Source organism: Dryas octopetala, chromosome 2 (genome assembly GCF_963921425.1).
Source record: "Dryas octopetala chromosome 2, drDryOcto1.1, whole genome shotgun sequence".
Lineage (NCBI taxonomy): Eukaryota > Viridiplantae > Streptophyta > Magnoliopsida > Rosales > Rosaceae > Dryas > Dryas octopetala.
This window is the reverse complement of record NC_141367.1, coordinates 3623788-3693695: the sequence shown is the minus strand read 5'-3', so window position 1 is coordinate 3693695 and position 69908 is coordinate 3623788. Positions and strand designations below refer to the sequence as shown.

The 69908-nt window shown below is 34.9% G+C and overlaps 3 protein-coding genes and 1 pseudogene across 19 annotated transcripts; 3 read left to right on the top strand and 1 right to left on the bottom strand.

The window, feature by feature from the left end:
* Nucleotides 1-14526: 14526 nt before the first annotated feature.
* LOC147292557 (uncharacterized) lies at nt 14527-18109 on the bottom strand. Of its 15 annotated transcripts, XM_086232804.1 has the most exons (9): nt 18068-18109; nt 17946-17968; nt 17647-17736; nt 17437-17520; nt 16290-16317; nt 15805-15833; nt 15518-15618; nt 15086-15163; nt 14527-14926 (listed from the first exon to the last, which is right to left on the bottom strand). In XM_086232804.1, exons 4-9 carry the CDS (start codon nt 17493-17495, stop codon nt 14886-14888), a joined length of 336 nt encoding a protein of 111 aa, XP_086088930.1. In that variant the 5' UTR covers nt 17496-17520; nt 17647-17736; nt 17946-17968; nt 18068-18109; the 3' UTR covers nt 14527-14885. The 15 variants fall into 15 exon arrangements, 4 of the variants coding, with proteins under 4 accessions (XP_086088930.1, XP_086088931.1, XP_086088929.1 ...); XR_015120469.1 differs by lacking the exon at nt 18068-18109 and adding an exon at nt 16566-16715 and having other exon boundaries at nt 15086-15233; nt 17647-17997; XR_015120470.1 differs by lacking the exon at nt 18068-18109 and adding an exon at nt 16570-16715 and having other exon boundaries at nt 15086-15233; nt 17647-17997.
* An 8134-nt stretch (nt 18110-26243) lies between these two features.
* Nucleotides 26244-40584, top strand: LOC147292556 (putative acyl-activating enzyme 16, chloroplastic). 3 transcript variants are annotated; one of them, XM_086232118.1, is made up of 18 exons: nt 26244-26722; nt 27596-27787; nt 28645-28759; nt 29685-29772; nt 30313-30518; nt 32468-32586; nt 33788-33937; nt 34228-34295; nt 34740-34845; nt 36615-36773; nt 37087-37140; nt 37218-37298; nt 37636-37773; nt 38171-38330; nt 39403-39482; nt 39586-39731; nt 40175-40232; nt 40325-40584. In XM_086232118.1, exons 1-18 carry the CDS (start codon nt 26540-26542, stop codon nt 40415-40417), a joined length of 2196 nt encoding a protein of 731 aa, XP_086088244.1. In that variant the 5' UTR covers nt 26244-26539; the 3' UTR covers nt 40418-40584. The 3 variants fall into 3 exon arrangements, with proteins under 3 accessions (XP_086088244.1, XP_086088243.1, XP_086088245.1); XM_086232117.1 differs by having other exon boundaries at nt 28642-28759; XM_086232119.1 differs by having other exon boundaries at nt 26582-26722; nt 27538-27787; nt 28642-28759.
* Nucleotides 40585-57189: 16605 nt separating this feature from the next.
* LOC147292555 (selenium-binding protein 2-like) lies at nt 57190-61760 on the top strand. Its single transcript, XM_086232841.1, has 7 exons — nt 57190-57370; nt 57925-58120; nt 59002-59229; nt 59566-59797; nt 59898-60005; nt 60233-60505; nt 61229-61760. Exons 1-7 carry the CDS (start codon nt 57214-57216, stop codon nt 61508-61510), a joined length of 1476 nt encoding a protein of 491 aa, XP_086088967.1. The 5' UTR covers nt 57190-57213; the 3' UTR covers nt 61511-61760.
* Nucleotides 61761-62138: 378 nt separating this feature from the next.
* On the top strand, nt 62139-67340 carry LOC147292554 (disease resistance protein RGA2-like; annotated as a pseudogene).
* Nucleotides 67341-69908: the final 2568 nt, after the last annotated feature.

The window sequence follows — 69908 nt, the reverse complement described above, 5'->3', positions numbered from 1 at the left end:
TATTACACAAGGTACTAGGTAACATATATATTAACTAATATTATACATTGTCCTGGGTAACATATATATTATTAATATATATCATTATATTATTAACTAATATTACACCCTACTCGGTTTTCCACCGAATTGGAGAGAGTCAAGAAACAAATATTCAAACTGTTAATAATATAATATAATATTAAATTTAAAATATACGTTGGTCAAATTATAACAAACCTTGATAGGAGTTGTAAAAGGCAAAGAATAGGCTACAGTTCAATAAAACAATCTTCTTCTTTTTTTTTTATGGAAACAAAATTAATTAATAATTCAACCATTGTAAAATATAGGGGTGGGGATAAGACTGACCTCATCCTGTTCCCAATACCGGAATTTGTATTCGGGATGGGATGACCATGGTACCAATCAAAACCAAACAATGTGGTATGGGATGGGTTCGGGACGGGTTCAGAACCGTAGAAGGCCAGCGGTGGGGGAGTTTCTCCAAGCTGTTCTCGCAACTGTGAGGGGTTGTGGGAGGTCCTGCGCCGGTGAGGGAAGCTCGCCAGTGGTCTGGGTCGCCAGATTCAAGGCCGAGGGAAGCTTGCCGGACTCTGGTCGCGGCTATGACACACATGCAGATGGGTGGTTCAGTGGTTGGGTTCTGCGCAGCACTTGGGAAGAGAGAGGGAGAAGCACTAGGAGCCTAGGAGGGGAAGATAGTTGAGAGAAGAGAGAATTTGAGAGAATCTGGAATGGGGGAAGACAGAATAAAGAAGAAAAAAAAAAATGAAAGTGCACGGGGAGGGGGGGGAAGAAAGTTGAGAGAAGAAAGGGGAGGGGGAAGAAGATGACATAACAAAGAGAAAAAATAATAATAATTGAAAGTGGGCTTAGCCTGTCTGGTCTTATGGGGAAAAGAAGGGGAATGTATAAAATAAAATAAAAATAATAAAATTAATTATATATGGGATGGGATTGAAATGTTGGTACTATTCTCATCCCATTATATTCGGGATTGGTACGGGATCATCCCGAAAATTACGGGACCTAAACGGTATGAGACATAACCGAAATGGGACAAGATGAAATAGGTATGGGTTCGGTATCCCGATATTAATGCCCACCCCTAGTAAAATATATAAAGAATCAGTGGACAAGAAATCTACCATCACCCCGAGACAGGAAACCTTCCAGAAAAAGTTGAAAAACTATCCCTCAAACAAAACAAAACCAAACAAAGGCTACAGACAACTAGTATACCACTTTCCGATTAATCTCAACCAATATACCACAAAGTTCACAAACAAACACCAGTTACTACTTAGCGTCGGCGGTGCAGCGCAGGTCGATTGTTTGGAGTGGGTTTCTACACATCCGATTTGGGTGTCCAATTTGGGTGAAGTGGGTTTCTAACTTTCTGTTTTTGCGCATCCGATTTGGGTTTCCAATTTGTGTTTCTTAACTCTCTCCAATTTGGGTTTCCAGGATAAAGAACTAAAGAAGATGAAGTGGCACTGTGGCAGATAGGCAGAGTCGATCGATCGTTAAATGTATTCGATTCTTCGAATACCAGTGTTGCTGAACGTAAAGATCGTCATCCCCTAGGTGTGTTCCCAAACATTTTTGGAGAGATGTAGTTCTTTTAGCTACCTTTATTATAAACTGCAAGTCAAGTGTCCTTTAGTTTCAAACACCTCTAAGACCTTATCTCGGTATAACATTCTCATCTTCTCTTCTTAAAATGGTCCTCCTGTTCTATTTTCCTAGGAACTATGAGATTTAATCTTGATCCTTTTCAAGAACATAATGATGCTGACGTATGGGAAGCTTTAGAGATGGCACATTTGAAGGATGTCATCTGAACAAAATTATACTTTTCCAATGTGGGATAACACTTCATATTCTCACACGCCCCCGCACGTGTGGCATCACTTAAGCCAAACACGTGGAAAACTCATATTGGGTGATGTGGAACATATGTGGCCACTTGACCTAGCACACGTGGCGAACCTGCTCTGATACCATGAAGGAATCTAGGCATTCATCCCAAAATCAATTGACAATGAGAGGAGTAGCCCAACCCTTATTAGCCATTATGCAAGGTTATACTTTTTCAATGTGGGATAAAACTCCACATTCTCACACGCCCTCGCACGTGCAGCGTCACTTAAGCTAAACATGTGGACAACTCATATTGGGTGTCGTGGAACACGTGTGGCCACTCGGCTTAATACACGTGGGCGAACCTGCTCTAATACCATGAAGAAATCTAGGCATCCATCCTGAAACTAATTGGCAATGAGAGATGTAGCTCAAACCCTTATAAGTCACTATGCAAGGTTATACTTTTTCAATGTGGGATAACACTCCACATTCCCATAGTTTTGTTCATGTTTATCAACATCACTGAGGCAAGATGGATCCCTGAGCCTTGATATTCTGTGACATAAAAAAGGTACGCATAAAAAAGGTACAAGTGTTATCATCCTTCTACTGGGAATTTTTTTTTTTTTGTACAACTTCTACTGGAAATTTTTTGTTTAGATGAATGTCACCTTTTGTGAGAAGAATGCTTATTTTTCCAAGGGGCATTTGAAACCTCTCTCCGAGTTTATCTAGGATTACAATTACTTGTTGTATTAGTTTCCACATTATTAGCTTGCTTTCCTGATTGTATTTTATTGTATTCTTTTTCTTATTAGGATGTATCATTGTGTATACTCTATATGTACCCCATATTGGGAAGAATAAAATCATTATTATTTTTTAAAAACTTAGATTTTAACATGGTATCAAAGCTTTAAGTTTTCGTTCCTAATGCCATTATATGTAGGTTTTGGAGTACCCTATACTTTACCTACCTTAATTACCTTTGGTTTTGAAAAATTTTTCCAAAAAATTCTATACCTTGTTGATTGTGACGGTTCTTTTTTTTTTTTTTTTCTGCGCTATGGGAAGTCATTGTTTTCCTCCACCAAGCACTCGACCTTTTTCACCGATCGCTCGACATTCATCACCGAGCCATCGACAATTACACCGATTGCTCAGTGCTGCAACGTACCAATTTTCTGGTTTTTTTGTTCTCGGTTTTTTACTCATTTTTAATCCTACCATATGTGTGATTTATTTGCTTAACTGGCATGCTTAGATCTAGTTGAATTGTCGAACCACTTGACAAATTACAGATATGGTTTGTTTGTTGTCCACAATGTATGATTTCTTGAGTCGATTGCATGATATATATATATATATATACATATTCAATCAAGTTCGCACTAACTATTGTAAAATTTTAATTGATTATTTTTCTCGCAAGTATACGAGTCTTTATAATAAAGTTTGTATAGAAGCTGAGGTCGAACCCAAGGGAGTGTTGCAAAGAGATACACTAAATTTAAAACTAACCTAGCTTGGAAGAGTGTTGGTTTGTGAGGTAACTAAAACAAAATGCAACTAAAATATAAAACAATAAAGTGAATGAAAGGAAAATAAAGTAAATAAAGGGGTAAGAACTCAAATATTAAATCTAGAGTGAAAAATGACGACTTTTAGGTGTTGGAAAATTTAAACAATGGTATGAAAACTAAGGTTAGGGTTTCACACCACCATGTACAAACCTAGTAAATTTCTAGTAATTTCCCAAAGAGAGGAAGGCATTTAAGACTCAACTTGATGCCCTCACCAAAGATATTTACGTTTTAAGCACAAAATAAATGATTCTTTATGGTAGATTTTGTTCTTGCTTAAAGATACAACTTCTAAACATTCCAAGTGAAACTAAATTTTAGTAACAAGTAGAGATCAAAAGAAATTGCATTAAACTTTAATAATTAGCATAGATGTGGAAAAGAAGCTTATAACAACCCATGATACATGGCATCATAGGTAAAAATTTGCTCTTTTCACAATTTATGAACAAAATCTATCATATTTTAAAGCACTAAAACATGGGAAATTAGCTAAAACTTAACTAGAGAATGTAACATGACAATGCTTCCACCTTACCTTGGTAAGAGGGTTTAGTGCCTACCCATGAGATTGATACTAACAAAATAAAAATAAATAAAGAAAAAAACAAGCATGTAATTTAAAGAACAAAGAAACAAATAACACTAATAACCTAAAGTAAATGCCTATATAAAATAAAAAGCATAAAGTAAATAAAACACTAGGAGAAGAAAAAAGAGAGACATGAATTAAAATTTCATTTCATTAAATAAAAAGAGTAAATACATAGAGAACTTTCCTATTCTCTCATACAAAATAGCCAAACGGCCCGGAGAGAAATCCTAAGAGATACTAAAATAAGGCAAAAAATAAAATGCAGAAGAAAAGATATGTGTGAAGAAAGGGTTAGAGGCTCTCTTAAATAGGCAAAAACTAGGTCTTGTGATGAGGAAAAGATCAACACAAAAGCTGGTGAAAGGCTGGATGGGATCGCCACGTGTCGCATGTTGATTGGCTAGGAGAGGATATTTGTAGAGAAAATAGAGAGGCCGAAGGAAAAAGCTGGAGCTGCTTGTGCATAGATGCCCGCGCTACGTGTCAATCCATGAGAGACCGAAAGCAAGATTAATCAACAAACTAGCGCCTTGGCTTGAAGAAGTGGTTCACGTGGGTTTATGTTGACAACTGGAGGAAGCAAGAGAGGGCTGCAGCCTGCAGGGGACGCGTGGAAGAGAGAGGAGGTGGAAGGCTGGGTGTCGCGTATGGGAAAGAAAGAAAGGAAGCTTCCTCAGATGGGCCGGCCCATGTTTGTGGCTGGCTGGGACGCATGTCACACAGACCAGTGGAGAGAGAGATAGCTGGGAGGTGGGAGGAAGGAGAGGAGGAAGCTTCTTCCTCCAGTTGTGACCCTTCGCCTCCTACGAGCCTGGGCTGCTGCGAGTGGGCTTCTCCCTTTTCTTTAACTTAGCTTCATTTCTTTGGGCCAATTCTTTTATTCTCTTCTTTTGTTTTGTTTTGGGCCTTTGTTTTCATCAATCTACAAAATAAAACTAATTAATAAAACACATAAAATTTCTAATTTAAAATCTAGTCTAAATTAAATAAAGAGCAAATTATAATTTAATGTCTTAATTTTACATCTTATTTTAAGTTAGTACTTCAACTTTAAAAACTTGTAAAAAAGTTCATCAATTTTCATTTTATGTCAAAATAGTACCTTCGTTAGTTTTTTTGTTAATAAGAAAGTTATCTGCTGATATGACACTATTGTCGCTCATGTGGCGTTGATGTGTCGCCATGTCAGCCCTTACCTGCGACTATCTCTTGCCACGTCAAAAAATAAAAGAAAGATAATTAATTAAACAGACAAATCGCATGAATTTCTTCTTCCCCACCAAATCGCGTTGGACCTTCTTCTTCTTCCCCACCAAATCGCACTTGTACCTCCTTCTTCTTCCCCACCAAATCACGCCTGGACTTTCTTGTTCTTCCCCAAAACCTTGGGTATTCTCGTGTTGGGTTTTATGCATCTCATGTGCCTGGGTATTTTCTTGTTCGTTGTGTAATTTTTATTGTCAAATGCTTGGTTGTTAATTTGTTGTTGGATTAATAAACTGGTTGGTGGTCCTTTTTAATGTCAAAATTTTGACTTGTTTTTTGTGTTATCAAGGCTTGCCTAGGAAACCCATTTGAGACAAACGAAACTGAAAAAATAAAAACCAAAAAACCAAGTTCAGACAAGAAGAAAGAGAAAGCGGAAGCAAAAGAGAAAGAGGAAGAGGATGATTAATGGGTTAAATCTTCAAATCAACCACCATCACTTACCTAGATCTTGAATTTTCGGAGGGAGGAAATCCTAGATTTAGAATGGGCCTCTCTTGATTTGGGTCTTGCTCTTTTATTCAGTGCTTGGATTTCATGGGTCTTCACTCATTAACGGTGCATTCTTTCAAGGAATGCATAGAATCTGAGAGGGAAAGAAGAAAGAGCATACCTGCAACGACATGCTATTTTTCATCAGTTATTTTTTATTTTATTTTATTTTTTATTATGTTAATCTGACATGGCAAGAGATAGACCCAAGTAAGGGCTGACATGGCGACACGTCAACGTCACGCGTGGGCAACAATAGTGCCATGTCAGCAGATAACGTCTTTATTGACAGAAAAACTAACGTTTTTATTGACACAAAATGAAAGATGAGGTACTTTTTTACAAGTTTTCAAAGTTGGGGTATTAACTTGAAATAACATATAAAGTTGAGGTACTAAATTATAATTTGCTCTAAAATAAATGCACCATAATAAAATCTAAGAAATATGACAATAAACTAATAACCCACTAATTATCATAATAATAAAAATAAGAATTAAAACACTAAAAATGCTAAAACACAAGGGCAAAAGTGTGAGATTTTAAGGATAACTAAATGTTATAAAATAAGCTCAACACCAACGAACATGCACACTTGTCACCGAGCGCTCCTCAATGTTTTTTTAACACAGGCGAGTGTTGCAAACGGCAACAAACCAATTTTGCAGCTACCACCGAGCGCTCGGCGTTAGGTGCGAACCTGAATGGGCTTATATATATATATATATATTTTGTGTGTGTGTGTGTGTGTGTTATGATGGTGGCTTTCATTTTTAGTATCACTATCTATATGCAAATGAAATGAAATTCATTGTAATTCAATTTATGGTTCACGGAATTGATTTCTTAGGAAATCAATTCCTTTGCATTTTCTAGGGGGGAGGGAATGTAAAATTCCCTTTCTTTTGTTTGGTAATCCTGGGAAAGTAAATCATGAATTACTTTTTTATTTTCATTTCCATGCTTGGGTTGTGTAGGAATTGAAAATGAAAAATGTCAGTTTTCTAATTATACCCTCATTTATTATTTATTTGGGTTAAATACAAAAATAGTCTACAAACTTTACAGTGATCTCAATTTGATCCACAAATTTTTCAAATTGTATCAAAATAGTACAAATATGAACTTCCATCGAAAAATTTAACGAAAACTGGTCATGTGCACAACAAATGACCACATTTTTATAGACATTTTAGTTCGTTTATCACATTTTCATGTGACCAATTCCGTTAATTTTCAGATGGAAGTTAACGTTTGTACTGCTTTGAGACAACTGAAAAGTTTGTGAACCAAATTAATACTTTTTATAGTTAATGGACCAAATTGAGATTCACTGTAAAGTTGATGGACCATTTTTGTATTTAACCCTATTTATTTAAGGAATGAAGATATGTAAAATAATAGCAAATGTCATTTTGAAATAATAGTAGGGTTAGTTTTGTCCATAAAAGAAGCAATAAATGTTTTCTTAAAAGGAGAGAAAACAAAACCCAAGCTGGAGCAAGGGTTTCATTTTCCCCCCGATAAGAGCATCAGATTCCCTTGAGCCAAAATTGATTTCTTTCCCTGTATTTACCAAACGTGAGAATGAAATTGATTTTTCATTATCAAGCCTCCAAAACTTAAACCAAACAGGAGTTAAAGTCAATGTTGCCGCTCTCTCTCTTTCCCTCTCTTCAATGACATGTTTTAAATGGATTGTCCTACCATATCAGCATGTTGACGTGGTAAGACGATCCCATTAAGTGTTTCTCCTAATCAAGGCATAAGGACTTCGTACATTTTATGTTGTGCTGTAATCTATATTCATGGAGATGGAATAACCTAAAACATAACTGCACGGTAAAGAATAAGTTTCAAATACATAATAAAGCAATGCAAGTTATGCAAAATGCAACTAGCATCAAAGATTTCCAACAAAAGAGTCTCATAGGTCCTGTTATAGCTTTAGCATATAACCTTTCTCCCCATATAAAGTGAGAATGAAGGAAAAGGAAAACTTAGCACGGTATAAACAAAAGATAAGAAATCTTCTTCCCTCTTATTAACATAAGAAATAACACATAATCTAAGTTTGAATGCCAATGCTAACCACATATAAGGATTTCACACATTCTATGCTGAGCTACAATTTATATTCATAGAAATGCAATAACCAAAAAATAATTGCACAGAAAAGATCAATTTTCAAATTACAGAATAAAGCATTAGAAATGATCAGATATTTGCATCAACAAAGACACATAGGTCCTGCAATATATGGCATAAAGAATAACTGAAGTAAAAAGTAACTTTTGAAATTATTTTACAGCAAAATGCTAGGACACCATTCGGTGAACTTTGTAAACACATCCAAAATATCCATTGGCTTGGCCCTAGCCACCCTACACTGACGAGTTGACATGCCTCACAAAAATACTCAGTTTTTCATATATTTGAGTCATATAAAGCAACAGGAAAGCATATATATATGGATTCAAGTTGAATACTTAATATTTGATCGGATTATGATATAGGCCAGTTCAGTTATTGACTCTCCCCTTCTTAATCATCTTAACAGAAAATACATATTAACTTCAAAGATGCTTATACAATAGCAAGCAAAATACATAGTCGAAATAGCATAATTAATCCAAATAACATAATTGAAATGGCATAATTAATGCAGAAGAAAAAGAACAGAGAAAAGTACACACTTGAAAGCAATTGAGTGCTAGTTGAAATCCAATATAAATATCCAATCTCAAGGCAAAGCTATTGTTGGTTTTAGGTAGCTAGTACGAAATAGCATTGGGGTGGCCAAATAAGACAAGGCTGGCTCTCTACAAAAGAATCCATGAATTGGTAGTTGTAGTAGCCATGAATTTGGAAATGAGTGACTTGTTTGGTCTTAGGGTCCACCGATCGTCCAAAGTTACCACTAAGCACTAGTTCACCACTGTTTCTAAAACCAAGCCCCCTGGCCACACGTCCTTCGGTGTGTATGGTAAACAATTTAGTCCACGATTCCAGCACACTGTACTCTTTCATGACCCACATGTGAATTAAAGTCCAAAAGTGAACCTTACATTCAGGTTGAAAATCATTTGTCATCTGAAAAATGACAAGGAAGTCCACATATCTTGAAACTTCAGGTATCATTATCTTGCCAAACAATTCAGTAAACAGATCAAACGAGATGATGAAATACTCTGAAGTTCGTGGTGGCTAACGGAGTTGAATCCAGTGCAGAGAAGAAATGAGTAAAGCAGGTGGATCAAATGCAAAAATTTCAGGCAACAAGTCAGGGGGAATATTATTAAGAGTCCTCTAGGAGCAGCCTCCAGTGGCTAAGGACTAAATATCGACTTAGCATGAGGTCTAAATACAGAGACTTGTCAAAACCTTATAGTCTCCGGTGCGTGAATCATAACCAAAGGCATGTTTTGTAGAGCACGTACCAATGATTTTGATGACAACCAAAAGAATGACGACCATGGTCATGCAAATGACTAGGCCTTGGCAGAATCACAAACTTTCTAATACAAGGATTCCAAATTAATGTCATAAAGTCCTGCTCGGGATGAATCGGACGAGCAACAAGGCTTATGACACCGTTAATGGTTCCCACCACATCCACATGACCCACATTGCAATATTCAAATAGTTTGTTTTTGTAGTAATTATATCAATGCAATAGTTTACATTCCGTAATGTAACAGTTGACATCTCATATAGCAATTACTGAGCAATCGAATGTCAATTGGAAATCAAATGCCAATTGGAAATCAAACTCCAGTTCAGATTACTTACTGTGCGGAAGTGTCTTGAATTAGTGTAACCACCTCGATGTTATATACGGCCTCGACGTGCAGTAATCAACCCAGCTGCTGTGGAACGCAAATCACAACTTCTGTGCACGTTCTTGTGTCTCCAAGGTAAGGGATTTGCTATGAAAGTCAGATCCCAAGATTTCCACGATCCCAAAGCTCCCAGACTCTTTTGGTGAATTGTCTAAGGTTGAGTTACTGAAGAGTATATGCACGAGAGTTTATATATAAGTCTACCATCAGACTTTCTCTTTTTCTTGTGGTTTCCTAAAGAGAGTTATCAGAAGTGTGGTGAGATTGGGTCTCTGTTTGAATTCAAATTCAAAGACCACAATCCTCATCTACCATCCTTATCTCTTAACTGAGATATAGGTTTTATCCAATCAGCTGAGACAAGATAGTATCCACCCCAAGTGGGCGGATAATTATTGAAATTACATGACAATAATTTCAGATAATTGTAACAGTTTTGAATTTGTGGAAACTAATACTAGTCCTACTTTGAGCTTGGATTCATAATGGACTTACTAGCAGCTTGGAATACTCACCGAGTGCAGGGTCATCCCAAAGCAATGAGTAAAGGCTCCTTTTTCGGTCTTTCTGGTTGGAAAATTGTAGCAGAAGGAGGTGAGCGTTGTTTTGGTTGTTGAATTGGATTGTGCGGCTGAGGTAGGTGTCAATGAAGGTAGAGCTTTGGATCAGAGACCTCCATGACTTGCATAGTGCTCTGCATTTCACCAAACATTTTATGGGCAACCTTACCAGGACTTCTTCCTCTATCATTTCTTCAGGAAGCCACACCCCTGTATATGCTGCTTTCATCGATTTCCTCTTCCCCATACCAACCATACTAGTTACTCGTTTCTTTCTTTCTTTTTGAGTGTTGCTACTTGCACACTCTTGTTTATCTTTTTGCATACCTTCAAAAACTTAATTTGTGAAATGACAAAAAAAACACCCAAAACAAAATTACCCAAAACAGGATTGTTCGCCTGGTACCTTCCAAACGAAACAACCAGTTTCGGCACTGGTCCACCGAACTAGCTACAACTTTTTTTTTCAAGGTGGATGTTCGGAGGGGAGAAGGAAGGAGAGAGAGAGAGAGAGAGAGAGAGAGAGGGGGAAGGGGGGAGGGAAGTGGTCGGGTGAGGGAGGGGGAGGGGCTGGGCCTGTTTTTTTTTTTTTTTTTGTCTGAGTTGATAGGGTGTGTTGTGGTGATAAATTTTTTGAAATTGATAAAATAGGGATATTATGGTAATTGAGAGGAGTGTGTGTATGAGAAAATTCAATTATGAGAACAGTGTGAGGGTGTTAAGTGAGAAAAAGTAAGAAAATGGTGTGTAAAAAGGAAAAAAAAAGTGTGCAAATAGTAGCACTCTTCTTTTTTTTCCTATAAAACTTAGTGTTTCCTGATTTGGGGAGAAAATCTTATTTCTCCTTGGAAAAGTTAAAGTGTTGTAGTACAATAACAAGTCTAAATGGGATACAAGGCCAGCCCAAACACACACAAGCCCAAGCAAACTCAAAACAAACAAAAAAAGGGACAATTTTGGAAACACATCCCGAACTATTATTATCCAATTAAGTTCAAATATGTCTACTGTAACAACCCGAATTTTCAGCTTATGGTAATTTTGTTACTTAAGTTTTTTTTAATCTTGTTCTTAAGGTTTGTTTAAAGGAATTGAAGTTTTTCTTAACTTTGTTTTAACTAACTTAGACCTTTAGTTGTGATTCTAGAGTTTAGTTGACTGAAAGTGAATTTTGGAAAAGAAAATCTAAGAGTTTAGTGATTATTTTGTTCACTTTCATTGTTTGGAATTAAATTATGAAAAGGATTTTTCATAATTTTTCTGGAAGTGATTTAACTATTTTGAGGCTTTAGAAAATTATTACTCATCAAGACAAGGCCGTAGGATTTTTTAGGGAATTATTTGGAATCCCGAGCTATTTTTGGTAAATTTTCGAAGTTGAAGAAATTAGAAAAATAGGAAAAGAAAAGAAATTAAAAAGAATTACTGACTGGGCAGACAACCGCCCACATGGCGTGCTGCCATTCGGCCAGCGTAGCTGACGAAGTGCCACTGGGCGCTGATGCGGTGAGTGCACGCAGGGAAAGGTGCGCTGCACCACACAGAAGCCAAGCCTATGATCTAATCTAGGCCGTTAGGCCTAATTAAAGCCAAAACAATCTAGAGCGTCCATTTTGAGAGAGGATCCGGTCATATCCGGTTGGTTGTTTGACCCACGCTTCGACCTGGTTTGACCCTTCGGTCTCACCCATTTCCTCTCACATACTATCCATTTTTCGACCCATGGATCTCCACTTAACCCAGTTCGGTTCTACACTCTTGTTAGTGCATTTTGTTCCACATTGAAAACTTACAACTTCTTCTCACCCTCTTGTGCCTATAAATAAAGACCTTTGTACCTCATTTTCACTTACACCACCAAAAAAGAGTTTGAAAGCTTCTCACTCTAAATTTAGTTTCCTTTCTCTCTCTAGAAAGATTTTTATTCTTTCTAATCTGGAGCAAGCTCATATTTTGAGAAGCTCCCTTCTAGTAAAATATTTTGAAGTCTTCTCTTGGAGGAGAAGTCCCAAGCTTGGAGAGCTTAGTTGGAGTCTAGCTAGCTAAGGAGGTCTACAACCGAGTAAGTGTTCTAACTTTCTTATTTATTTTTCTTAGGCTTTTAATTTTAGGTTTGCATGCTTAGATTAATTAAGTAGGATTTACTTATTAATTAAACATGTCTAGTTTTATTTTGGAGATTTAATCACTTAATTAAACGTCAATAGCATGCTAGGTTTAATAAGTTTCTATTGTAGAGATTAAGTTGGATTTAAGCTATTATTCGAGCTTAATTAATTAGTGGTTTATTTTGGAGAAATATTGCTAATTAATTAAGATATTTGGATAGTACTTAGGTTTGATTTATTCTAACCTAAATTAAATTTCATGTGGAATTGCTTTGAATTAAAGCAATTAGTCAAGTGGTTTGACTATAAGATAAAAATTGAAACTTATAAACCCTAAAGAGTAGAGTTTGGTCCACTTAGGACTAGAGTCTCTTAAGGACGTGTAACCCAAGAGGAAGGGTCATCACGAAATTGTGTTGTACTTAACTTTTGACTAAGTTGTCGTATGTCGGACATTAGGAACATCAGTTACCAAAGAATTTCTTTGTGACGTGACAGGAGGGAGTTTGCATTCGAGATGGATGATGATGCATAGACAAGAAGAGCATTGGATTCCAGGTATGATGATTTATCTTACATTCCTGATTATAGACTTTTTGTGCGTGTGCGTGATTTTAAATTATTATAACATGTTATGATTATTATGTTTATTGCAATTGGTTTAAGAGTAAAGATAGCATAACTTCTGACCTTGGGTTCAAGTCCCTAAACCTTTTAGAAGAATTAATCATTAAAGTTATAGAGGGTCTAGTCAAGGCATTACGTTGTTATGTAAGCCCGTGTGAAGCAATTGCCTATAGCTAATCAGGTGGCAGTGGTACGTTTACTCAAATGTGAGTTCCTGTCTCTGTTTACCGTGACACTCTCACTATGGTAGTTGTTTATTTATTACGACTGACATCATAGTTGTATCATTGTGTATCAACCATCAAGTATGAATGTTTTGTTATGAAATTGCATGATTATAATTATATATGAACATGTATAGCCGAGTCATAGATGTTTTGAAAAGAATTTCAAAGGAAAGGTTTTAAGAACTTATTTTTATGATTTAAGGATCCAACATAAAATGATTTTCACTATGTTTTACACTGATAAAAGTTTTGTGGTTTTCAAACCTAGCAGGGTCCCCTGAGGGGAAGCTATGATCGTATGTGATGCTTACCTCTGCATTCGTTTTGTTCCTTATTTATTGGATGATTTTATAGATATGAAGTACGATAAAGAGATGAACTTAGACGAAGGTCGAGTAGAGTAGCATCGTTGGAGTTGTCAACTTCCTAGATTCAAATTGTGATATCATTTAATTGTTTTCTTGTGCCGAATACAATTTAAACACCACTACAAAATAGCAATCAGACAACGGATTTTCACCGTTGTCTGAGTTTATAATTTACCGTCGTCTAATCGAGTGATGTCTATTCATACCCCCAATAGACAACGGATAAAATCTGTTGTCCTGGTGCACCTACACAACGGTTATAGATGTACCACCGTTGTATATACAACCTTTAAAATCAATGATTTGGAGGATACCGTTGTTGAGTGCCAATTTAAACATCGGTTTATATTTAATAACCGATGTGTATATATATGTTAAACAACGGTTACCTTATGTAAATCATGAGTTTTACAACTATTTTAGATACAAACACGAGGTGAAATACCCATGAAGACAACGATTTATTGATAATAACCGTTGTGTAGGCTATTGAAAATAGGTATACTGCCATGTCTATAGGTCTTTCATACTACGGTGTTTACATGAAACCGTTGTATGAATGCATTAAAAACATCAGGTTTTAACCATATAACCGTTGTATATACTTATTTGGTACATCGGTTTTGAGTTAGAAACTGTTGTATGAAGGCATTTAGCACAATGGCTTTTTAAGGTTTGTATTGTATGCTTATGGATTAGACAATGGTTTCTGATATTGAACAATTGTAAGTTAAGGGTATAGACCACGCTTTTGATCGAAAAACTGTTGTATAATGTGCCTGTTTACATCTGTTTTAAGAAGCTCCCAATTGTCTTTGACCACAATGCAATTATAAACAAAGATGCACAATCTGATGAGATAGATTGTTTTGGTACAACCATTGTTCCAAATTGATTCCTTTCATAATTAACATTCCTAATAAATTATACATTTACAAAATACCATTTACAATAATAAAGAATTGAAATTTATAAAGTACCAAATAATATAAAATATTTCAAGGTAGTAATTGTATATATGCCTTAACCCAATTCCATTTACAAAACCAACCATGCCATACACAAAAACCCTCCATATATGCCTTTCCAAAATATCAAGCATCAATCTAATCTACCAAATTGCTGCCATATATCAAAAGTATTATCCAGCAAAGCTAGCCTATCAATCATTAATATCCCCAAGCTAATCTAACAAAGTAATCAATCATATATATACTCCAAGCTAGTCTAACTAAACACAAGGCCTACAAAATCAAGTCAAAAAGGTGTCATATATGCAATAATCCAACATTAGTCTACATATACTGCCCCACAAAGTTTGCCCATTTAGCCCGGACTTCATTGATATCTAGCTTCTTGGGTATAAGTGTTGTCCTTCCTCCGCTCCCACTGAAACAAGGCAAAAAATGGAGTACTAATTAACCCAAAATGCAGACAGTCCAGTAGAAAGAAAAAAAATAAAGAATATGCCCAATAAGGAAATATAATATATGATAAAATTAAAACTTCTACTCATTAATTGCTTCGCATAGAATGAACAACTTGTACCTGCATTGCAAGATATTGAGGACAATATCATTAGGATCAACTGCACATGACCATTCTGCACAACCCATGTCCTCTCTTCTTCCTCATTTCATAAACAAAAGCATCAATTTCCATTTACCATATTGTTCAAAGGCACATAATAATCCTCCTACAATTGAGTAGGAAAATAAAGCAAATGAATTCTTTCACTTAACTAAAAAAATCAATAAAGCAATAAGAAACCATATCATTTCCAAAAAAGCAATAAAATAATGGAACTCACTGCCACAGCATGTTTTACCAAATTGCAAAATATTATAAGATGAAGAGATCATTCTCTAAAGCACACAGTAGTGAATGACTTATTAAAAAAAATGAGTCATTATATCCAAAAAATGAGTCATTATATCCAAAAGAATAAAAACAGTATATGAAGCAATATGGTTCCTTTACCTTCTTTACAATCTTGTTCACACTTTCTTTTTGCTTGATTCCCACTATAATGGCCAATAAGTTTGTTGATGACTTTGAGTTCTAAACAAAAGGAGTGCAGACTGCAGAGCATACATCAACATTCAAATCACAGTGAGCAGTAAAAAATTGCATTACTAACAACCCTATTCAGTGCATATCCACTGTAAATGCAGCTAAATGATATTAAATTAAACCCAAGTATCAAATTCTCAGGCACCCTAAAAAGTTATATTATCACTACAATCAACATATAAATATTGGCTCACCTTTTTATGGGCCCCATAATTGTTGCAGTCTGCAGAAAATGTACTCTCATCAGTAAGTAATTAAAATAACCAAAAAAATAGGTGCTAACAACATCTTACTTTCTAGTAATAGAACCTCATTAAATCACATTACTTCTACATGGCTATTTGGCAAGGAAACATCATCGTTTAGTACTTGGATTTAACCAAAATTTAGACTTCTAAGCTGTACTCTGGGCTTGCAAAGCTACAATATTTGGGGGGGCGGAAAAAAAAAAAAAACAAAGTACAGATTACTTTGTAAAGCAACATGAAAATTTTACAAACAGTCGGAAATAAACCTATACAAAGAAGAATTACATGATCTTAGCTGCATTTGCAGTACATGTACAAATAATTTTGGGATAACTAAACAAAACCATCATAAAAATCCAGAGATTTAAGGTCTGATGGGTAAATAAAATTGGAGAAAAAAAAAACAGAAATAAATAAAAATTGCAGATTACCTTCAAATGAGATCCTAGAGCAATCAACCTACACACAATCCGTTAAGAAACCAAATGATTCAACTGAAATCTGAAACCCAAAAACCAAACTAAGAAGCAAAATTATAGGCCTCGACCCTAGATGATATATTGATAATATTCCAGCATTAAACCTTCATGCATTCTCATTAATATATGCCCATAGTATACCCATAGAAAACAAGCATACATTTACAATCACTACAAGAAAACTGAGCAATGGCAACCTACTTTTTACCAACTTTTTTGGACACTAACCAACCATTTAGAGTTGCACAAGGGATTACCAACGCTGCAGCAACACTTAAGCCAAAGGATGCAGCAACAATGGCAGATTGATACTCACAAAGATGAAGGCAATTAAAGGACCTATATAAACTTGTTCTTACTTATCAATCATCTCATTTCCTGAAATAAGATGTACAATGCTAACAGTAAACATCTAAAAAAAAGAGAAATCATAAAGAAAGTTAGACCATTACAAAGAAACACATGCAAAAGAACTGAGCATGATTTTGGGGCTGTTTCTCTTGTTCTCCTTTTCTTCTTTTCTACTACATCTTCTTTGGGATTAAGTCTCAAAGAATGTTGAACAATTTAAATTCAGTTTTCGTATTGAATTCAGATACTCAGCCCAAAAAATTAACTTGAACATCTATATACTAAATAATGTCATTATGGAAATAAAAAGTCTGGTCATCGGGAGTGAGAGCAAACAGAGATGATTGGAGGGACACAATTATGCACCAATTTAACAAAGAAACATCACATCATCATTAACCATGAGGTGAGCTACCAGAGAGTACTACTTGATCAAACCTTGATCCCATGGAATGTGAATTATGATAGTGATGACTCTATCAATCTTTATGCCTTACCAGTTATTGAATCAACTAGTTGACTCTAAAACACTTGCTATGTGGTCTTATACACTATTATAATCCTTGATAATTTTGTATATTTACAGAATTTGAACAATGTGAAACTTAAGAGTAACAATGGCAAATTGATACTCACAAAGATGAAGGCAATTAAAGGACCTATGTAAACTTGTTCTTGCTTATCAATCATGCCATATCCTGAAGTAAGATGTACAATGCTAACATTAAATGGAAACACAAAGCTGTACTTGCTAAAAAAGTCACCCAAGACAAGTAAAGTCATCCAAGCCACCACCAACAAGAGCATGGTGCAAAGCACAAAGCTGTACCTGCTAAAAAAAGAAGGAAAACGATTATGGTAATCAGAAGAGGTAAAACCAGTTAAGAAAATCAAGAAAACATCACACTATTCAAGATGCAAAAAAAAAAAAAAAAAGCACAAATGATGGCATAATTACTTCAAGCTTTGCAGAATCTTGAATGTTGTTGACTTAGAATCTCGTTGTCAACAAACCCTGTTGCCAAAGCAATTTTGGCTTCTTCTTTGCCTACAAAAGAAGCATCAAACAATAAACATACTCTTATGTCATCCTCATCACTACATATATACCCAAAACTGAAATAAAATTCCTACTTCCTCTGCATATGCTTATCCCAAATAGAAATTAAAAACTGAAACCTTGCACAAATCATACCCCAAAACTGAAACCCAAAAATCAAAATAGAAATTTAAAAACTCATGATAGGATTTCCTTACCTCAAGCAAGCACAATCAACAGCCTATACCAAAAATATAAAATTAACACATAAAAACTACACAAAAAACTAAGTTAAAAACTGTTAAATAAAGAAAAGAATTGAGGACTAAGAAAACAACACCAAATATGGTGGTGACAGTAGGGCGGTGGGTCGCATCAGTTCCTGTAGAAACATTAAATGAAAATGAAAATTTTTATATTACAAACATAAATAATAGAAACCCAAAGAACTAAAAAAAAAAAAACAAAACACAAACCAGTATATATGCTCCTGTTGTTATAATATAACTGCAATAACTAATAAGTATATATGGATCTTAAAAAAAAGTTATTTTTAAATGGATGGCACTCAATCTAGGAAAATATCATAACAAGAGAAATAAGAAGCAGCAAAAATGCTTACGCTGCCCATTGCACCCCATAGCTAGCAAATACTGAGGAAATAGGAGTCTCCGAATCTATGGCAGAAAAACATATTTACATCAAAATAAAAATTAAAAAGAGAACACCAAGTTTTTTTTATCTAACCATCACACTCAAAACACGAACAGGGAACCCTTGTTAGGCAAATCAGTTTTGTTTTTTCCAGACCATCATAGACCACAAAAGCCCCAAACACCCCAACTCTCTTAACCCTAAAATTGCAAAATCGATTTAAGTTTTGAAAACCCTAACCTGTCACAAGAAAGAACGCACCAAATAGAAGCTTCCTTCAAGCTCAGATCCACAATGCTCCATCTTTGGAGTTCCATTTTTACGCTTCAGAGAGAGGGAGGGAGGGAGGGACAGGGACAGGGAGATAGAGAGAGAAAAAGAGAGAGAGAGAGAGAGAGAACAGAGGGTTGAGGGTTTTGTTTGGCGAGAAAGAGAGGGTGAGAACTAAGGGTGAGGGTCGAGCTTCAATAATAAGGAAATAAGAAGAAAGAGCAGATCGATGGACGGCGAAGATAGAGATCGAATGGGGGATGAGTATCTGAATGTAGGTGAAGTATCATAGGGCTTTGACCAAATTAGACTTAATGCGCGAGGACTGTTCATTAGTGCGCCTCGCTTTTGTACAAATACAAAGACCCGCAAATTCTTTATTTTCTTATAACTTACCCAATACAACAGTTTTATCCAAAACTATTGTGTAATAATTTAAGAAAAATCTCAAGACTGAATACCATTGGATATTATATGTTCATATAACGGTTTTTACAAAACCGTTGTGTATTAAATTAAGATAATGGATAAAATACTAACCGTTGTCTATTGACTGTTGTCTATTTATATAATTGTAGTGGTGAAATGATTTTTCCTTCACTATTTAGAGATGGTTTTGAGCTATTTACTTTGATTTTACGTTTGCATAGTTTTGAAACCTTTATTATGTTTTGCTATGTATTTCAAATTTATTTAATTTTGCAAGGTTGCAATGAACTACCATAACCTTGGGGTTGGTTTTATAAATAAGTTTTGTTTTTTCTTCTTATGTTTCCGCTATTTATTTATTATTTTTGATCCAACCCATACTTAACCAAAAGGCTTAACTCGCTTTGGGTATCTTGAGGGATTAATACTTGGTTTAGTAATATTTGTTGGAGTAAGTCATAACGTCGAATCTCATGAATAATGGCAGTTGATCATTAATAATAAATAAAAAGAGTTTACATTTGTCTCTTAGCCTTCCATGACTTTTAATTTTGTCCATTGTGTCTCATACAATTAGATTTTTCTAATACTGTTAAATTTATGGGCATTTCCATTCATTTATCTCATTTAGGCCTTCTAGAATGGGGATCCCCAAATACCCAATACCCAAATCAATTTTAGGGATCAAAAAGTGTAAAAATATAGATTTTGGGGATCATTAACACAATGGTATTGATGCCCAAATATGAGGATATTAATATTTAACTCATTTACTTAATTTTAAAATTGATTAAGTGTCCTTAATTAAATATTTAAAATATTTTATGGTTAAGAATATTATATCATTGTTAATAATTTAATTAGCTTTTCAAAATGACACCAATATTAATATATTAATATTAAAATATTAAAAACGTTAAACACAATACAATTTATTTAATTTCACAATACAAACACATAAACTAAACCACAAACACATAAACTAAACAACATTGGCCCCTCAAGCATGTGGTGCGCCTCCTGCTTGGATCCATACATGCTCAATCAAATTTTCCTTCAAGTGTTCATTCACAAGCCTATTTCTAATCAAATTGCGACGGACATTCTCCTCAGGTAAAGATGATGGAGGCCCACCTTGTATGCTTGGTTCCACGCTGTCATACTCTGATTCTGCTCTTCTAATCGCCTCTTCCACGTTAAACTCCTGCCAGGCTGGATCATCTTGTTGTCGCTCATCATCGACAATCATATTGTGCAATATTATGCACGCTTTCATGATATAACCCATATCATCCATATCCCAATAACGAGCGGGTCGTTTGATAATCTGCCATCGGGCTTTTAAAATCTCAAACGCCCTCTCCACATCCTTACGGAAGCCCTCTTGTTTCCTCGCAAACAACCTGTGAGGTTGCGAAACTGGATTGCGTATTGATGAAATTAGAGTCGCCCACTTAGGGTAGATCCCGTCAGCAAGATAGTATGAGATTTTGAATTCCACATCATTGACACTATATTTCACCTTGTGGGCTCTTCCAGATATCTCCCATTCAAAAAGGTGTGAGCAGTCCAACACGGTAATGTCATTGTTAGAACCCGGAAATCCAAAGTTTGCATGCCAAATCCACGTGTCGTATGAGGCAACTGCTTCCAAAATAACGGTAGGTGAATGATAGTGCCCACGATAGTGAGCTTGCTCAGCCATGGGGCAATTTTGCCACACCCAGTGCATGCAGTCTAAGCTTCCAATCATTCCTGGAAATCCTCTCTGACGCCCCTTTCGCATGAGTCTTCTCATATCCTCCAAGTTAGGTCTGCGGAGATACTTCTCCTCATAGACGTGGGTGATGGCTCGACAGAACTTATATAGTGCATCCTTTATGGTGCCCTGGCTAATGGTTAGTAGCTCTGCAACCCCATCGAGGGGTTGGCCATACGCCATCACTCTCAATGCCGCAGTCACCTTCTGATGGGGTGTGCAACCAAGTCTACCGAGGGCATCTGGCCTGGATTGGAACCAATCATCATGGAGGCACACATCGTTCAGAATCTTGTTGAATAGGGGTTGATGCATACGGAAGCGTCTCCGAAACGTCACTATGTCTTCTATCGGTGCAGGGATGAAGTAATTCTGCATCAGCCTCTCGTGAGCGCCTTCCCTATCCCGACGTGTGTAACGCCGACGAGAACACGTACCACCGTGACGTGGACGTGGGGCGACGACTGATTGCCCCATGGACATAATTACACACCCCATCAGCCTTCTGCCTTCCTCTACCCTCTCGTAACTAGTATCGGAATCGTCATACTCGATCTCGGGAGGACTCGAAGATGACGATGAAGACGATGCGTAGTTGAAAGGATTCATCGAAGTTTTGATCGGATGATAAATTATCCTGAATAGATAAAAACTATGTGAATTTCAATTGACGAAGTTATCACAATTTATAGAGAGTTCATAATAATAGGGTACGTGACCTATCATTTCATGCAGGGTACGTGAATAGTCATATCATACAGGGTTAGTGAATAGTCATATTATGCAGGGTTAGTGAATAGTCACTTCATGCAGGGTACGTGAATAGTCACTTCATGCAGGGTGCGTGAATAGTCACTTCACACAGAATACATGAATAGTCATATCATGCAGGGTACGTGAATAGTCACTTCATGCAGGGTACGGGAATAGTCACTTCAAATCCACTACACTATTCAAATCCTACCGGTAGGGGAATAGTCACTTTAAACATAATAATTCAAATCCTAAACATAATTTAACTCTCAAGCATAATAAAAACATAATTCAACTCTCAGACATAATAAAAATATAATTCACATCTCAGACATAATAAAAACATAATTCAAATCCACTAATTATTTGGAGGGTACCCTGGGTATGACTGGTTGAGGTCGGTCATATCCGGGTAGTATCCGGCTAAACTAGCGGTAGCACGTGCACGTCTTCTTGCAATTATTTCAGCTTGCTTTGATCCCCAATACTCTCTTTGCATGTCATTCATGTTTGTCAAGTCTTTGTCCATAATCTGACCTTCCTCCCACTCTATCGCCCTCTCAAGCTTCACCTGTTCTCTTGCTTCTCTCGCCCTTTCTCTTGCTTCCTTTGCCTTTTCTCTTGCTTCCCATGCCATGTTTCTTGCCACTTCTCTTTCTTGCCTCGCCCTTTCTCTGTCATGTCTCATTTCCTCAGCTACACGTGACCTATCATTATATTCGTCAATTGCCTCCAACATATGAATTTGGTGGGGATCAACTGCCTTGGCTCGCTTTGCTTTATTTCTTCCTAGTGGCCTTGGGCGTGACGGGCCTACCGGTTGCCATGATGGTGGATCATCATCTGTATCAAGGCAAGTCTCATCTTGATCATCCGGTGTGTAATCGGTCGGTGCGTCCTGATCACTGACCCGCACAGTTGAATTTGCAGCTGAGTACTTGACGCATTCTTTTAAATCCTTCCAAACGTGGAGCATGCTAAACTTTTTTCCATTGTTCTTGTCTTTATATATCTCAAGTGCGTCCGCAAACTACAAAAATTATGGCACATGAATAAATTATCAAGTATCAACAATGGAATAAACATACAACATTCAATTAAATATATATTCATAAAATAAAACTTACCACATCGTCTGAATTCGCACCACTTTGACGTCTCCTTTCGGCATCCAAAAACGAGGCATAAAATTTGTTGCAAAAGGCGGCAATGTCCTTCCACCGTGATCTAATTGCGCCCATTGTTCTGCCCGTTGATGTGCCCAAATTACGCTGAAAAACAATGTAAACTTCGGCCCATAATACATCATTTTTTTGTTGTGCACCGAGTTCCGAATTTGGAGACTTCTCTAGCCAAGCTTGAACTAGAGTAATATCTTCATCTTTGGCCCAACCAAGACCTCTAACCATATTGAATTCACTAAATTTGATGAAAATGTGGTGTAAAAGAGAGAAAGATGTGAAGAACAAAATAAGAAGAATGAGGTTTATATAGAATTTTTGGTGTACTAGCCGTTATAAAATTAAAGGAAATTTTTAAAAAAAATTCTGAAATTTTTCGAAATTTTTTGACAATTTTTTCGACTTTTTTCTATATTTATTATTATTATTTTTTTTTTCCAAAAATAACATCTAAATTTTATGGGCCGTTGATCTTCAACGGCACACACATCTTGACCATTCATTTTGAAATGGCCCATAAGGCCCACCTTTTCTGGGCTATTGGCAAGGAGCCGTTAGCCAAAGCTCTCTCATTTGGCAATTGATGAAGATGCATGCAGGAGCAGGAGTTGTCAGCTGATGTGGGAGTATCAACTTTAGACAAAGCTCCAGTGGGTCCCGCGGCTTGCCATCACGTGAATGAGAGAAGTGTTTAGTTTTTTATTTTTGGTGGGCCAGCATGTGTTTTGGTTTTGGGTATAGCTTATACCCAAAACTGGGGATAGGTTTTGGGGATTAAAAATTTTTGGGGTTAAGATTCCGGCCCATTGTACATGGGTTATACCCAAATTATACCCAAAAAATAGAATTAGGGATTAGATACAGCCCCCACTGTAGAAGGCCTTAACCCCCAAGGTATTAAATTTCGAAATTTTCGCCAAAAATTTCATTTTTTTTGGGTTCCGAAATCGAAACACATGTTTAACAATTTTTTGTGAACATTTTGCCGAAATTTATCGAAATTTATTGAAATTTACCAAAATTTACTGAAATTTATCGAAATTTTCCTATTTTGTATTTTCTCCAACTTCAGAAATTCACCAAAAATAGCTCGAGACTCCAAATAATTCACCGAAAAATTCTACGGACTCGTATTGATGAGTACTAATTTCTATGACCTCAAAATAGTCAAATTGCTTTAAAAAAAATTATGAAAAATCCTACTCTCATAATTTAATTCTAAAAAAAATAATAATCGCCAAATTCTTGAATTTTCATTTTCTAAAATTCATTTCCACACAACTAAGTTCTAGAACCACAATTAAAGATCTAAGTTAGTTAAAATAAACTTAAATAAATTTCTAATTCCTTTAAACAAACTTTAAAACAAGTTTGAAAAATTTAAGTAACAAAATTACCATAAGCCAAAATTTGGGTTGTTACACTTAGTGAAGACAAAGCTTGGCTGGGTGAGAGGCACGGGAAAAATGGAAGGAAAGATAAAAAAAAAAAAAAACTGAAGAGAGAGGCATAGGGAAAAAAAGTAAAGAAAGAAAAAAAAAACAAAGAGAAAAAAGGAGAGGGGGGGGGGGTTTGGGGCCTTTGGGCAATTGGAAAAAAAAAAAGTTTGGGATTTCGTTTAGTTATTTTAAACCTTAAACTCTAATACATTTCTATATAAAAGATAATTAAAAGTATCTTAAAGGGCCTAAAACCTAATATCCTAAAGAATATAGAGTATATAGGATTTAATGTATAAATTATAGAGTATAAAAAGTATTAGGGTATATAGAGTATATAGAGTATTAGGGTTTAGATTTTAGTGTATAATTAATTTATACAATATAAAGAATATACTAATTTTATTTATTAATTATACTAATTTTATTTAACAGTATTTGCTCCAGCGCACATTATATTCACCTTATATCATATGAAACCTACAATATAATTTGGTTTCTTCAATGTTTTTTATCAATTTAGTAGATAATATGTTAAATAAACATATAGTAAAGTTTCATTAAAAATTTCCGTATTTTGATAGTAATTTCCGTTGTTTCCGTCTAATTTTTGTCGAAATTTAAAAATCTTTGAAATTTCCATCGAAATTTCCTCGAAATCCGAAATTTAATTCCTTGTTTAACCCCATTAAAATTTGGATAGTTCAAACAAATAAATAATTAAATATGAAAAAAAGGTAATTTAATTCAATAACCCTTTTTAATATGCCATAAGGTTTTTTGACCGTTCCCTCCCAAAACTTACATTTCTAAGCCTTTTACATTTGTACGAACCAAAATACCCCTATATATATTATATGTAGACCGCCCATTCAACAACTAGACCATAAAATAGACCAGTTGCTTCTCCTCTTCCGACGACTGCGCATTCGACAACTAGACCAGAAAATTGACTAGTTGCTTCTCCTCGATCTTTCAGTGACGATCGTACGGAGATAACAGCTGCAGCTGATCAGAAAATGAAGAAGAAGATAAAAGGTTGAAAAAGACGAGGAAAAGCAAGAAGAGATTGTTCAAGTTCAAGAGGGTTCTTGGTTTTCGAATCTGGTTTCAATTTGATATTCGAGGTGTTCAAGCACGTAGACGATCGAACGCTGGGGATGGCTTCATGCGTGAACAAGCAATGGCATAAAATGGCGCAGGATGAGCGGCTCTGGGAGCTCATATGCACCAGGCACTGGGCTAACATCGGCTGCGGCAACCAGTAGCTGAGATCTAAGATTTGTGGTCCTCGCTCTTGGCAGTTTTTCGCCGTCTCCAATCCCTCTATATCTGGCCTCTCAGAAAGCCCCAATCTTCATCCTCGTACAACACCAAAAGATTGGTGGTGGTCCGACAAAGTAGCTGCTCCAGGAACAGGACTGTCAGAGTTTCGAAGGCAAAGAAGGTGAGGGAGAAGCAACTGGTCGATTTTCTGGTCTAGTTGTTGAATGCGCGGTCTACATATGATATATATAAGGGCATTTTGGTCCGAACAAATATTAGAAATGTAAGTTTTGAGAGAGGAGGGTCAAAAAAACTTATTGTACATTAAAAAGGGTTACTGAATTAAATTAACCACACAACAGCCAACACCCATCGGAGCTCCTACTCAAACCTCTTATATTAAGGTTCTATTATGTTGTATCTCTTCAAGTATATCATTAAATCTCCCTCAAATCGTAGCAAAACTCTAAAATCGAACAAAGAAAGAATGAAAAAAAAAACAGAAAAAATAAAAATCTTTCTTATTCTTAGCGAACACAAAATTGGATATTAAAAAGAGTGGTGGTTGAAGATCGCGAAGGTTGTGGGTATCAATACGAACAGTTGGGTTTGGAGAATAAAATTGTTTTTAAATGAATGGGACATAGAAGCGGGTTGGTTTAGAATTTCTCTTAGAAAGTGATTAGTCATATCAATTCACGTGGCATTGTGACTATTGTCCTAAAAAAGGCAAAAAGGTCTTTTAATCAAATTCTGGCGTGGGTAGCCTGAACGCGGCAGAATTTGCTCGAAAGGAAACCAAGGAAATTTCTCTTATCTGATAGACTCTGTCACTCTGATATCTGTCTACTCTCTTTTCTATCTTCTATGTGTAACCCAATCGACTCCGCTGCAGAAACGTCGTCGTCTGTCTTTCACAACTCTTGCATTCTCTCACACTAATTGTTCAGAAACACTATCACTTGTGAATACATACAAAGGGACGCACAACCAGTGCTTTATTTGGAGCTCTGATAAATCCCACTTTCCACAGTTTGTTCTTCTGCTTCTGCGAATCAAATATGGCCACCATTTTCTTAATGTCCAACTTCATTTTGGGTAACACTTTTGATTGTGGGCATACCCATCAATTCCTATCTTCTAATAATAAATTCACAAGCAGAGAGACCTTTCTTAGAACATGCTATGGATGCCGAGGTGGGTCTCCTCTGAATCGTGGATTTCGAGTGTTTTGCCAATCAAAGGTGATTCTTGAACACCCTTTTGGGAATTCGACACGTTTTCATTGGCAGTGGATTTGTTATTTGTTTGGTTTGTATGTATTTTTCATTTTGAATTTCTACTCATTTAATATGTTTGGGTTGATGGGTTCATAGTATTGCCTCCAATGCAAATGTTACTATGTCAGCAATGTTTGTAATTCTATCATTGTGGATAAGAATTTATAATTCTGAATGCATGAGACAGTTGAAAAGAGAGTTGTGTTGACATTCCTACACCTTTAAAATGAGGTTTAGGATATGAATTTCTGTTGTTGTTGAATGTAATGTACTTCTGAATACACGGTACATTGGCAATCCCGTTGCAGTGTTACTATGTTATATTAATTTCCGTGGTTTCATAAGCATTATATTTTTGTATTTTGGTTTCGTTGCTATGTTCCGGCGTCATTTTTGTCCAGAATAAAACTTACATGCGTCCAGAATTTTCATTTTCTTCAGTTTTTTGCTAATTTCTTTTCAAGTAAGGAATTAGAAACTGATATATTTATGTTAGAGTTCTTAGAGCTTTCAACTTTTGTCTAGATGATTCGGTATGTTATCTTATCTGTATGTCTGCTTCATTGTTTTATAGTATTCCACTTCCATAAGAGGTAGTAAGTGTTCTTGAGCTTTCAAAAGTGAGATCTGTGGAATTATATGAATATGAATTAAATTCATCATGCCATATTCAAAAGTATCATTTGATCGTTTTGGTCCTATTGCAATGATCTTATTAAGTGTATATTAAAAAGTTTGTGTTTGTTTTCTCTTTGCTTTAAAACGTTTTGAATGTACAGATGGAAACACAGCTACGGGGCACTTATATCTATTTGTATTCAAAATATTCTGTTACAGACAGAGGAAATGCGGATAAAAAGGTATTCACCTTTTCTAGAAAGTGCGTTAATAGATGGTAATGGTGCTTCGGTGTCTGATGATTGGCAAGCAGTTCCTGATATTTGGAGATCTTCAGCAGAGAAATATGGTGATCGCGTGGCATTGAAGGATCCATACCATGACCCACCTTCAAGTTTAACTTATAAAGAGGTTAATTTTCTTTTCTTTTTACTTATTGTCTCTTTCATATATATTCTATCATGACCATTTTTCTCTTTTTCTTTTTCACCAGAATGGGCATTTCATGCAATGACCAAAAAAAAAAAATTACTTATTCTTTTTCTCTTTTGCATTCTACTGCATCCTTTTTTTTTTTTTTTGTTGAAACAAAAACTTTTATTAAACATAGTAAAAATGAATTTCGACCCAGTGACTTACAAGAAAAGATATAAGGATTACATTAACAATCAGCTTTGACAATGAATCCCATAAGGATGCCAAAGAATCTTCTTTCCCATAAAAAATTCACTTCCTCCACCCTATCTTCTAAGATTCTGTTAATTTTTTCCTTCCAAATAATCCAAAGATAAGATAAAATAGCACATCTCCAAAAAAAAATAAAATTTATCGCTTCTTATTAGCCCCAACATCCTAGTACTCCACAACCATCAAAGAGTAACAACTTTTAGGCAAAGATACCCACTACTCCAAAAACTTGAAGCAGCCTAATGTAAAGTTTTGGAGTGAAAGGACAATGCTCTTATAAGTGAATGTTCTGACTTAGAAATACTATTAATTACTCATGTTTTAGAATTTCTGTCTTTTAGTGTGTGTTGTTGAGTTTGTGGCTGGTATAGATTGTTAGGCTTCTCTTCTAACAGCTTAAGCTTTTGGGATCACTAGTAACATAACACTACTTATTGGAAAAGTGTTCGAGTGTGGTAACTTAAGCTTTTGTATTGACTGGCCATTAGCTTAGTTTGATTGTATCAATATACTCTCTCTTAATTTTTTTAATGATTTTCTACTGTTACTTGTGTTTGTCCTTGGTTTCTTCAAAATAGCAGCTTGAACAGGAAATTTTGGATTTTTCTGAAGGCCTGAGAGTTGTTGGATTAAAGCCAGAAGAAAAAATTGCACTTTTTGCTGATAATTCATGTCGTTGGCTTGTTGCAGATCAGGGTATGGAATTTTTCGTAGCATTGTTGCTTAAAAAATATTTGATTAAATCAATTTTTTAGAGCTTTCTCATAGTACCTTCTCTAGAATGTGGTATGCTCATTTTCTCTATCGCCATATTGTTCTGAATCTTCTGATAGCATCACTGTATGCTCTTCAGGTTTGTTGCTTCACTTCCTGCTGTTGATAACTGGAATATAACTGAATGCACCCATGAAAGGAATCAAGTGCATATTCTATATGTAGAAAAATGTAGCAGAACAATCCTAAAGAAGGGGTATTAGTTGAGTGACAAATTGAGAATGAACTGTACAAAAGAGGCTAAGTAAACACCCATAATTTTTTCCCCAAAATTGGCTGTACTTGTTACTTTTAAAGGAGTTAATCTTGTTTCATTTCACTTTTGCTAATGGAGACACTGACTCTAAATTTTGCACTTCTCCTATATCAAATAAACTATTCGCTAAATTTGTGTGGTGCCAATCCACCCATCCACGTTGGAAGCAATATGTAGCAGTTTTGGAGGATAAACTTGAATTGGGTCTAAAATTTTATTTTATTTTTTAATTTTTGATAATAAACAACAATTTCTTTAATAAAACAAGCAGCTAAACTTTTATTTATTGAATGTGCAAGTTGGCGGAATATAATGCTAATGCGGCTGTCACAATATCACTTCACCCATCTGCATAGCTAGCGAAAACCTTCAATTTTAGAATACTCTTGAAACAAATTTTTATGTATTTTTAATGAACCTTTGAACAATTTTTAGCTAGTCAACTCTATTATTGGGAGAAAGTCATTAAAGAAATGTTAAACTGCTGCACATGATGTTTATTTATATATTTGTGTTTTTTATTGATAGATCTCCTTTGTGTCTCAATCTCTATATATTTAAAGCTCATTCTCATGTCTTATTTTGATTTAGGTATAATGGCCACTGGAGCAATCAATGTGGTAAGAGGTTCGAGGTCAACGGTTACAGAGTTATTACAAATATATGATCAGTCAGATAGGTTTGGGAAAAATCTCTCTTAAGTCTACATTCTAATTATTTCATGTATATTACCACTGTCATGATATATATATGGTGTAAACAATAAGTTGTATGCTTTCTATTAAATGCATCCCTGTAATTCATTCAAATTCATGTTTTTTGTTTTTTTTTTGGGGTGCTATGCATCATTTTTTTAGAGTTTCAACGTATTATAGTGGGCTGCTTTCACATTGGATCTCTTTTTGAGTGTCAATGAGTGCAAATTCCCTTACTTGAACGCAATATAAATATAATGGATCTGAGAAATCTCTTAGAATAATATAGTTCTTACTTATTTTGATTCATAATGTTGAAGTAATGACTGTTAGACAATTTGATTTTTCTATTCTCTGAAGTTAGTAGTGATAGTTCAATTGGGATCATTGAAACCACTGGACCAATAAAAGCATGCGTATTATGTTCCAATGAAAATTTATGTCTTTATAAAAGCATGTTTCCTTCTCTTTTACCTTGATGACACCATGGAATAATCTTGAGTTTAACTTCATTGCTACTACAGTGTTGCACTTGCTGTGGACAGTCCTGGATTGTTCAATCGGATTTCAGAAGAACTCTGTTCCAAGGCTGTAATGAAATTTGTTGTTCTGCTTTGGGGGGAGAAGTCAAGCCTGGTCAGTGACAGAAAGATCCCTATTTTTAGCTACAAGGAGATTATAGATTTGGGACGAGAGAGTCGTAAGAGTATGCTTGATTCTGATGATGCTCGTATGTCAACCATCTGTTTTTATAGGAATTTCTTTTTTGTTTTGAATACATTTAGAGCCTTTTTGTATGCTTGATTATGATGATGCACATATCTCAACCATCTGTTTTTGTTTATAATTTTTTTTTAAATACGTTTAAAGCCCTTGCCCAAGTTTGGTTTCAAACTCAAGTCCTAAAGTTTGTTTTTAACACTTCTAATGTTTTCAGCTTCTCATGGCGTCGTAATCGTAAATCATGCAATATTGGAGAAAATAAATCATGATTTAGGGCTGGAAAATAGTAAATTTAGGACACCTCACTAAAATATATTATAATATAGTACCCATAATAATTGGATCAGTTTGGATCTTTAGTTTCTGAAATCCCAAAACTGACAACCAATTGAATCCAATTGGTTTTGTAACTTTCAAATTGATTCCAATCCAAACCACTTGGATTGGATTGTTTAGTCATATATTTGGTTTTTCTTTTTCCATGCCATAGATAAATTCTAATTTTTTTTTTTTTTTGAGGTATTATTAAATCATCTAAAGGATCTCATGTTTGTTGAGGCTATTATCATTACAAGTTTGACATTATCATAGTAGTCATATGGTATGCTATAAAGTTCAACAGGAATTTTAGGTTATAGTTTGCTCTCGAATGGAAAAGCATACCACTTAGAAGAATGGGAAAAAAATGAAATAAAGAATCAATTATTTCATGGAATGACTTGTATATCACTGCAACCATACCATTTTTCCTTTAAATGTGAGGTCCTATTTTCAATTTACTAGCTATGTACAGGTTAGCCACTTAGGCTCCTTTTAGTGTAGGCTTTTCTTATGACGGAACCAACGTGGTTGTTTCTTCTTTAAATTTCACATGCACCATTTGTTAAGACCACATCATTTTGAAGAATGATCTCTTTCCTTTTATTCGTTTTTTTTCTTCTTCTTTCAAACATGCTTTTCCCATGTACTATTTGTTAAGACTATCATTTTAAGGAATAATTCTCTCCTCTGATTTTTTTTCTCTTTCAAACATGGGCATACTCTCTTTCAATCTGTGCATTATTATTGGTTTAGGTATGATGTTTTAACAGAAAGAAAAGGACAAGAAGTGTAGTTGGTTTGATATGTAGTTCTAGCAATTTCAATAAGCAGTTTTGTCCTCCAGATCTGTCTGAGAATCGTATTAACAAATCTGGTTTAGTTAAATTAAAAGATAAAGACAGCAGGGAGAGGCAGTCCGTGTTATTTAGCTTGAATTTCATAAACTTGTTGCTGACACCTTATGGAATGTTGCAACAAAAAGTAAAGGACAAAAAGGTGTAATTGGTATAATATATAGTTTTAGCTTATTCACAACTCATTAAAAACTTAGCAGTGTTAATGTGTTTAGGATAAAAATTGATAGCCTAAGCAGCTTTATCCTCCAGATTTGATTCAGAATCGTATCAGCAATTCTGATTTATTCAAATTAAAAGAGAAAGTCAGCAGGGAGAGGCAGTCAATGTTATTTAGCCTTGAAATTTCATTTAAATGTATTTTCATAAAACTTTTTTCTGTCACCTCATGGAATGTTGTGGTTCCAATAGTCTTGTGTGCTTAGACAGTTGGTCCTTCCCTTCCTCTAAAAGTTCTCTTTATTTATGTATATATGTATATATGAGGGTATGTATGTGCATATATATGTATAAATAGATCACTATGAATATACTTAATATATAGGTGTATTATTCATGTATCAATAGGTATGTATGTATACATGTGTGTTGTAAAACGATTATCCATTGTCAATGCATTTGATGTTTGGCATATCAATTTAGTTAGCTGTCTTTCCTTTGCAGGAAAATTTCTTTGCATTTAATTTTAGTTGTATTACACTTCTACATATCCTTCTAGTTTCAGTAAGTGGACTACAATTTGGTTGGCAGGTATGCAGCATCTGATGTATTCTGATTGCAGGGCAATACTCTATATGTGAAGCCATCAACTCAGATGATGTTGCTACACTAGTATATACAAGTGGAACAAGTGGCAAACCAAAAGGTGTCATGCTCACTCATCGAAATCTGTTGCATCAGGTTTGTCTTGGTTGTATTGATTTTGACAAAGCTATAATATCTAGAAATTTCAACAAAATACAAAATTTTAACAAAGTATCTAGAAGTTTTACTGATAAAGGAAAGGTGTCATTTTGTTAAATGGTATGTACTCAGAAGAACCTTCTAAAAAAATACAAAAACAGAAGAAGTGAAAACTGATCTTTAAAATTTATCCACATTTAGCGTAATGGAGCCACCCTTGAATCTGTCCCCTTTTACCTTCCCTTTTTTCCATGCTGCAGCACGTTGACTCCTCAACTTTTCTTGGCATAACTAGATCCATCCCAAGGAAAGATAAAATAGTTACTTTTTCTTTTGCAAGCAAATAGCAAAGAGCACATGTTCAACTCTTCATTGATCCTTTTGTAGCATCAACTTACCACATCCTGCTCTTGCTTAATCAAATTTTCACCATTAGTATCCTTCCTACCACAGCAGCCTACATACCACAGAAAATATAGACCTTGTAGGGAGCTCCATCCATTTACGCTACTTTTCCATGCAGAGACACAGCTACATTTTCCTTCACTCAGTACTTGGTAAAAAGATTTAATATATATAAATAAAATAATAATAAAAACATGTCGCTCCTGTTAAATTCTGTCAGATGACGTCATCGCGAATGCCATCACCTGGGACCTTATAAAGCATGTAAAATTAATCTGTAATATAATCCATTACTGTTTTGTCTGTTCCTATGAATCAAGTTTCAATATCTGCCACCAAAGAAATCTTGTCCACAGGTATAGAGTCCAAAAAAGGACTTCCCTACCAACGAATTACTTGAAAAGGGAACTATCATACCATCCCTGACCTTATATAAAGTATTTCATGCAACTCCATCCTTGACTTTTTCATGCATCCTTGAGCCTTGAATTTCTTTGATTATGACATTTAAAATCATCTTCAATACTCTGAACACCCCCCCCCCCCCCTTGTAATTGATAAGGTAGGCATCATGTGCCTCCACAACAAGAATGCATCACATATCTTTATAAAATGATGTGGGAATCACATGCCTCACTGCAACGTCTTCTTCCTTGCAATGAATTTTAGCCAACTATTTGTTGCATTTTGGAAGACCTTCCCCAATTTCTATTTGTTATAATTGAAACCAATACTTGCCTTAATAAATAATTCTTAACTTGTTTTGGGGCTATTTTCTTTGTTCTTTTTGCAGATAAAGAACCTCTGGGACATTGCACCTGCTGTAGGTGGGGATAAATTTCTCAGCATGCTCCCACCTTGGCATTGCTATGAACGAGCTTCTGAGTATTTCGCTTTTACATGTGGAATTGAGCAATTTTACACTACTGTGAGGAAATTCAAGGTATTAATTTTTCCTTTGTTGATTTTCATGCCTGTTAAGATGTCATTTGCTTTATTCTATTTAACTTTTGGGAAATGTAGCCTAGTGCAAATACATTCTAAGGACTGGCCATAACAATTTTTGGTTTGGGAATTTACTCTACTCTACACTACACTATTTTGCAGTGATCTTGAAGAAGAAAGAAAAGAATATTTCTTTATTTGAAATGGAAAAGCTATTTATTTTAACATGTATTTATTTGATATCTCATTATGGTTGTATATGTTCTAATTTTTTATATTACTTGATAGGATGATTTGCGACAATATCAACCAGATTATGTAATTTCAGTTCCTTTAGTGTATGAGACACTTTACAGGTATGTTCTTTTTGTGAAAATTATGGCTACTGCTTCTCCCTGTGGAGGTCTGTGCTAAAGTGTTCCTTCCTAGTATCCATTGAAGATTGATCTTCATGTAGGGTTATCTGTTTAACCCCTTTTTTTCTCTGTTTTTTTTTATTTTTTATTTTTTATTTTTATTTTTTTAATGTTTTAATATTTAATTTTAAATAAAAAGAATTAAAATTTCCATTCCTTGGTTAATTTTGTAAGATTTAAACTGTCTAATCAGATGTGCTAAATAAAGCTCAAATCGGCTTCAGATGTAAAACTGAGATATCCATTTAACCTTTTGGTTTTTTCTCTTTGTTATGGATTTGCAATTGTGAAATCTCATGCTGTAATAATCATGATAGAATCATGAAATATCGGCCAAGCTTGCTTTTTTTTTTTTTTGGTAAATTTTTACTGTCCTCTTTGCAGGGGGATTCAGAAACAGATTTCTTCCGGCTCTACAGCTCTTAAGCTTATTGCGCTTACGTTCATAAGGATCAGCTGGGCATACATGGAGTTTAAGAGGATCTATGAGGTTCATTTACTGAGCATTTTGTCGTTCTTTCCTTGTTGTTTGCTATTGTCGTTGTCATCAAATTTAAATTCATTATGTTCCATGTGTATTGAATTAAACCCCCTTTTGACCTTATTCTTTGATGTATTTAGATTTATAGCAGTTTTGGCAATAGGAATAAGCAGCACAAAGAAAACAGCAAAAGTAAAAACACACGAGAACACCAAAGATTTGTTATCGAGGTTCGGCTAACTTTGCCTACGTCCCCGTGTGATCTTTAGAGAATCACAGCTGCACTATGAAGATTAGAAATAGATTACAAGAGCTTATTGAAACCCTAAAACTAACCCTCTACCCGCAATTCACTTCTATCTCTCCCTATCACTCTTGTGTTTCTGCCTTTCTTCAGAACTTATGAAGACTTGAGAAACTCCTCTCTTCTAATTTTTAGACTTGCCAAGCCCTATTTATAGACTATAGGGTTTAGCTTACATTCCTTGACTTATTAGGATTGCCTAAACCTTTTAGAATAGGGAAAGGAACTTTCTTCTCTAAATCTAACCTTAAATCAACTAGGAATACAAGAGAACTATTTCCTAAAGCTACTAGGAAATACTTGTGCACACTTTTCTCTAGTTTCCTAAACTGATTAGGAATCCTAAAACCAACTAGGACTTCAACGAACCAAACACAACACCATGCTTATTTTCATGTTCATTTTTGTTAAAATATGATTTTTAAATCATGGCCAACTATTTTTTTGTTATTTAATTTGTTCATGGCTTCTTATTGCTGTAAGTAAGACCACTAAACCAGTATCTCTCTGTGTGCCCCAATTGCTTCATGTTAATAATTTCGTGAACATGTATTTTGTATTATCTTGTATTCTTTTTTGGCACCTTAAAGTTTATGTAACAGAAGTTGGTTTCTTTGTTATACATGTTTTCTTATTGAACTTAAAATATGCCTAAACTTCATATTTCTACAACACATTTTCAACCATTAGCCACCCATGATGGTCACTAGCAGTCACCTATCACTGGCCCATCACAACCTTTCCGCCAAATGTTGTCCATGGTTGCGAAAGATCGCAACCGAATATCACTGGTTGAGATCTATAACTAAACACCCCAGCACACGTATATATAATATTTCCCTGTATATCAAACACATATTATCACTGATCTAAAATTTTCCTTAACGAGCAATATGTCCTACTGCTTCTGCTGAGTAAACAGAGATTGTCAATCAATAAACATGAACTTTTGTTGAACTGCTACTCATTAAGTAAATGGAGATTGTGGGTTCCCTCAAATTTTCCACACTTAGATATTTTATCTCCTTCATACGTTGTTTGCAGGGATAGTGAAGGGTTCTGTAAAATTCCCAATGGAAGTGACAGACGTACTGCATACAGCGAACATAGAAAATTCATTTTTTTCAAAGAACAAATAAATTTCCCTTGCAGGCCTCAATGCTTATCTTCATGGATTATGGTCCATTAACTTATTATGCCTTCAACATAGAAAAGTAAAATGTGCTCTGTTGGCATCTATAAACTAAACTTACATAACTTTGAAATGTTTGACCCACCCGTTAAATAAGTCTTTTGTAATAATACTGTTGCTTCATAATTTTTTGACTGAATGTATTTGAATCCTCTGATAAATATTTTGTCCCTTAACTCTTGTTTAAATGCCTTCCATTTATCAAAGTAGCATCTGGTTTTACACTCAATTATCAATTTTGTTATGCCTTATTTCATTGACTGATTTCGATTTGGTTCATAGGGGACATATTTAACGAGGAAACAGAAGCAACCTTCGTATCTTGTTTCAGTATCAGATTGGTTATTGGCAAGAATTGTTGCTGCGTTATTATGGCCTTTGCATGTGTTGGGAAAGAAACTAGTCTATAATAAAATCCACTCGGCTCTCGGAATATCAAAGGTCATCTTATTTATAAGTTATTATTTGTAGTCAGCTTCTTTATATTGTTACAACTTTTTCAAAAGTGGGTATTGCATGGTTGGCTTTTGTGGATATATTTCACAAGGCACTAAAAGCTCTTGTAAGTGATTATTTAACTAAAAGAATCTTTTTGACATTTTGTTTTCTCATTTGCAAAGTTTTCTTGGTTTCCAGAAGAGAATCTGTATTTTCTCATTTCAATCCTTTTAGGTATATCTCATTGATAAAACTACATACTGCGACCTTACTTATAAAGAAAGGGACTAATAAAAAATTATTTGGCTTCCTGTAGGCTGGCATTAGTGGAGGAGGCAGTCTGCCTTCACATGTTGATAGATTCTTTGAGGTTAGATTCGTACTCATATTTTTCTTGACAAATAGAAGTTTTGGACAATCATTTATATTAGCTTTATATGCTTGCAGGCAATTGGTGTGAAATTGCAAAATGGATATGGTTTAACAGAGACTTCTCCTGTTGTTTCTGCTCGACGACCAAACTGTAATGTAAGAAATAAAGTTTATGTGTCCAGCCCAATTTGGTTTGATTGTTGTGTGGACTCACACATCAAGGGGAATGTTAGTTTGCATTGTAATGTTGTTGTGTTGGGCTTGATATACTGCTTGAACTATGCTATAGCTATATAAGTACTTTTATCTTTTTTTTTTTTTTGGGTTATATCAATTGTATTAAAAAATTTTCAATCGTATTTTTTCTGGTTGAACAAGTCTTCTGAAATTGTAGTCACTTGAACGAGTCTTCTGGTATTTTAGACTTCTCTTTTTAGTTCTATTCTGACAGATTTATCCCCTTTTTTTTTCTCTATTTGCATCTACACTGAAGGTTATTGGTTCAGTGGGGCATCCAATTCAACATACTGAGTTCAAAGTTGTAGATTTTGAAACTGGTGAAGTTCTCCTACCTGGTTTTAGTGGCATTGTAAAAATTAGGGGCCCACAAGTGATGAAAGGATACTACAAGGTATCATTATTTTCTATTGACATAATTAGCTTTGTAAATATACTATTGAATATATGCTAAAAATAGTTTGTATTTATTTCATAGATATAACAAAGTCCTAGTTAATGGATCCCTGTAACTGAGAATCTTGTATATTCTTCTGTACACCCAACCAGCAGTACCCACGCAATTTGTTTTCTCACACCATACTTTGAGCCGCAACCTAACATATGTAATATAATTATATAAGTGAACAAACATATTTGCCTTATACAAATCTCACATATATATATATTATCTTTTATTTCAATTGTCTTTAGTGTTTAGTGTTTACACACGTGAATTGTTATTAGAATTCAAGAAACTATTCAGTTACCTAATGTGTGTTCGTTGACTTTTTTGTTAATGTTTGGACTAGAATCCAGGGGCTACAAAGCAAGTATTAGATGAGGATGGTTGGCTAAATACTGGAGATATAGGTTGGATTGCTCCTCACCATTCAACAGGGCGAAGTCGTCACTGTGGAGGTGTAGTTGTCCTTGAAGGGCGTGCCAAGGACACTATAGTTCTTTCAACAGGTATAGCTTAAATTTCTTCTGCAACTCTTTCATGGATCTTCTTACTAAAAACTTTAAATATCTGTGTGGGATTTACTAACAATCTGTCATGCATGGATCTTCTTCTGCAACTATGTAATATCTTTCGCAGAGCATTGAAGAACAAGTTACAAAAATAGTGAGATTAAAGGAGTTACTTACGAACTTTTTTGGCCTAAAAATATGTTTCGAAACATGTTCTTTCCTCATAGTGGAGAGTTTTTATTTGCAAAGTAAAAAACAAATTCAATCATTTTGTGGGAAATTAAAAGTTTGACATGATTAATATTGAAAATTTTATGGAAATTAAAGAAGGATATGCAAAAATGTAATCAATTTTGTTAAAATTGGATGCCAAATCCTAAGTTCTTCAATAATGAAAATGACATTAAATGTCCTTGTTTTGTTTCATATTAATGAAGACACCCAAAATCTTGGGGGCTTGCATGATTATATTTCTAAATGGAGATAGACAGATTTGATAGTTTTGCAATATAGATATATGTATTTTCAGAGGTCTCAACCATATGAAATTATATGCACTGAAAACTTAGCTCATTCTAAAATTCATTTTCTGTGTTTATAGTACATGGTGTACCTGTTCTTTTTATATTTTATTTAACATTTTAAATGTTTCTGGCAACTCTTGGCTGCATTCTTTCAGCACTATTTGATTTAATCTTTGGAATTTTTCTTTTGACATTGTGGGAATCCTACTTCTTTTAGATATTTAATGTGATCACAATGATGTAACCACTGCTTTACCTTCTGTAATTGAGGTTTGTTCTATACTTCTACGCAAGAACAAATTATTGCAGACCTGAGTTTCACATTTTGTAGCTGCAGGCTGCTTTTATTTATTTATATTTTCAAATTGAAAACTTTTTTTCTGTTTTTCTTCTTATCCTGAAGACTATCTCTTACTACAAGGTTTTTTCTTTCATTAGTCTACTTTTATCAATCTGAATGAAACACTTATAGTTTTGTATTTATTTTTTGTGTCAATTTTGTTCCTTTGCTCCAACACTGTGCTTGTTGCCACTTTCTTAACTAGGGGAAAATGTTGAACCAGTAGAGCTTGAGGAAGCTGCCTTGAGAAGTAGTCTAATTCAACAAATTGTTGTCATTGGCCAGGTTAATTGAGTCTCAGTTTTTTGTTTTTACTGTAGTTGTATATTCTGCCACTTTTAAGAGTTGTATACTGATTTTATGTATGTGGTTAAATTCATATATGTAGGATCAACAACGGCTTGGGGCAATAATTGTTCCAAACAAAGAAGAGGCTTTACTTGCAGCCAAAAAGTTGTCTGTTGTAGATGTTAATGCCTCTGACCTAGCCAAGGAAAGAATGACAAGCTTGTTATATGAAGAATTGAGAAAATGGTAAAAACTCTTTCTAGTTTTAGTTATTTTAAATATATTGGATGGGATTTGCTTGACTGAAAGTGTTATTATGTTTTCTCTTTCTTTTGCTATTTAGTTGAATAAAATGAAGTCCCATTGAGGAGCACTAAAAATGTCTAAAACTAGTAAGAATTCAAACTTTAAGGCAGTTTGGTGTCTGTTAGAGGAATGGCAGGAAAGATTTGACTATGGGACTTGGTAATGTCGGTGAGATGAAGTTAAGCATATTCAAGAACCGGATTTAAATGTGTGACAGTTAATTTTAATTTCTTACAATGTTCGGTCCTATGGCCAATAAATTTAAGCTTTAGAGTTTAGACAGGTTCTACTCCCATGTTTGAGATCCAGTTATCTGACAAGTGTTGGCTGTTAGGTATATCATGTGACTGTGTCTGTCATCATTTTCCTTCTATTTCTTGCAGGACTTCAGGGTGTTCATTTCGAATTGGACCAATCTTAATTGTGGATGAACCTTTTACGGTAAAATTTATCCATTGTCAGCAGTGCCATCAACATTGCCTTTGGTGTTACAGATGTGTTACTGGTTGGCTGATTATACCTTTTTATTGCAGATTGATAATGATTTAATGACTCCGACTATGAAAATTCGAAGGCATAGAGTCGTGGATCGATACAAGCAGCAAATAGACAATCTGTTCAAGTAAATCCGCAAAATATTTGTATATACTTTTTCAAGATATTATACATGGATCACATGTATCATAGTTCTCATTCATCATAGTGAATCAATAAAATATTGTCCTTTTTAATGATATTTTGTGTATCAGGCAAAAAAAAGAAGATATTTCTAGTAAATATTTTACATTATATTTATTGTATGTCCAAAGAAATGTTTGTTTTTGTTTCCAGACCCCCTAGAGTGCTTCTAAAACGGTATTAGGCTTGAAAAACATATCGGATTCAGATTAGATTGATTTAAATCCAAATATGAATTCATTTATAATCCAATAATCGGATTATCAAATTCGAACATGTCAATCCATATCAAATTCCACCACATTCGGATTGAATCAAATTTTAATCAGATTTATTTAGATGCATACACATAATTAAAATTTTATTTAGGTTCAATGCAATCTTTCTTGCATACGTATGAACCTTTTACTTTTAACTTTAAGCTCATAGATAAGTAAAATGATTTAAATGAATTTTCAATGCTTTTAACTTTAAGCTCATTTTTAACATTAAGCTCATAAATAAGTAAAATGATCGATTTAAATGAATTTTCAATGCGTAAAAAACTAAAAATCTTAATTTACTTTTGCACACATACAATTTTTATTAAAAATATAAAATCAAATACAATTAAATATTATATTAAGTTGGATTGGATTAGTTTCTAATTTATATTTGATTTGTTTAAATTAATGAATTATTGGATTTGATCTTAATCAGATTATTGGATTGAAATTACAAATCCATATCGGGTTTGCAACTAGCCTAAAATGTAGGAAAAGAAACAATTAGGAACTAAGAAAACAAAAGGTTAACTCAGAGATACAACTTAGCTCTCTTCATGAATCAAGCCAGCCAACTCTTGGTGAACCAACTCAATGTCAAACACGTTATGGATTCGGATTTTATCTAGTCAATTTTCAGGTCTAGAAAAAAACAGGTACACAAAGGTTCATTGAAATGAATATAAGTAAAATTTTGAAAAAATAATTTTATTCGAGAGGCAGGACCTGACAATAATTCTGCAAAAAATAAAGGTTTTTATTAGTTTTGATACTTGAATTTTACCTATCATCCCAATTAAGTACTTAAACTATTATTTATCCTAATATTACACCCAAACTTTTATTTTGTTCTAATTCATTATGTAATGTGACTTTTGTCAAATAATAGTAACATTAGTTGACCACAGTATCATCCTAATATGATATGTTATCCTTCGTGATGGACAACTTTATGATGATTAGAGCATATTTACAAGGGTAATACTTGGGTCACCCCCCAAGGGGTACCACTTGCTCACCTACATCCCCCAAAACTACTTGTTAGGCAGTGCAGACTTAGTATCAGAATCATTCAATTTTTAAATCACTTATTAAAGATTATCTCTGCAAAATATCAACTCAATTGGAAATCGTTTAGTTATATAACTGTTATCGAATAAATGGACAGTTTGTAGTTAAAGAGTGGTTTCTTAACCAAACTATTTATTTATTCGATAATAGTTATATAACCAAACGATTTCCGATTGAGTTGATTTTTTGCAGAGATGATCTTTAATAGAAGATCTAAAAAATGAGCGGTTCTAATCTTGAGTCTGCACTGTCGAACAAGTAGTTTTGGGGTGTGGGGATGACCAAGTGGTACCCCTTGGGCCACCCAAGTACTGCCCTATTTACAAACTCAAAAGTAAAAAAAAAAAAAAAAAAAAAACAACCCACAAGGACTCATATATATACAGGATATGACCAAGGGTATACAAATGGCAAAAACAGTAAACCAAAGACCAATAGCTAGTGAAGACCTAACCACAAGATGTGCAGCACAAAGAGAGATTGAGATATGGAAGTTGACCCGCACCACCACCTCCTCAATTGAGGCCATCTAAGTTCAAACTTGCAACACATGAGAGGAAAAAAAACAACAATGTAGGGGTGAGCATCATATAGTACATTCATTGCTCCCCCTCATGGAACTCCTGCTAGGTTTGAAAATATTTAATACATATAAAGGTTTTTGAAAACATTCAAAATTAAATGTACAACATAAACCAGTAACCGAGTTCTATAAGACTACCAAAACCCAAATCTAAGCCCGAACCCAAAAAATAAAGCATGGGTTGAGCTTGGGTTTACCTTCCAACCTGCCCAACCCGACTAAACTCAAACCTAAGTTCGAACCCGAATTCGAACCCAAACCTAAAAAAATAAAGCTTGGGTTGACCTAATAACCCGCCCGAGTTCTTCCATTCCATATTTGGTCAATGTAAAAAATTTGTTTAAATTTCTAAGTTGGCATTGACGATCTTGTTAATAGTCTAACTTTCATACCTTTTATTGCATGAAATTTAATTCGAGTTTTAATTAACTGCAGCCAGTCACATACTACTATTAAGTTCAACATTACACGGGACAAGAAATGATACAAATTACTTAGCCTTTTCTTCTTTGGCATTTCTAAGTGAGACATGTAGATGGTTTGCTGTGTTGTGCGACACATATGAGTAATTCTCTCATTTGCCCATTTATTCCTTTCTAACACTTGGGTTTCATGCTAAGAGAATTAATGTATCTATTATGTCTAATAGATCTATGAACAATAGTTCCGTGTCTCCTTTCCCGTTCTTGCATTTAGGCTATTGAAAAGCAACCACCAAACCCTACATTGAGATTAACAACTGAGAAAGCAGCCATATATATATATAGGCTTTAGGATTTATGGTTTAGGCATCAACCTAGGGATCAGACCAGATCTACTAAAAAACACTTAAACAAGCTTGGGAGCAACCTAGAATCAGACTAAATTTGTTGAAATTAAATGTTTTTAACAATTTGATTTGATTTTTTTTTTTTTTTTTCCAAATGAAAGGGTAGTGGCTTGGGTATAGATGGGCTAATTTTTCATCCCGGTATTCTCTAAGGTGATGAGGATTGAAAATTGAAGCAGGGGATAGAGATGACAAATCGGATTCCACCTCATTTTGTTGCCATTTTTACTCCAAGAATAGAAAAGAGATGTGTACAGTGTACATTATAGTTCAAAGCATAAAATTACGGCCAAAATGTACAAATGGTTCTGGTTTGCACCATTTTTCAATATTACTCTCGCAGTTTTAAAATTTTTTAATTGTACCCTATTGTTTAAAAATGTTATCAACTATGGTCCAATTTCATAATTTCGTCCAATTTTAGTCAAATAGGGTGCATGCGTGCATCATGTCGGAGGGTGAAATCGCTCTTTCACTTAATCGCAGTTGGCCTTCCAACTAGTATACATGAGATTTTAATTACCCTCACAGCACGTAACACAAGCATGCACACTATTTGATAGAAATTAGACAAAATTGTGAAATTGGACCAAGATTGATAACATTATTAACCACAAGGGTATGATTAAAAGTTTTTAAACCACGAGAGTAACATTGAAATATAGTTGAAACCATGAGGCCCATTTGTGTAATTGAAATTCCTATAGTATGGGATGGTCCCCTATTGATGAATCAAATAACTCGGGAAAAAAAAAAAAATTGTACCCTCTTGGTTAAAAATATTAGAGTTAAATGCACTATTGGTCCACTTACTTTTATGTTTTTTCCAAATTGGTCCATCATTTTTTTTAACCAAGTTGGTCTACTTTCTTTTCGACATTTACCTACTTGGTCCATTCCGTCAATTTTGTTATAAATTCTGTTAAAATGAAGGACAAAATTGTCTTTTCATATCCAATAAATTTTTAATTCTATTTCTAATTTTAAAAATATTAAAACTAAAAAAATAATAATAAAAACACAATAATTAAATTTAAAAAACCAAAAAACAAACCCATCGTAAATCCCCGGCCAAACCCCCAAACCCCAGCCACCCCTCTTCCCTCCCTCAACCTCATTTTCTCATCTCCAATGACGGAAGTAGAAGCTCCTAGTGTCGTTGCCCGAGGCTCCAATGGCGGAAGCAGAGGCAGATCGAGATGAGGTGAAGTCGACGATTGGCAAAAGGGCATATCGAAAATGGATTTGGCTGCAAATGAAGAAGACGAAGCTAGATTTGCACATTCAAAAAGAGGGGAAAATAGAGAGAGAGAGAGAGAGAGAGAGAGAGAGAGAGAGAGAGAGAGAGAGGGGAAGAGGGGGTCACTGGCCAGGTGTGGTGGTAGGGCCAGGCAGAAGGTCAGTGAGAGGGAGGAGAGGGTGGAGGGTGGTGGGTGGGTGAGTTGCCGATGGTGGATAGAGGGTTGTGGGTGGTGGGTATGAGCTGGGCACGGGTTGGAGAGGGGATCAGGTGATGGTGGGTTTGATTTTTTCTGTTGTTTTTTTCCTATTCTTTTTTTCCAATTTTTTTTTTTCTGCAGGTGAGGGTGGAGATGGTGGGGAAGGAGGAGGGGCTACAAGTTGTGGGTGGAACCTGGGCTTCTTGTTCTTCTTTTATTTTTGTTTTTTTTTTAATTATTTTTATAGCTAGGCATGAGTGAAGATCATGGGAAGTTTCAGAATAAGAAAGAAGTGAAAAAAAAAGTAATGGCTATGGGTGTGATCAGGGAAGAAGAAGAAGAAGAAGAAGAAAAAGGGAAAAGAAATGGCTATGGGTGTGATCAAACAACAAGAAGAATTTGGGTTTACTGCAAATGGATTTTGGGTTTATGCAACTTTTGTTTACTGCAATTAAATGAATTTTGAGTTTACTGCATAATTTTGGATTTTGTGTGTGAATTGCAAGCCAAATGTATGAAGAAGAGAAAGAAGAACAAGAAGAAGATGGAAGAAAAAAATTTGTGGGGGCTGTTATTTTTCTTTGTTGATTGATCTAAGGGTGTGGATTTTTTTTTTCTTTGTTTTTAGTTCTAATATTTTTAAAATTAGAAATAGAATTAAAAATTTATTTAATATGAAAAGACAAATTTGTCCTTCCTTTTAACAAAATTTATAACAAAATTGACGGAATGGACCAAGTAGGTAAACGTAAAAACAAAAGTGGACCAACTTGGTGAAAAAAAAAAATCGTGGACCAATTTGAGAAAAACGTGAAAGTAAGTGGACCCATGTTGCATTTATCTCAAAATATTATCACTCTATCCAATTTCAGTCAAATAGTGTGCATGCATGTGTGCATCATGTTAGAGGGTCAAATCGATCTTTCACTTAATCACAGTTGGCCATGCTACTAGTAAGCATGAGACTTTACCCTCTCAGCACATAACACACGCATGCACACTATTTGATTGAAATTGGACTGAGATTGATAACAATTTTAACCACAAGGGTATGATTAAAAGTTTTCAAACCACAAGAATAACATTAAAATATAGTGCAAACCATGAGGTCTATTTGTGTAATTTAGCTACATTTAATAGCATGTCAATCAAGTCAACTTAATTAACTATAAAAAAAAAAAAAAAAAAAAAAAGGCAAAATGGTTATCCTACATGATATAATTTGTTAGTTTATTGTTTTATTTATTTTTTAATTAGTTTTCTCAAACAGTTTTGGTTCATTATGACTCTATAGTTTTCGATCTCTTGTTAGTTGTACTAAGACTATATATGAACTACACATTTAGTTAAGAATCAATCTAACTAATTATTACATTAATAATCTGGTAAGATAATATTTCCATACTAGAGGTACAATATAAGTAAAATATGCTAGTGATGATAAATTGAGAATGAAGAATTACATGCATGCATGTCTTGACCATTTGAAGGAAAATTAGACATACCTTGAAACTTACGTACATATTCCCGTGAGAGTTTATAAAGCATGGTGTGTAGTGGTTATCAAATCCATGCATGTACACACATTTTCCTATGTATAAGCTTCTATTAAGAAAGACTTAAATCGTTCAAGCAGAAACCAAAGTGGGTTTTTTGGGAAATTAATTTTTTCAAGAAAAGAACGTTTCAAGAGATCATAAAAAGCTTGAATTTAAGCTATACACTCCTTAACAACCTGTAGTTATACATAATACAAAGCTTTGTCAATAGCCTCTTGGCCACCTTTCTCTCTCTCATCTTTTCCTTGCTTTTCTACCTCTGCATGTTGTTTAGGTGTCCTTGATGAGTCCATTTCGGCTTTTTAATTTATCCACCCTAAGATTCGCTAACCACGGAGACATGGTTTACAATTCTTAAGCAAAATTCTTTCACACAAAACACTAGCTATATTTCCATGAAGATTAAGTTCCCCACTTAAATGTGTTATTATTGCACCAAATCTACATGCAATTGTAATGAGTTTTCGTTGTTTTTTATACAAATTGATCTATATATCTAGAATATGCTTTCTAATTTTTTTCATGATTAATTGTTTTTTTTTTTTTTTTGTGTGTGTGTGTAAGTCCAAAGAGGTCATCAACAATGAGAACAACACGGAGATCATCATCTATAGGGAGGCTGAGATGCTCTTGAAGTCCTTTTTGGCTACACAATCAAGAGACCGGGGACAATGTAGGAAGGTTAAGAATTTCTTAAAGCACAATATTAAATACACCATAAATGCATTGTACATAAAAAAAATAAGAGAAAATTACAGATTTAGTCCAGTTATTTTATACCTAGTTCAATTTTGGTCCACAATCTTTTTTAAGTTCTGTTTTGGTCCACTAATTATTTGATTTGTTCAATAAAGGTCCAGATTTGTTTTCTCAAATTTGGCCTGTTTTTTACCCTATCAAATCTCACCCAAATTCAGCAAATATATACTTGTTTTAAAGCTATGCATTTCTTCTTTACAACCATATAAAGATCATTCAAATTGGAGTTCTAAAACTCAAGATAATTGACCCTAAAGTAGGGTACCCAAAACTGCCAATTTTTCAAATTTCACCAAATCTCAATTCTCTTAGATTATAATACTCCAAATTTGTTTTTATGACTAAGAAATGATGAAATATAACTTATACTTCAATTATAATTGAAGAAAACACAACCCAAAAGATTTAAAGTCACAAATCTGGACCTTTATTGAACAAATGAAACAATTAGTGGACCAAAACAGAACTTAAAAAAGATCGTGAACCAAAATTGAACTAGGTATAAAATAAGTGGACCAAATCTGTAATTTCCTCAAAAAATAAATAAATAAAAAAAGGTACTCCAAGTGATCACTCCATTAATAAAATTTAACTACCTTAATTTTTTATTCTTATTGTGATTTTCTTCCTTTTGAATTTGTTGCTACTGCATGTTTGTTTATTCCTTAATAATTTTAAGTTTTGAGTTTAGTGATTTCTACAAATAATTAAAATTCACATTCAAAACTTACTTGTAGTCTTTTTTCCTTGATCGATCAATTAATATGAACTATGAAACCCTTTAAATTGTACCTAATTTTGTAATGTCTTGATGAAATCTTTGAAATCTTTGTCTTTCCCTTCCTGTGCTGCAACAGTAAATTAAAAGCACGAAAGTTGCACGTGAAGGAAGATCATAACTTGATACATATATATTGTTAGTTCATTCTTCATCTAAAAGCTAATTAAGCGGGTTATATATGTAGGCATTGATGCAGAGAGTACCGACTCAGATGAGAAAAAAGAGGAAGAGAAAAGTATATTCACACCCAAAGAATTTGAGAAGCATGCAAAAAGAGGAGTAAAAAAATGCATGGAAAATCAATATTTGGGTGATCATGAATAACCAGAAGCTAGGTTCCACTTTGGAAAACTAGGCGGCACAAGTATTACACGCATGCTGCCAAAAACGGAAATTGGGGTTCTACAACTCGACGAAAATGGAATTTTAATTCATCGTGATGAATTCATTCGTTGCTCAGAGTGCAACAGAGAGAGGTAAAGAGGAGTGCAAGACTTTCCATGACTCTGCAACTAATAAAGCAACATGGAAATGTGCTGACCACCCCTATTACAAGTAAGTACTTGACCTCACCTCGATTATTTTAATTATATATTCTCAAAAAGTTTTATCAAATTAAAAATTTTTTGTTAATTTTGTGATTATATTTATTAGGTAATATTTGTTCTTTGGCAGTTAGTAACATGCATGCAAGTCCAACTGTCGATATGAAATTATGTGACTTTGGTTTAAATATTTTGTGGCTTAGATTTGACAATTTGATATATAGCATGCATACATATATTTCTAGTCAGTTTTGATTTTGGCTGACAAAAGAACATGCATGTATGTATGTCCTATATTTATATTTCTAGCTAGAAATTGTTAATGTGTAGCTTGATGAAATTTGTAGCTGAAGATCTGCATATTTGATAAGATAACTAAAATTTATTTTCATACAAAGAAGGCCATATGAAGAAGAGATTCTAGCTCTAATTTTAGACGAGGGCTGGATATATAATCACTAGAGTTACAAGTAATTCACATATAACTCAAATTTTAAGCATGCTAATTAAACTTCATGCTTGTGCTAGACCTTGTTTGGGATATTTGCTCTCAAACAATTAAATTCTAGGACTTAATTTTCCCATGCATGCATATATGTTTGTTTCAGAATAAAATGTGGTGAAAAAGAAGAGCGTGCGGGTCGCAAAAGCTGCCGGGGTTGTCCTTGAGTTTCAATCAGTGCTGACTAAGGCCCAAGGCCACCAAGGCACAGGCCTAGGGCCACCAATTGGGAAAGGCCTCACATATCCATCAGTCTACTACTCTACTATTAAAAAAAAAATTATAATGCTATAAAATTTTTTATAATGGAAGCCTAAAAGCCTCCATCCTTTTCTCTTTGAAAAAAAAAAAAAAATTAGACCTAATGTTATTGTGGAGGCCTAGTAGCCTACATGCCTAAAACTAATGTTGCACACCTACAATTAATGCTAAATGATACACCTCTGCACGCCTACAATTAAGCCATCGATCAGTGATCAAACTCTACATTTGTTGTCTATTTCTTATTCCTAGCCATCAGACTCTCAAGCTCTTGTCTCTCTCTCTCTCTCTATCTCTCTATTCTCTTTGACTCTCGGTCTCTCTAGTCTCTAATAGTCTCAATCTTCAAACTCAATAATCAAGACTTATTAGGATAACTCATAACTGGTAAGTTTCTTTTAATTTTTTATAATTGTCAATTTGTCATTCAATTTTTGAATTTGGGTTGTTCAAAATTGTTGTGTAAATGTGTAATGATATGATTTTAATTAATCAAGATTTTTTTCTTCAAAATTGTAGAGCCATTTACTTGTTGAAATTGCAGTTGAGTAAGGTTTTATTGTTCTTGTATTTCATTAGTTTTTGTTTGTCACTTTGTTGTTTAATTATTAATTAGTGGAAATATCAAATATGTCTAATAGGAAATTTGAATCAGGGTACGGTCAACTATGTCATAAGCAAAATTAAATGGGTTAGCCATGTTATCTATTGAAAAAAATTTGGTAAAACAACTTAAATATAAAAATTTAATCACTAATTTTGCATCTTGAAAAGCAAGAAGATTAATTTTTCAATGATTTTTTTAAAATATTTTTGAATAATATATTTGGAAGGCTTCTGTGTAGTTTCGCCTTAAGCCTCACTTTCCATTGAGCCGTCACTGGTTTCAATACGGGAGGGTTGCACTTTTTGTGTGTGTTCGGGTTGCAACAGGTGCCACTTCCCAAACTGCAATTTTCGCACCTGTGCTGACTTCATGCCTTAGGTTTTTTTCTTTTTCTTGAAAATAAGTACTGCAAATTTGACACTTTATATCTTTTATTGGAATGGTTGTAAGATTCTAAATTTCCCTTGGAGTTCACAACAATGTATCTTTTTATTTCAATGTTTTTTAATGAGAATTCATTATCTTGTTGAGTTTATGTTCGCAATCATTTCTCATTTAGAGTGGCGCTATTGTTACTTCCAAATTACTCTCTCCACCTATTTTTTATCCCTCATGAAATTACTTAAAAACAAAAGAAGATAAATAGTTAAGGTTATGTGTAGCCTTCGGACATTGTGCTTCGAAGGGTCGGGTTTTACACAAGGAACTTTATTCATTCTATTTGCTAGATGGCATCTTGTTGTGCCAGGCCTAATTTAAGGCCCAACACATTTACTATTAAATTTTTGGATTTTACATTTATAAATGACGTAACCCAAACCGTTTTTAGATCGTCCACTTAATCCAAAATTTTGGATAAGCAAAATGGCCCATTAGATAGCATTTCATGAACTCTCTAAAGGAACCCTTATATGCACCCAAATATTTGATATGTGCTCCAATCATTAGTAAACGATCATTTTTAAAGAACAAACAACCTTTTTTTATCTCTGTAGTTTGGTAGTTGTATCAATTTCGTCTTCGTTGTTTTAATTTCTTCAATCAAGTCCTCTTATTTTCAATTTTGTTTAAATTTGGTCCAAAATTAGATTTTCGTCAAATTTCTTAACGCCAGGCTCATGTTCACATCACTTGCGCCATAAGGTGTGAGTGCAGGGGTAAAATCATCAACACACGTATTTTTAGCTTCCTACGCCTTAACAAGAGACCATTGCTATTGTCACATATATTCCCAAAATTCTTACATTTTTGACTGGTATGGGGCAAAAATGGGTTTGAGCCTAAAATAATTTCCCGCCCATTCCATGACGACACGTGGCACTTAACTCTGATATGGGCCTACCACTTTCCCCCCTTTGTGAATAAAACCGTAAGCCCCCCATAAATTTAAAAAAATCGAGTTTTTGTTCTAAAGGCTAAAAATAACGCATTTAACCATCGAAATTAGGGTTTCCTGCTCACCCAATAGTTTTGTCCACGATGTCCACTGCAAATTGAATCTTATACAGTGCAAAGGCTGATTTTTGTTAGATGTTATGAGAATTAGTGTTTAAGGAGGCCAAGTGAACTATGTCCAGCGTGACACTTAACAGTCTCTTTGATGAAATTCCTAATGGATGGACCATTTCTTATAGGGAAATTCTATACATACCCAACATTCTTCTTATGTTACCCAACAAAATTTTAATCATGAATGGACAATTATGTCCCATGATGAAATGACCATTGAGGACAAATGCAACTTTTTTTTAAAAAAAAACTTTGTTTCTTTCTATATCCAATATCATATCTTCATCTTCAACCTCTCCCATAACCAAACTCTAATCCTAACCAAAATTTTGACCTTATATCATCCAATCAAGTGTTTTAACTCGAATGGAGAGTCAAATCATTATTTTTAAGGCTCCAAATGAGGTATGTGTGCCAATTTTCTGCATTTTTCCGTGGGTATTAAAAGCTAAAAGCTTGAGAAAATTTGGGTCTGCGCTTCATTCAGTAGACCAGTGCCGAACATTTGCATTATGTTCGACAGGTGCCTGCTGAACATTTGCTTGTTATTCGGAAGGCACCTGCTGAACATTTGCATTATATTCGGTAGGTGTCCACTGAATAATGATAGGATGTTCAGCATGTACCCATCAAATAATGCAAAAATGTCTAAAATTATCACACAAAGTGAAGACTTACTTTGTGTTTATTTTTACCCAAAGTGAAGACTTACTGTGTTTATTTTTATTTTATCTATATTATAGGTATATTATATGTATATTGAGTGTTTAATTTTTTTGTATTTGAGTGTTTATATGTTGATGTTCTTAATTGGTAACAAATTTTTTTGAATTGGATACATGAATCATGAAATTTCATCAATAAACACATTCAAAATTAGGAGTAATAAATGCCTCAAATCATGGATCTTTTAAATATTGCTCAAATTGGAGTAATGACATCTTCTGTAAATATCCACAAATTCATGCCTAAGCCATTATCTGATGTAAAAAGAAAAAAAAAACCTCAAACACATTTATTTACCTACTGGGCCTACTCTAAAATGGGGTATTCAAAATGGTGTTATATCTAAAAGACCCTTTAAATATAATCGGTAGTAGAAAGAGAATCACTTAATAAAGTATTCTAGTTAATATTACTAAAACCTTCAAGCACAACAAGATATTTATTATAAATAATCAATAATTTTTTTGTTCAAAATAAAAGTCCGTAATGGCATGCCAATGTTCTTTACCTAACTTACTAGTAACCCTTCTAAATATGCATAATGATAAATTATGCTAGCATATTCCTTTTGTTTAATCACATCATTTTCACTTTCAACAGAAAAAAAAAATAAACACTAGAATCAAAAGGAGTAGTCACATGCATGCTTGCAACCAACATAATTATATTTTTTAACCTTGATTTGGCGGGTCAAGTCCAACCCAAGGAAATTGGGCAACCCGAGCCCAACTCAGTTTGTGTTGGGTTCACTTATTTGTAACCCGCCTAAACCCAAACCCAAGCTCGAACCCAAACCCGAACCCGAAAAATAAAGCAAGGTTGAGCTTGGGTTAACCTTCCAATTCGCCCAACCCGCTTGACCCAGGCAATAGCATGCTTACCAATTATTTGTTTTCTTCCATTTTCAAATTTGGTCAATGTCAAAAATTTGTTTAAATTTCTACGTTGACATTGACTACCTTGTTAAGGGCCAGTTTGGTATTGCTGTGAGAAAAAACAGATGTGAAGTAAAGTCAGCTGTAAAGTAAAGCAGTTGAGTGTTTGGTAAATTATGTTTTCAAAAGTGCTGAGAGTGCAAAAAACAGTATCAAAGTGTTTGGTAAATGTTAATATAAAAATGTTGTGACTGTGTATAATTACTAAAATGGACATGATGCTGAAAGTGCATTTCACTTATTTGTTTGGTAAAAATAAAGTGTTTTTTTACTTGTTTTTGAAATTTTTTACTACAAATTTTTATTAGCATTAATTTTTTTAAGAACAACATTATTAAATAAGTATGCCTATTATTTTTTTTAGGTATATTATAATTTTAATCGTATAAATAAAATATCATAATTAATTATCACAATATAAAATATAACTAACAATGGACATATTTTTTAATTTAAAATAAAAAAAATAAAAATTATAGAAATCAATGAGGGTATTATGGGTAAAATAAAATATTCATTGTTACTGTGAGTCACTGCAGCTTTCAAAAGCACCTAAAAACTTGCTTTCTGTTTTTGTTGTGGGGAGTTGAGAATTGTGGGGAAAAACAGTTTTTTATTTTTTTACCAAACACCAAAACTGCTGTAGGTGATTGAGAATTGTCATCCACAGCAGCTTTTAGGTCCTCCACCGCAATCTCAAACCAAGCCTAAGACTCTAATTTCCATACCTTTTATTGCAACTAATTTAATACAAGTTTTAATCAGTTGCAATCAGTCTCATACTACTCTTAAGTTCAACATTACACTTACAAGAAATTATAAAAATTACTTAGCCTTTGCTTCGTTTTTTACTAAGCCATGTGGATAGTTTATTGTGTGGTGCGACGCATATGAGTAATTCTCATTTTCTCATTTATTCCTTTCTAACACCTGGGTTTCATGCTAACAGAACTAAATCAATGTATCGATTATGTCTGACAGATCTATGAAAAATAGTTCTGCTTCGATCCTTTCTCATTCTTGTATATAGGCTATTGCTATTGAAAAGAAACCACCAAACCCTACATCAAGATTAACGTATGACAATGAAAGAAGCCATATATATACATATATATATATATATGCATATATATAGGCTTTAGGGTTTATGGTTTAGGCAGAAACCTAGGGATCAAACCTCTATTGAAAAACACTTAAACAAGCTCGAGAATAACCCAGAATCAGACCAGATTTGCTGAAAATGGCTCAAGGTAAACTCTCTATTCATGTTTTCCTTTGTATATACCATTGTTTAGAATCACTATTGCAAGTAAGCATGCTAGCTCAATTATTTATAATCTAGAGATCTATAATTAATTTGTGTCTTGTTCTTAGTCGTACATGTTTTAACTAAAATTAGTTGTATATATTTAGTAGGTGTACAATTTGATGTTTACTTTCCCAACCCTAGTACTTATTAACTATTTTCTTCTATAAACAATAAACTGCCCATCTTGGATAATGAAAATATTAGGGAAATTAAATGCTTTTAACAATTTCATTTATTTCTTTTCTTACAAAAGGGTAGCGGGTTGGTTAGCTATAGAGGGGCTAATTTTTTTTCCCACATAAAGGATGAGGCATCCCCGTATTCCCTAAGATGGTGACTAAGGGTGGGTTTTATTCCCGAAATACCGCAAAACCCCGATACCATACCGTTTCCAATTCCGACGGTATGGTATTTTTTTGGCCATTTCCAATATCCGCACTAATACTGTTCCATTCTCGCAAAAATGGTAGCGGAAATGGTATAGGTATTTGAATACCGTCGGCATTCCGATACCGCATATATATTGTCAATCTCCCTGGTTGCCTCCACTCCATCTCCTCCATTTGTCTGTCTCTCTCTTTCTCTGGAAGCAAACTCTCTCTCTTGTTGTGTAACTAAATTCACCACCACCATCGCCTCCCTCTGTCTCTCACAGGTAGAGATCTCATGTCCCCAAATCCTTTGTCCCTCCATGTCCCCTCTCATAAATTCTGAGGGCCTTTTCATAATTCTTGTTTTACTTAAAAAGAATATTTTTTTTTTTCAAAATATGGGAGAAGAGACAGGGAGGGACATGGAATTTGAGGACAAGAGATCCCTACCCGTCTCTCACCACCGTCACCACCATTTGGCCTCCCTCTGTCACTCTCTCCCTTTGTCTCTCACCACTGTCACCACTGTCACCACCATCGCCTTCTCTGTCACTCTCACCCTCTGTCTCTCACCACCATCGTCGGCCTCCCTCTGTCACTCTCTCCCTCTATCTTTCACCACCATCACCTCCCTTTGTCTCTCACCTCCGTCACCACCATCGCCTTCTGTCACTCTCTCTCAATTTGGACAGTGTCAGAATGCCCATTACTGTTCTGACACCGTCTCATTCCGATCGATACCATATTGAGCGGTTTTCGACTACCGTCGGCATGGTATCATAATTCAATTCTTCTTCCTCGACCCCTAACGGTCGGAGTGCAGTATGGGCAATACGGTACGGTTACCATACCGTTCCCAGCCTTAATGATAAGGATGGGGCCATGGGGATGGGATGAGGATTGAAAATTGAAGCAAGGGATAGAGATGGCAAATTGGACTCCATCCCATTTTCTTGCCATTTTTACTCCAAGAATAAAAAAGAGGTGTATATTATAGTTCCACTTTGTTGTGTTTAAAAAAATATATCAAACAAATTGAAAGACAATTTGGTGGAGAGAAAATAGAGAAATTATAATTTGGGTAATAAAATCAAATATTCAAATATATTCAATATTGACATTATATTAAAGATTTCGTTAAAATAAAACCAATGATACAATTTTTATAAATATATAAGTTATAAATTATAACTTAATCTCAATTAGATACAACAATATCACTCCCAGCATCATTGCAGCTTCAGCACATATGACTATCACTCTCAATACTATTTAGATCACAAAATCAATATTCAGGACACTTTGAGACCCATGTATGACTATCACACTCACCTCACCACTGTGGAAAGCCTAAGGAGGGTGGAAAAAGTGTTAGTTAGTGAGTATTTGAGTTAGTATATCAAACAATACTGTAGAAATAATGAGAGGTGAGAAGCGTGTTTTTTTAATGTTTTTTTTTTTTTATAAATTTAAAGGGAGTGTAAAAATAAAATGAGTGGGGAAATAATACATGAGAGTGAGAATATAAGCACTTTATGAGAAATGCAAGAAATTACTTTTAAAATAATAATAGAAACTGAGTAATTATAGAGGCTCGTCTTATCCCAACTTTTTTATGGGAATTCAAGTGATATAATAATGTGACATTTTTTCATTTAAAAAAAAAAATTGACATTTTCTTATTATTCAAAAATAAATAACTGTAACATAGGAAAATCCTTAAAAGATAAGTTGAGATGACAATAGTTGTCTTCCCTACAAAATAGGAAAATCCTTAAAAGATCTCCCACCTAGACTTTTGAGATCTAAAGGTTTATCTCATGGCTGATGCTTAAGAATACATAATACTATTCCTCTATTCTTTTTCAAGTCAGTTGACTCAGTTCCAACTCCATCCCTATCTTCACATTATAATCATCATTCGGTCAAGACTCCAATAAAACAACGAAGAAAAGTCCAAAAGCTTAGTTCTCATTCTTATTAATTATTATCATCAAGGAAGTGCCAATAATTAAAATATCTAAGTGCCCAAAACTTAGCATCTTGTTATTTCAGCCAATCTGATCCAAATTCTTTTGATTTTTTTTTTAATTATTTTGTATGACCGATATATTGATATGTGATATAATTGATCTATGTGTTATAATATGAGTGAATGTTATTAATACTATACTGTACTAATATAATCACATCATCTAATAATACTCTTACACGTTGGTTATACCATATAGCATAATATCGATTATATCTATAATTTTTTCTCTTTTCTTAGGACACGATTTGATCGCTTACATGTTCTTCAGTAAGCCAACGGCTGAGATCCCTTATCATGACACGTGTGTGCAGCATTGACCGTCCGATCAAGATGTATGTTGGACTTTCTGAAACCGAACAGCGAAATTACAGATACATCCCCCCTGGACACACGGGCATGTAGACAAAGGCGCTGACCAAATACGGACAAAACAGATTTAAAGGAATCTGCCACGTTATCAATATATTGTATTTATATTTGCCAATCGATCTGCTTCACTTCACGAGTCTGTTTCTGCTTTTCACAACTTTCATCATTTCATTCACTTCTTTCATTTCAGAGAGAGAGAGGGAGGGAGGGAGGGAGGAGAGAGAGGGAGAGAGGGAGAGAGAGAGAGAGAGAGAGAGAGAGAGAGAGAGAGAGAGAGAGAGAGAGAGAGAGATGGCTACGGATATGGCGGTGTTGCAGCATGGTACGGTGGGGAAGAGGCAGGGCAATGGAAAAGCTTGCTGCAAGAATGGGCCAGGGTACGCCACCCCACTGGAGGCCATGTCTGGTCCAAGAGAGGCTCTCATCTATGTTACTTCCGTTTACACAGGTACGCATTCTCATCATAAAGGTTTGAGCTTTGGTTCTTGTTGAATCTATCTGGGTTCTCTGATTTTCTTTGTTCTTTGTTTTTTGGGTGAATTTCTTTGGATTAAGCATGAATTAGAAAGGGGCAATAAAAAAAACCCATCTTGGTGATCTAGTTTGATTTTCCAGATACAAGTAAAAATTGAACTTTAAAGAGGTACAGTGTACTTCACAGTTCACACACTTTGAGATAGACAATAGACAGTTTATCTAGGTGAAATTCACCTTAATGGCCTTTGTAAGTGTTTGATAGTAGAGACATGCTTTGTAAGTTGTATTTGTACAAATGTTTTGAGAAGAGAGCCTTGCAGAAAAGGCTTTGGTGCACAGCATCAAGCCATTATTCTTTGATATGGGTATTTGCTCCTCACCTATGGAATGGTCTACCTGTTTGTGTGTTGCTGCTGCTGCTTTGTTGTTCTCCTTGTTTTGTTGTTATATGGACTTCTTTTTTTCCTTGCATTTTCCATGAAGTTTTGAATGTGATGTTAACTCTTTAAAATGTAAATATAATAGGAACGGGAATACGGAAGCCTGATTACCTTGCCACAGTGGACGTAGATCCAAGTTCTCCTACTTATTCGAAAGTTATCCACAGGCTGCCTATGCCACATTTAGGTGATGAACTGCATCACTCGGGGTGGAACTCATGCAGCTCTTGTCATGGAGACCCATCTGCAGACCGGCGTTTTCTAATCCTACCTTCATTAATGTAAGAGACTAAATTTTATGCTGCATCAATATTCTTGGTTTTTTTATTAGGAAAGGAATTAGTTTGTTAAGAAAATCATTTTGTTTTGAACTGAAGCAACTGAAACGGCTGATAAAGTAGCCAACCTAAAATGGCTAAGGACAAAGAAAAACAAAAATTGAGAAATAAGAATCCGCACAGATCAAATTTGCAAGCTTGAATTTCCTTGGTGCTGGTATATTGTATCATTTCAGAATATGTCTCATACTTTGATTCTGAAAATGTCTTTTGAAAGCACAATTGATGTCTGTAATGTGGTTCAATTGTGCAGCCTTGGTAGAAGGTGAGAGGACTAATAATTTAGTTTATCATCTTTTTTGCAATCTATTCCTCTTCAATCTGCTGAATTGAAGTCTAGAACTTAGGCATTACATGTAAGTTGAGCAGTGGAAGCTATTCAATTGAACATTTTGTCTTCTGCTAGCAGTGGAAGCTATTCAATCTATGATAGATGGATTCTCATTGGCTGACTAGATTTGTGGCACATTTTGAAGCTTTTCTAGTAAAGACGTACTTGATTGTATTTAATGTGAGTTTTGAGATTCCCACAAAAGAAACATTAGTGTCAAATGTGTTCTCCAATAATTTAACATCAGTCTCTTTTTATTTTTGATGGAACATTGTAGATGTTTTCCCCTCATTATTCTAGATCATCTGCATGCTTTAAAATATCACTTGAGGATTGTGAAATGATTCCTTTCCATTCGATGCCAAGTGAAGTCTGTAATATTTTATTTTCAACCATGTAACTACGTGTAAGCTTAGAATTATTTTACTGTTCATCCAATAGAAAGAATCAACTCTTTGTTTTATATTTCTTATTAAGACTATTTTATCTTCAGATCTGGTCGTATATATGCGATAGATACAAAAACAAATCCAAAGGCTCCCTCTTTGCATAAAGTTGTTGACCCTGAAGATATCATACAGAAGACTGGATTGGCATATCCACACACATCCCATTGTCTTGCTTCTGGTGATTTATTGATTTCATGCCTAGGAGATAAAGATGGAAATGCTGGAGGAAATGGATTTCTTCTCCTCGACTCCGAGTTTAATGTGAAGGGCAGGTAATACCTTCTGTTGTAAACCTTGAGTCAGTTATGTGGATTTTGAAGAAATTATCAATTTTGTATCAATTTGATTTGACACACACATTCATACACATGTATATATGTCAATATGTGTATGTATGTGTATTTTTAGCTAATACACGTAACATAGACTAGCACCTACATGTAACATCAGATTTGATATAGACTAGCACCTACACGTAACATCAGATTTGATATAGACTAGCACCTACACGTAACATCAGATTGATCGTGCTTAATTTGCATGGTAGATTGAAGACATCTACCACAGATTTGTTTACATCTAACTTCTAGCTATCCTAACTCTGTCAGGTGGGAGAAACCAGGGAATAGTCCACTTTTTGGATATGATTTCTGGTACCAGCCGCGACACAAGACAATGATTAGCTCATCATGGGGTGCCCCTGCTGCTTTCACAAAAGGTTTCAACCTTCAGCATGTCTCTGATGGGTTCTATGGGAGGCATCTTCATGTGTACAGCTGGCCTGATGGTGAATTGAAACAAACGTTGGATCTTGGCAATACAGGGCTCTTACCCTTGGAGGTGAGTTTTATTATTATTATTATTATTATTTTTTAATTTATTTTATTAGGACATTATGTGACTCTGGATCTATCTTTTAACTCGATCTCAATGTTTGCAGATAAGGTTCCTGCATGATCCTTCTAAAGACACTGGGTATGTTGGGTGTGCCTTGACAAGTAACATGGTGCGATTCTTCAAGACAGAGGATGGTTCATGGAGCCATGAGGTATGCACAAACAATATGTGACTGCTGTTTTATATGTGTTTCCATGTGTGTATGCATATGTGTGTTTAGTCTTAAAATTTGCTTGTGCAAGCGCTCACTTGCATATCTGTGTGTGTCTCTCTGTGTTTAATCTTACATTTTGCTTATTTTATTCTAATTTAAGCTTCTTTTTATAAATAATACGATATGGTTCAGAATACCCAATAAATCCCAATTGGCTTTTCCAGGTTGCAATATCGGTGAAAGCCCTGAAGGTGCAGAACTGGATTCTTCCAGAGATGCCTGGGCTGATTACTGATTTTTTGATCTCACTTGATGATCGTTTTCTATACTTTGTGAACTGGCTTCATGGAGATGTGAGACAGTATAACATTGAGGACCCCAAAAATCCTAAGCTGACAGGACAAGTATGGGCGGGGGGGCTACTCCAGAAGGGAAGCCCTGTTGTGGCTGAGGCCGAAGATGGTACAACAAGTCAGTTTGATGTTCCGGAGATCCAGGTCTGTATGATCTTCATCGTAGACTTTCTTTGTCCATTGGTATTCCAAATTATCCTTTAGACTTTATTTCTCAGGATTCAGAAGTTGGTTCGGCTGCTTTTATAGGGGAAGTATCCTGATTTTGAATTCACCATATAAATCACCAGAAGTTCTATTAGCCTCACTAGTAATTTGCATGTCGTGCGTTTAGATAACAGTCTCATACTAAAAGTTCGGTCAACAGATAATTAGATTGCCACTTTTGTTCAATTTAGTCATATTCCAATGCTATCGTTTAATAAATGGCATCACTTATATGTCTATCCATTATTATTCTCTTCTGGCAAACGTAGAGAGTAGTTTTTAAGTAAAGAAAATGCACTCAACATCATAGTTTTTGGCACCAATTTTCAATGCTGAACTGGTAAGGGGGTGAAATGGGGGCCAAAGTTCATCTACCTTGTGATGAAATGGCATTATGTCTTGGCAGCGTTGCGCATGCATCACTTGTGTCATGTATATGTCTCATTCAACTTGTGAATTGTACTTAAAAAGCTCGCTTCTATGCAGCATCTTTTGGGTTTTTGATACAAGAGAAGTATTTTGGCGTTTTGATACAATCACTTGGGATGTGACATGCCATGTTGCCATATATTAGAAATCTCAGAGATGTACGTCTGCCTCCTTGGAGAAAAGTTAATTTTCTGTGTATCATTGCTTGATGAGTTTATATCTTTGATTCAGGGAAAGAAGTTGCGAGGTGGACCACAGATGATTCAGTTAAGTTTAGATGGGAAGCGGCTTTATGTCACGAACTCGCTTTTCAGTACATGGGATCGACAATTTTACCCTGACCTGCTGGAGAAAGGATCCCACATGTTACAGCTTGATGTTGATATTGAGAAAGGTGGCCTTGCAATAAACCCCAAATTTTTCGTTGACTTTGGAGCTGAACCTGATGGTCCTTCTCTAGCCCATGAAATGAGATACCCTGGTGGTGACTGCACTTCAGATATATGGATTTGAGTCTCCTCAAAGTTTCTCTTGCAATTACTATCATGCCTTTTTCATCTGGTGGTGAAAATAATAAAGTGCCTACTTTCATTGTCTTATAAAAGAAATAATAATCCAACCAGTTTGAACATTATGACGGCATGTATGGCATGGTCATCTTTATTGGCATAAGTAATATTTCTGGTTGTATAATTAATAATTCCAGTAAGACTCATATCCATATGGTCTCACAACTCTTTTTTATCAATAATTTTGCACCATTTATTTCAAAACTTTCAGGACAACTCTTTTTTATGAATAAGTTTGAACTCTCATCCTAAATTAGATGCACTGGCAACTACAACTAAAGAGAAACAAAATAAAACAAAAAACAAAAGCGTTTTTGAATTGTAGATCAGCAACCAGTAAATCTTCTAAATCATTCTAAAACAAATATTAAAACAACCAAGCACCCCCAAATATTTCAAAAATGTCATTGTAATTTTAGCTGTTCCAATTGCACACACTAAAAAAAAACCCCTAAATTATGAAAACATTTAAACCCCTCGTCCTTTTGAATAATTTGCAAAGTTGTCAAAGTTGTCTGGAAATACAATGAGAGGGCTTTTAAAGAAACCCCCAGTTTATTTTTCTCACATATATGGCCACAGTTCTTGAGTTGACTCCCAAAGGTATTTTTTGGGTGCTTACCTTCCAGGTATTTGGCTTGGATTTTCTTAACAATCAGGTCACTTGTGTAAAAATACCGATAAGGACAGAGCTTTCTACTAAATGCTTTAAAAGTCTTAAGAAAGTAGTCAAACTAGCTTAATGCTCGTCTTTGTCAAATAGTAAAACTTTGTCTTAAGCCAACTTTGTTTTTTCATTATTATAATGGTATGTTTACTAATCCGTAATCGGAATCAAAATAAAGAATTGGATTTCGATTACGGATCACTCATTTGTTTACTAACCATATGGGAATAAAAACATAAGTGGGGCACATATGAAATTAAAAATTCAACTTCTTATTTTAGAGAAATTGGATTCTTAGGTGAGAGGTGGCCGGTAATCCAATTCTTTATTTTGCAAGAATTCAATTCCTTATTTTTTTTTTTTCATTATACCCTCACATTATTAACTAGCATGTAAAATAATTTATTTAGAATAAGGGCATTTTATTAATCAAATGCCCACATGATTTCAGATAGTTTAGTAAACAGCTTCAATGGGAATCCAATTCCTCCACAATTCAGTTTATCCTAATCCGATTACGGATTAGTAAACATGCCATAAAGGTGATGCTTGACTACAGTGGCTAGGTAGATGCTTATACTATTGCATAGTATTGTTGGTTCTTTTATTATTGCTGAAATGCACATGCTCTATTATCAATCTTGAAAAGACTTACGATTATTTCTATCTTGGCTCCATCTGTTTGCTTCCATCATGTTTTCGATATTGTGAACACACTCGTCGGTGAGATTATCCCAAAATCGAGCATCACTATCACCTGCTTGCTCTATGCAATCTATTCTTTCCTTTACTTTTTCAAAAGTATCTTTTGTTTCTGTGCTCATATGGAGTATAGGTCCAAAATGATTTGTGTGAATCTGCTTTCTGCTATAGAAACTTATATTTTGATCCTCTCCTAACAATGTTAGGCGAGGACGAGTGACAAGGAATCTGTCAAAATCATAAATCTGTGCTCTTCTAAATCTTTGTATGCGCTCAATGGTCGGAGTCCATCTATCTCTTGCTATCGATGAAACAAAATACTTGCCTTCGTCAAAAGCTGCTATGTGATATGCTTGATTATGGACATGGTCAGGAAACCATTCTAGTGGTATACTGAGGAAGGAAATGCTGACATGAGGCCATCTGTCTAGGTGTACATCTGCAAAGTACTGAAACTTAGAAGAGAAATATTGGAGATTATCTTGTCTATAAATAAATAAGTCACAAAGATAATCAAAATCAAGTAATCATTTTGGTGTAACTTGGACTATTTCCTTTTTTCCTTTGTGGTTGTAAACTTGTAACTAAAGTGTCATGGCTCATAATCTTGTAAGTTGATGCGAGCCAATGCTATGTTGATGTAAGGATGACTGCAATGGTAACACTATCCATTCCTGGTTTCAGATATGTGATGCATTGGTATAGTGCTTGCTGCAACTCTAATTGTAATGTACGTTGTTGCTGCTTTAGTATATTCCTTGAATATCTGCTGCTGAAAAGGGAAAGGAAGCTGTCTTATTCTTGCTTCAAGTGATGTAAAATCGTCTCCAATGTTTCTTCTTGTTGGAACTGGTACTGGCTCATTAGCCTTTTCTAATAATTGCTTATTGGTTGTCTGAGTATTCTCAGAAACCTACTGGATTATTCTACCAGTACTGGGCTCAATACCCTCTTGTGGTATAGTAGCTAAATGCTAAAAATGTTGGGCTAGTGGTGTAATGACTGTATGTTGAAATTGTTGAGCTAATCACTCCTGATGCTGTAAATTTAAAATACGAAAATGCTTTATTATACTATCTTGCCCACTAGTAAGGGTTTCAACACGACTCTGCAACTTTTGGTGGTTAAAATTGTAACTTAAGAATTCTTGCTCTAGTGCCCTGATGAGTTTTTCATGTGCTATTTTTAAAAAACCTTCCCTAAGTTTTGCACTCCAAAAATTGTCTAGAAAGACATGCTGTTTTTCTGTGAGATGACTGAGTTTTAAAACGATAGGCAGGGTTTTGCACTGCTTGAACATGAATACCATTGTAAGAAAAATTAGATATAAATGTTTTGCTAATTCTAGATGCATGGTAGTGGTGCGCGTGACATTTCTCTTGCTATATTATGTAATGGTGCTCTTGGCACTCCACTTGTTACCATACTACTATACAGTGGTGCATGTGGCCTTCCACTTACTCTGCTATTACTAGCACTGTTTGCTTGCATATTGTTTATATTTTCTTGTGCTCTGCTGGATGATGGTCCAAAAGAATTCATACCTGCCATCATTGAATGATATATACGGGAAAGAAATTCAACATATTCTTTCATTTTGTTTGTCACTCACTCCTTTATTATTTCAAACATCCTATCAATCAAGGGTTAGTCCGCAGTGTTTGTTTCAAATTCAAATTCCACCATCAAATGAACAAACATTGAGTAAAGATGTCAAAAAAACAAAAACATGTGGGCTAGAGAAAAAGGAAGAAGGCGAAAGTCCTACAGTAATGTGGTTTTTTAATTCAAAATTTAAGTAAAGATAATAATACAATATCTATTTGGTTTGTGAAAAATACGATAAAATCAGTACAAGGGTATATTGGGGTTATATAATATATCATTTAAATTAAAAATGCTGACCTGTATTAGATTTTCTGATGTGACAATTAGTAAAATGACTTTAATATGAATTCAAAGGATTTGCTTATAAATTTTAAAACACTTTCAACCTCTACCTAAAAATTATTGTTTAAAAGGTCCTAAGCCTAATTTTCTCAAAAAAAAAAAAAAAAAAAAAAAAAAAAATCTCATCTATCAAAACTTTTACTATTTAGAATTTGTTGGAATAGTCTAGTTTGAAGACTTTTACTCTAACGATTTCCCCTCTCCACTATTAAAAAAGAAAAAAAAAAAAAACTCTTAATATTTAGTATTTATATGACAGTATGATATGACTGTATGCTCTAATCTTACAGGCTTACAGCTGGCTACCAATTCACAACCAAACAGTCAAACACGAAGAAAAAGCTTATAAAGTTAGGGCTGGCCGGCCCTAGAACAGATATGTTTAATTAGTTCATCGTTTTTTCCCCCTTATCAATATAAGCCGTATGGAGTTTCCATTTAGCACATTTGTGATGGTTGATAAGGTTTCCTTAAGCTTCCCATGCTTACCAAGAAATCTGCCTGGCCTGGGGTGTTAAAGTTGAGCTAGACAAGTCGAGGTAACCTTATCAACATCTCAAATGTGCTCCTGGATGCAGAGGAAAAGCAGACCGACAATAGCCTGCTTGTCCAATGGTTGGAAAAGCTCAAAGATTTCTGCTAAGATATTGATGATGTGTTTGGTGAATTTGAATTCGAAGACTTGCGGATGCAAGTGCTCAACTGTGAGAGCATCAAAGGAAAGGTACGCAACTTCTTTTCAGGTCAACATTCAGTGTTGTTTCGGTCCAAAATGGGTCATAGAATAAAAGATATTAGAGAAATATTGAGTGAAATTGCAGTTGCAAAAGCTCAATTTGGTCTCTCGGAACAAGCTGGAGATTGATATGGTGGACACAGGTCTCTTTTGTGCATGAGTCTGATGTTATTGGGAGAGATGATGATAAAGAACAGATTATCAATTTATCATCATCATCTTTTGATCCATCTTTTGAAGGACACTGATGATGATTATCGGAGTGTGTTAGTTATTTCCATTATTGGGTTAGGAGGTTTGGAATGACCACACTTGCTAAATTGGTGTATAATGATTAGAGGCAGTGGAAAAGTTTGAGTTGAGAATATGGGTATGTGTCTTAGACGACTTTGATGATAAAAGATTGGTTCGTGAAATTATTTCTTTTGCAACTAGCCAAAATTGTGGAGATCATGAAAGTATTGAACATATGCAAATTAAGTTGTGAAATGTTTTGAGGGATAAAAAAGTTTTTGTTAGTGTTGGATGATGTTTGGGATAAGGAGCCAACCGGAGCTAATGGTAGTAAAATCATTGTAACAACACACAATGAGTCAATTGCTTTGCTTATGCGCCTGCACACATGCATCAGTTGCAAACTTGCAATGTCTTACACACTCATATTGTATGTCTATATTTATAAAATTGGCATTTAGGCAAAGAGAAGAGCGAAACTACCCATTTTTTATCAGAATTGGGGAGGATATTATGAAGAAGTGTAGAGGGGTTCCTCTTGCCCTATCTACCCTATTTTTGATCAGAATTGGGGAGGATATTGTGAAAAAGTGTAGAGGGGTTCCTCTTGCCCTATCTACCCTATGGGGCCTACTTCATTCAAGAAGGGACAAGCATTATTGGTTGCATTCAAGAGATAATGGCATATGGAAATTGGGACAGGGTAACAAGGACATTGTATCTGCATTAAATATAAGCTACGATGCATTGCCATCCTAGATGAAACTTTGTTTTGCCTTTCATTCACTTTTCCCTAAGGATTACAAATTTTCAAGTACACAATTAATCCCAATGTGGATGGCACAAGGCTTCCTTCAATCCTCTAAAGAAAACCAAGAGTTAGAAGAGATTGGCCTAGACTACATCAGTCAGTTATGTTCTAGATCTTTCTTTCAAATTGATGAAGACCTCAAATATGTTATATATTTTAAAATGTATGATCTAGTTCATGATTTGACAATCTCAGTGACACAAGTAGAGTGTTCATTTATAAATTTTCATCCCTCTGACCCTTCTAAAAGGGTTCGACATGTGTCAATATTTCCAAAGGAATTGAGCAGGGAAGAGGAGGAACAGGACCCCAAATTCCTACTGCACAAGAACAAATTGGAACCCATTCTATTTCCAAATACGAATATTCCATATTCTTCGAATAGAGGAGTTGGGATCAACAATCAGTCTTTCTAAGAACATGTATGGGAACTCAAGGAACGTTGAAAAAGCATGTGGCCATTTCAGTTGTTTAAGCTAGTCATCACTTTGGAATGAAATAATGGTGTGCTGTATTAGTTGGGGTTGTAGACATGATATTAGTTGGAGTTTGGAATAGGATAATGTTTATGAATTCAAAGTTAGATGTGCTGTGTGCGGATGTTAGAATGGTTTGTTTTTACAGCTGTGAAAACAATCAGTAAACTCGAGACACATCCCTCAAAGTTCCTCTTTCCATTACTATGTGCTTTTAACATCGGGTAGTGCAAATAATATAGTGCCAACTTTAATGTCTTGTAAGAGAAATAATAAAACATTATGACAGCATGTGTGGCATGGTCATCTTTACTGGCATAAGTAATATTTCTGGTTTGTATAATCAATATTCTAGTACGAGACTCTTATCCATAAGGGTCTCACAACTCTGTTCTTTACCAGCTGATTCGTAGTTGTCAAGATATGGTGGCTTGGCCGTGGAGGTGTGATGTAGAATATGGTTGCGGATCAGATGGCGGAGCTTGGGTTGTCGTTGCCTTTTGGTCTTGCTTGTTTCTCTTCGCCGCCCTCAGTAGATGGGGCTATTTCGTTTAATGATGTTGTGGGTGAGTTGTGCTAGAGCTGTTGTGTAGCCTCTTTTGTTTTGGGCTTACCAAAAAAAAAAATAAAAAAACAGAAAACAAAAGCAAAACATTTTAAAATTTTAAACCATAAAACAATAAGTCTCCTAAATTATGCTAAAGTGCACCTCACCATAAACCCAATCAACCCTAATAATCCAAAAAAATATCATTGTAATTTCCAACCGTTCAAATTGCACAGAAAAAAAGGAAACAAACAAAGTATGTGGTCGTTCGAACCCTCGTCTTTTTGAGTATCTTGTAAAGTTGTCATGGCTTCTAAAGAAACCCCATGGTTTTCTTTTCCTGCCCCACATAAAAACTCGAGAAATTCTATATGCGCATCCTGCAGTTGCTAAGTTGATTCCAAAGGTATTTTTTCCACATTTCCTATTTTATTCCTAAATCAATAAAATAAAAAATAAAAAATAAAATTCTGAAACTCCCAGCACCCAAACTTGACCTCATCCACTACAACCCACCCCACTAGTCACTGCCACCCCCTTGCCCATTGCACTCCCCTCCCCGGGTATTTCCTCCCCCCCCCCCCCCTCCTCTCTCTCTCTCTCTCTCTCTCTCTCTCTCTCTCTCTCTCTCTCTCTCTCTCTCTCATTTCCCCTTCTCCTCTATCTCTTTGGCTCTCTCCTAACTAGAAAAAAAGGTGTTGAGCTCATTTTAGAACATTTATTTCACCTCTAAATTTTACATTTTAGTTCTTGCCTTTTAGTATTTTTAGTGATTTATAATCTGTTTTAATTATTTAGCTAACTTTTAGAGTCTTATTAATTCTTGTTTTATTTATTATAGTTTATTAGATTTTATTTGTGTTATCTAGATTAAATTAGTTTCAGTTTTTAGTATCAATCATCCTTTTTATTTTGTTGTAGGCTTATTAGAAGAAGAAAACAAGAGCCCAAAAATGAAGTGAAGGCCCAGAATGAGAATGAGAGGACAAGAGGAGGAGCAAGCCCATTGCGCCCAGCCCAAGTCACCAGCCAAGCCCAAAAAGAAGAAGAAAGGAAGATTGAAGCCTACAAGCCAAGCCCAGCCCGCCTCCAGGAGAAGCGAACGGTCACAAGACCAAGGAAGCTTCCGTGAAGCTTCCTCTCTACCTCTCTCCTTCCTTCCTGCTGACACGCGCCCCCTAGCTGCCTGAGCCAACTCTCAGCCGATCCGCGTGCTTTCCTCTCTTTCTCAAGCTTCCTCGAGCGCCCACATGAGCCGCCAGCCGCATCTAGCCTTCCTTCTGCCTTTCTCTCTTTTCTCAACATTAATCTTCCTCTAGCCACTAGCGCGACGACACATGTCCTATCTTTCAACTGCTTCCAGATAAATCCAGCGCCCTCTCTCTTTGTGCTGATCCATTGACACGCATCTCAATAGCTGTCACCAACTTTCTTTCCAGCCATACACACGTTGTCACATGGCCCAAGCCTCTCAAATATTTTGGCTGGACCTTCCAAGAAATTCCCTCACAAACCTTAGTATTTGATCCATATAAAGGAACCTTTAGCCTTCATTTTGGGGGATCTTTTTCTGCATTTATTTTTCTGCCTCTTTTAGCTACTCCTAGGATTTCTCTCTCAAACCCTTTTGGCTATGTTGTAAGAGAGTGAATAGGAAGTCACTTATTTTATTGCACCACCATGAATATTATCTAGTTGAGTCTTTTAGTTAATTTCTCCTTGCCTAGATCCTACAATTTTTAGATCTTATTTATAAAATGAGAAAGAAACTATCCTTCACCCATGATGTCATATATCATGGGTAGTTAGAGTTTCTTTCCACATTTTTTGCTTTTTGGTTAATCTTTTAACAGTAGTGCTAGATATACCACATTTTTATACCATAATTTCATACCACCTTATGTGGCAACTTACATGGCATTCATACATTGGATACTAAAAAATAAAAAGAAAAACTCAAAAAGAAAAAGAAAAACTTTGTCCAATAAAATAATGACACGTGAGATGGTATAAGAATGTGGTATAAGAAATGTGGTAAGTATAGCATTATTCATCTTTTAAACATAATTTTTTTGAATTCTTGTTGTTCCTTGGTCTTTGTTCACTTGAGTTACTTAAAGTTTGTATTTTTAAGCAAAAACAAGATCTACAATATAAATCTTCAATTTCGGTGCTTAAATCATAAATATCCTTGGAAAAAGTCATCAAGTTGATTCTTG

Coding starts and splice junctions, on each gene's coding strand:
- LOC147292557 (XM_086232804.1), bottom strand. CDS start 17,495: ATGCTCTTGTTGGTGGTGGCTTGGATGACTTTACTTGTCTTGGGTGAC. Junction 15,619..15,804: donor ATTATGGGGCCCATAAAAAG/GTGAGCCAATAT, acceptor TATGCTCTGCAG/TCTGCACTCCTTTTGTTTAG. Junction 14,927..15,085: donor CTCAATATCTTGCAATGCAG/GTACAAGTTGTT, acceptor GCCTTGTTTCAG/TGGGAGCGGAGGAAGGACAA.
- LOC147292556 (XM_086232117.1), top strand. CDS start 26,540: ATGGCCACCATTTTCTTAATGTCCAACTTCATTTTGGGTAACACTTTT. Junction 30,519..32,467: donor GCTTGATTCTGATGATGCTC/GTATGTCAACCA, acceptor TTCTGATTGCAG/GGCAATACTCTATATGTGAA. Junction 37,141..37,217: donor ATGTTGATAGATTCTTTGAG/GTTAGATTCGTA, acceptor ATATGCTTGCAG/GCAATTGGTGTGAAATTGCA.
- LOC147292555 (XM_086232841.1), top strand. CDS start 57,214: ATGGCTACGGATATGGCGGTGTTGCAGCATGGTACGGTGGGGAAGAGG. Junction 59,230..59,565: donor GAGTTTAATGTGAAGGGCAG/GTAATACCTTCT, acceptor TAACTCTGTCAG/GTGGGAGAAACCAGGGAATA. Junction 59,798..59,897: donor CAGGGCTCTTACCCTTGGAG/GTGAGTTTTATT, acceptor CAATGTTTGCAG/ATAAGGTTCCTGCATGATCC.